At 48.8% G+C, this 72,089-nt stretch overlaps 1 protein-coding gene across 2 annotated transcripts; it reads right to left on the bottom strand.

The window, feature by feature from the left end:
• Window positions 1-46,816: 46,816 nt before the first annotated feature.
• On the bottom strand, window positions 46,817-70,881 carry enc3 (ectodermal-neural cortex 3). 2 transcript variants are annotated; one of them, XM_078198648.1, is made up of 3 exons: window positions 70,659-70,881; window positions 57,067-58,890; window positions 46,817-50,479 (listed from the first exon to the last, which is right to left on the bottom strand). In XM_078198648.1, exon 2 carries the CDS (start codon window positions 58,875-58,877, stop codon window positions 57,108-57,110), a length of 1,770 nt encoding a protein of 589 aa, XP_078054774.1. In that variant the 5' UTR covers window positions 58,878-58,890; window positions 70,659-70,881; the 3' UTR covers window positions 46,817-50,479; window positions 57,067-57,107. The 2 variants fall into 2 exon arrangements, with proteins under 2 accessions (XP_078054774.1, XP_078054773.1); XM_078198647.1 differs by having other exon boundaries at window positions 46,817-50,487; window positions 57,076-58,890.
• Between the last annotated feature and the right edge of the window lie 1,208 nt (window positions 70,882-72,089).

Below are 72,089 nucleotides of genomic sequence, written 5' to 3'. Positions count from 1 at the left end.
CCCCAGTGACCTGGGGGGAATTTTCCTGTCCCGCCCGCCACGGGAGTTATAGTGGGCCGGGGGCAGGGAGAGGGGGCGCACAACTTTCCACCTCACTTCTGATGACGAAGTGTTAGCTCCATTTCCCTCTCTCGCTGCAGATACTGCCAGACCTCATAGAAATCATAGAAACCCTACAGTACAGAAAGAGACCATTCGGCCCATCGAGTTTGCACTGACCACAATCCCACCCAGGCCCTACCCCCATATCCCTGCAGATTTACCCACTAATCCCCCTAACCTACGCATCTCAGGACACTAAGGGCAATTTGTTTTTTAGCATGGCCAATCAACCTAACCCGCACATCTTTGGACTGTGGGAAGAAACCGGAGCACCCGGAGGAAACCCACGCAGACACGGGGAGAATGTGCAAACTCCACACAGACAGTGACCCAAGCCAGGAATCGAACCCAGGTCCCTGGAGCTGTGAAGCAGCAGTGCTAACCACTGTGCTACCGTGCTGCCCACCTGATGAGTGTTTCCGAGCTTTCTCTGCCTGTGTTAAACTGTCTATCAAATCTAGAAATAGAAATTATTTCCTTCCTTCTGTGAATCTGAGGGAATTTTTCACTAGGTGTTGATTTCCCAATGCGCTGACCATCCTGCTTTTCTGTGCGAGACACTGTCGTGTCAAACAGATCTGGATTACTTTGTTAAATTGAGATCTAACGAGTAAGTTCCAACCTTTTCCCAACCCAACCTACTCTTCCCCAACCCATTGAATAAACCTTGCCCCCGCCATTCCTCTTCCTGTTGCTTTATTCTGTTCTAACCGGCCCTCACTCCAGCGCTTGGCTCTATAGCTGGTCTGTAGCTGTGTAAAAATCATGCCCCAGCTTCATCAGCTTCTGTTTTCACTCTCAGAGTGTTGTTATGCTCCCTCTCAAACTCAGTGCTCTCACTCCATCTCCACTTTCACTCCCTCTGCATTCCTGTAATTTTCCTCAAACAACTGGAGTACTGCGTGCAGCTCAGGCCACCACGTTATGGGAAGGATGTGATTGAACTGGAGAGGGTTCAGAGGAGATTCACCAGGATGCCTCGGCTGGAGGGACTATAAGGAGGGATTGGGTAGGCTGGGACTGTTCTCCTTGGAGCAGCAAAGGTTGAGAGGGGATGGATAAGATTATGAGGAGCATTGAAAGGGTGGATAGGAAGGCAGTTTTTCCTTTCGTAGAGGGGTCAATAACCAGGGGGTCATCACTCCTGGCTTCTTATTTCATATATTTTGCAACAAAGTTTCTGTAACAACACAGAGTTGTATTGTGTACCCAGGCTTCTGTGTACATCATGTACAAGTATAGCATTGTGAGTGAGCCACAGTTATAGGTGTACAAGAGCCTGGTTAATATCCCACCCAGTCTAATCCCACTCTCCCTCTCACTCCCCGCATCCTTTAATATCCCACCAAGTCTAATCCCACTCTCCCCCTCTCTCCCCGCATCCTTTAATATCCCACCCAGTCTAATCCCACTCCTCCCTCATTCCCTGCACCCTTTAATATCCCACCCAGTCTAATCCCACTCTCCCCCTCACTGCCCGCATCCTTTAATATCCCACCCAGTCTAATCCCACTCTCCCTCTCTCTCCCCGCATCCTTTAATATCCCACCCAGTCTAATCCCACTCCTCCCTCATTCCCTGCACCCTTTAATATCCCACCCAGTCTAATCCCACTCTCCCCCTCACTGCCCGCATCCTTTAATATCCCACCCAGTCTAATCCCACTCCTACCTCATTCCCTGCACCCTTTAATATCCCACCCAGTCTAATCCCACTCTCCCCCTCACTCCCCGCATCCTTTAATATCCCACCCAGTCTAATCCCACTCTCCCCCTCACTCCCCGCATCCTTTAATATCCCACCCAGTCTAATCCCACTCCTCCCTCATTCCCTGCACCCTTTAATATCCCACCCAGTCTAATCCCACTCTCCCCCTCACTGCCCGCATTCTTTAATATCCCACCCAGTCTAATCCCACTCCTCCCTCATTCCCTGCACCCTTTAATATCCCACCCAGTCTAATCCCACTCTCCCCCTCACTGCCCGCATCCTTTAATATCCCACCCAGTCTAATCCCACTCCTCCCTCATTCCCTGCACCCTTTAATATCCCACCCAGTCTAATCCCACCCTCCCCCTCACTGCCCGCATCCTTTAATATCCCACCCAGTCTAATCCCACTCCTCCCTCATTCCCTGCACCCTTTAATATCCCACCCAGTCTAATCCCACTCTCCCCCTCACTGCCCGCATCCTTTAATATCCCACCCAGTCTAATCCCACTCCTCCCTCATTCCCTGCACCCTTTAATATCCCACCCAGTCTAATCCCACCCTCCCCCTCACTGCCCGCATCCTTTAATATCCCACCCAGTCTAATCCCACTCCTACCTGATTCCCTGCACCCTTTAATATCCCACCCAGTCTAATCCCACTCTCCCCCTCACACCTCACACCCTTTAATATCCCACCCAGTTTAATCCCACTCTCCCCCTCACTCCCCACAACCTTTAATATCCCACCCAGTCTAATCCCACTCCCCCCTCATTCCCTGCACCCTTTAATATCCCACCCAGTCTAATCCCACTCTCCCCCTCACACCCCACACCCTTTAATATCCCACCCAGTCTAATCGCACTCTCCCCCTCACTCCCTGCACCCTTCAATATCCCACCCAGTCTAATCCCACTCTCCCCCTCACTGCCCGCATCCTTTAATATCCTACCCAGTCTAATCCCACTCCTACCTCATTCCCTGCACCCTTTAATATCCCACCCAGTCTAATCCCACTCTCCCTCTCACTCCTCGCACCCTTTAATATCCCACCCAGTCTAATCCCACTCTCCCCCTCACTCCCCGCACCCTTCAATATCCCACCCAGTCTAATCCCACTCTCCCCCTCACTCCCCGCACCCTTCAATATCCCACCCAGTTTAATCCCACTCTCCCCCTCACTCCCCACAACCTTTAATATCCCACCCAGTCTAATCCCACTCCCCCCTCATACCCTGCACCCTTTAATATCCCACCCAGTCTATTCCCACTACATCCTCACTCCCCACACCCTTTAATATCCCATCCAGTCTAATCCCACTCTCCCCCTCACTCCCCACAACCTTTAATGTCCCACCCAGTCTAATCCCACTCTCCCCCTCACTCCCTGCACCCTTCAATATCCTACCCAGTCTAATCCCACTCTCCCCCTCACTTCCCACACCCTTTAATATCTCACCCAGTCTAATCCCACTCTCCCCCTCACTCCCTGCACCCTTCAATATCCCACCCAGTCTAACCCCACTCTCCCCCTCACTCCCCACACCCTTTAATATCCCACCCAGTCTAATCCCACTCTCCCCCTCACTCCCTGCACCCTTCAATATCCCACCCAGTCTAACCCCACTCTCCCCCTCACTCCCCACACCCTTTAATATCCCACCCAGTCTAATCCCACTCTCCACCTCACTCCCTGCACCCTTCAATATCCTACCCAGTCTAATCCCACTCACCCCCTCACTGCCCGCATCCTTTAATATCCCACCCAGTCTAATCCCACTCCCCCCCTCACTCCTCGCACCCTTTAATATCCCACCCAGTCTAATCCCACTCTCCCCCTCACTCCCCACACCCTTTAATATCCCACCCAGTCTAATCCCACTCTCCCCCTCACTCCCCACACCCTTTAATATCCCACGCAGTCTAATCCCACTCACCCCCTCACTCCCTGCACCCTTCAATATCCCACCCAGTCTAACCCCACTCTCCCCCTCACTCCCCACACCCTTTAATATCCCACCCAGTCTAATCCCACTCTCCCCCTCACTCCCTGCACCCTTCAATATCCCACCCAGTCTAACCCCACTCTCCCCCTCACTCCCCACACCCTTTAATATCCCACCCAGTCTAATCCCACTCTCCACCTCACTCCCTGCACCCTTCAATATCCTACCCAGTCTAATCCCACTCTCCCCCTCACTCCCCACACCCTTTAATATCCCACCCAGTCTAATCCCACTCCCCCCTCATACCCTGCACCCTTTAATATCCCACCCAGTCTAATCCCATTCTACTCCTCACTCCCTGCACCCTTTAATATCCCACCCAGTCTAATCCCATTCTACTCCTCACTCCCCGCACCTTTAATATCCCGCCCAATCTAAGACCACTCTCCCCCTCACTCCCCACAGTCTTTAATATCCCACCCAGTCTAATCCCACTCTCCCCCTCACTCCCCGCATCCTTTAACATCCCACCCAGTCTAATCCCACTCTCCCCCTCACTCCCCGCACACTTTAATATCCCCTTGTGTCTAATCTCATTATCCTGCTCACTCCCTGCATGCTTTTTTACAGAAAAATGTGGAGATTAATGTCATCTTTGATTTAATCTTCACAAATGACCCAGACGCCGCAAAGAGCTTTGATTCTCCCGGTGTAAGGAAGTTTGGGGGTTTCGAGTGGTGATCCTGCAGGCTTCAGGACAATAAATTCAGTTTGAGGACGGCATTATTCCTGTAATGTTCCCATCGCTTGTGAGTTTTTGCACAGAGCTTACACAACACAAACATCCTTTGATAAATGTAAATGTTTCTGCTACAAGGAAATGTTTGTCCAATTCTTGTGTTGTGTAAATATTGTACGGGGCAGGATCAGATAAGATTAACTCAGTGTTCCTTCAGATCGACCTCAGCCAAGTGATTAATGTTTCTCTTCCTCTGCACATTCCTGGGTGTATCGCAAGCGGCTGCATTTATCTGGCAGAGTCAGCAGCAGACACTTGCAGACAATGAGGGTGGTAACTCTCTGCACATAGAAAACCATTTAGCTCATTCGAAGCTTCGCTTTCCACTCCCTGCAAAATGTGAAAGAGAGGTTGGCATGCGTTGGCATGCGTTGTGTCAGGATATATCCATACCGCCTGATAGCTGTCTGCATATTTTCTGAAATATAGTCACTGTTGTAGGGATTCTGCACATAGCGAGGTTACACAAACAGCAATCTAATTGTGCTCGAGCAGATAAACAGTTTTGGTGATGTTTGGGGCGGCACTTTGGTGGTTAGCACTGCTGCCTCACAGCGCCAGGGGCCCGGGTTCGATTCCCGGCTTGGGTCACTCTCTGTGCGGACTCTGCACGTTCTCCCCGTGTCTGCGTGGGTTTCCTCCAGTTTCCTTCCTCAGTCCAAAGATAGAATCATGGAATCCCTACAGTGCAGAAGTATGACCATTCGGCCCATCGAGTCTGCACCGACCACCAGATGTGCAGGTTAGGTGGATTGGCCATGCTAAATTGCCCCTTAGTGTCCCAAGTGCCCATCGTCAGGGAAAAAGATACAAAAGTCTGCGGTCACGTACCAACCGACTCAAGAACAGTTTCTTCCCTGCTACCGTCAGACTTTTGAATGGACCTACCTCGCACTAAGTTATCTTTCTCTGCGCTCTAGCTATGACTGTAACACTACTCCTTCTGCACTCTCTCCTTTCATTCTCTATGAACAGTATGCTAATACATGTGACGATAGTCTCACTCTTCAAATGGTGTCTGTGAGTGAGCTAATTCACAGAGAGGGCCGATGGGCCATTGCGAGATACACAGTGAAGCTCCCTCAGGCTAAGACCAGCCACTGCACCGAAGAGATTCCAACACAAAATGCATTTCAGAAGAGCGTAAGAAATGGGAGCAGCAGGAGGCCATTCGGCCCCTTGAGCCTGTTCTGCCATAGAACATGGCTCATCTGTATTGTTTCATTCACTTGCCATAATTTTAATGCCCTTGTCTAATAACAAATTATCGCTCTCAGATTTGAAGTTATCAATTAACCAGCGAGCTCTGGTTTGTTGTGAGAAGGTTGCAGACTTCCTACTACCTTTAAAGATGCGTTTACAAGCTGCTCTCCTGAATGGCCAGCCTCGATGGTTATGGCCACCAGGGGAAATTCTAAACTTTAAAGTTTACTTATTTATTAGTCACATGTAAGGCTTACGTTAACAATGCAATGAAGTTACTGTGAAAATCCCCTAGTCGCCACACTCCGGCGCCTGTTCGGATCAATGCACCTGACCAGCACGTCTTTCAGAATGTGGGAGGAAACCGGAGCATCCGGAGGAAACCCATGCAGACACGGGGAGAACATGCAAACTCCACACAGACAGTGACTGAAGCCGGGAATCAAGCCTGGAACCCTGGCGCTGTGAGGCAGCAGTGTTAAAACACTGTGCCACCGTGCTGCCCTCTGTATTTCTGTATTTACTCGATCAATTCCTTAAAAAGAACTCAACCAAATTCTTTCCTGCTGCCATCAGACTTTTGAATGGATCTACCTTGCGTTAAGTTGATCTTTCCCTACACCCTAGCTATGACTGTAACACTACATTCTGCACCCCCTCCTTTCCCTCTCTATGAACAGTTAGCTTTGTCTGTATAGCGCGCAAGAAACAATACTTTTCACTGTATACTAATACATGTGACAATAATAAATCAAATCAAATCAAATCATCTCTCAGCTGTATTCCAAGGAATACAATCCTAGCTTACGTCAATCTCTCCTCCTAGTCGAACTCTTGAAGGCCTGGTAATATTCTGGTGAATCTGCATCCTTCCCGGCCATGGGGTGTAATGTCCTCATTGGGCATGGTGGCACAGGGCACGGTGGCACAGCGGTTAGCACTGCTGTTTCACAGCGCCAGAGACCCGGGTTCAATTTCGGCCTTGGTTAACTGTCTGCGGAGTTTGCACATTCTCCCCGTGTCTGTGTGGGTTTCCTCCGGGTGCCCTGGTTTCCTCCCACAGTCCAGTTAGGTTGAATGGCCATGCTAAATTGCCCCTCAGGGGATTAGCAGGGTGAGTAGGTGGGGTTACAGGGAGGGGGTCTGAGTGAGATTATTGAGTAGCTTGGGCTTGTACTCACTGGAGTACAGAAGAATGAGGGGGGATTTGATTGGGGTATATAAAATACGCAACGGGATTGATAAAGTAAATGTTAACCAAATGTTCCCCCTTCTAGAACAGTCTAGGACAAGAGGTCAGAGTTGTAGAGTAGGAGGGGGGAGGTTCAAGACAGAGATAAGGAGAAGCTATTTCTCACAAAGGGTTGTGAATCTATGGAACTCACTGCCCCAGAGTGCAATGGATACAGAATCAATCAATGGATTCAAGAAAGAGATAGATAAATATTTGATCAAAAGCGGGATAAAGGGCGATGGGGAAAAGGCAGGGAAGTGGAGTTAGGATGAGACGGAGATCAGCCATGATCATATAGAATGGCAGAGCGGGTTCGAAGGGCTGAACTGGCTACTCTCGCTCCTAACCCCTATGTTCCTATGTTGTCGGTGCAGGCTTGATGGGCTGAATGGCCTCCTTCTACACTGTTGTAGGGATTCTGTGATTGCCCTCCTCGATCAAGGCCTACAAGAAACTGTGTGCACAAGGAGCCAAGATCCCTTCATCAGGACCCTCCCTAACAGACAGAGTTAAACCTTAACTGGATTCAAACTCAGCTCCGAGACTCGTTTGTAGCTTTTGCCTGGGTTTCAGTCAAGCGGTGACGGGTCCACAATGGGAGAGGCTGAAGCTGAAGCCTGGAAAGCGGGTGGCGATCGGAGTGGACTGGCGGGGAGGGGGTGGGGGAAATTGAAGAGGGAATTAACAATGCCATTATGTTTGGTTCCTGAGGACTCGCATAGAAAGAGCAGGCCTCAGATTACTATGAAATGTCCAATAAAAAGCCCCATTTGTCTTGAGAATCTATTCCATTTGCTGCTGTTAAGTGGATATTAGGGGACGGGATTGGCAGATTGCCAGAATTCAGCAGATGGTAAATTGCTGCTGGACTAATTGGAGAATTAATGACCTTCTTTCTTCAGACAGCCTCAGTACGTCTGGTGTCTGCAGACACTGACCCAATATTGAACCTTCATGTGTGTGGATTTAACCCCTTCTCTTCCGTAGAAACAGTGTAAAATCCGGTGCAGCATGAACTATTCGAAGGAGGCTTGAATCCCAATAATTATATGGGATAACTTTATACATTCTTTCTCTCCCAGTTCCTCCCTTTCTGGGCTGCGGGCTCCCTGGGCATTGGCTGCTTTCCAGTATCTCACCTAACCATCTGCTTCCAATGTGTGAGTCTAGACAGAGAGTGGCGGCAGCTGCTGTACAATGCCGTCCTCGCTCGTGCGTGGACCACCAGTAACGGGGAGCAGGAGAGTGAGGTTAGTTTTCACCGCTGTCTAATCATTAACAGTGGCAGGGGAGGATGAGGAAGTTGTTACAAATGCTTACGCAATTCTCGGCTTCAAACATGAAGTATCAAAGCAAGGAGGTGATAGAATCATAGAATCCCTACAGCACAGAAGGAGGCCATTCGGCCCATCAAGTCTGTACTGGCCACAATCCTACCCAGGCACTATTCCCGTAACCCCACACACTTACCCTAGCTAGTCCTCCTGACGCTAATGGGCAATTTAGCACGGCCAGTCAACCTAACCTGCACATCTTTGGACTGTGGGAGGAAACAGGAGCACCCGGAGGAAACTCACGCAGACACAGGGAAACGCATCTCCACACAAAGATGCAAAGCGTTCTCCAAGGCGGCCTTCACGACACACGACAGCGCAGAGTCGCTGAGCAGAAACTGATAGCCAAGTTCCGCACACATGAGGACGGCCTAAACCGGGATGTTGGATTTATGTCACATTATCAGTAACCCCCACAGCTTGCCTCCTGGGCTTGTAGAATCTCACTAGCTGTTCTGTCTGGAGACAATACACATCTCTTTAACCTGTGTTGAATGCTCCCTCCACCCACATTATCTGTACCTTTAAGACCTGGCTGGCTGTAGAGATTTGCATTCTAATCAGTATTCTGTAACTTGATTTCTGTGTCTGTGCACTGTTGGAGAACAGATATCCACTCCATCTGACGAAGGAGCTGTGCTCCGAAAGCTTATGGCATTTGCTACCAAATAAACCTGTTGGACTTTAACCTGGTGTTGTGAGACTTCTTACTGTGCTTACCCCAGTCCAACGCCGGCATCTCCACACAAAGATCATCGCCAGAGGCTCAGCAATCTCTTCCCTCGCCTCCCACAGTGACCTGGGGTACACCCCATCCGGTCCCAGTGATTTATCTAACTTGATGCTTTTCAAAAGCTCCAACACATCCTCTTTCCTAATGTCCACATGCTCAATCTTCTCAGTCCACTGCAAGTCTGCACTGCAACTACCAAGATCCTTTTCCACTGTGAATACTGAAGCAAAGTATTCATTGAGTACCTCTGCCATTTCTACCGGTTCTATACAGACTTTCCCACCATCACATTTGATAGGTCCTACTCCTTCACATCTTATCCTCTTGCTCTTAACATACTTGTAGAATGCCTTGGGGTTTTCCTTTATCCCGTCTGCCAACGCCTTCTCATGACCCCTTCTTGCTCTTCTAATTTCCCTCTTAAGTTCCTTCCTACTAGTCGTATACTCTTCTAGATTTCTAACATTACCTCGCTCCCTGAACCTTTTGTAGGCTTTTCTTTTCTTCTTGACTAAATTCGTTACAGCTTTTGTGCACCATGGTTCCTGTAACCTACCATAACTCCTCTGTCTCATTGGAACGTTGCTGTCTAGAGCTCCAGACACATTTTCCTTGAAAATTTGCCACATTTCTTCTGTACATTTCCCTGAGAGAACCTCCTTCCAATTTATGCCTCTAATTTCCTGCCTAATAGCCTCATAATTGCCCTTACTCCAAATAAACACTTTCCTAGCTTGACTGATCCTATCTCTTTCCAATGCTAATGTAAAGGAGATAGAGTTATGATCACTATCCCCAAAATGCTCTCCCACTGAGAGATCTGACACCTGCCCAGGTTCATTCCCGAATACCAAATCAAGTACAGCCTCACCTCTTGGAGGCTTATCCACTTACTGTGTCAGGAAGCCCTCCTGAACACACCTAACAAACTCCTCCCCATCTAAATCCCTTACCCTAGGGATATTTCCATCGATATTTGGGAAATTAAAATCTCGCATCACAACCACTCTGTTATTATCACATCTCAGCAATCTCTTCCCTCGCCTCCCACAGTAACCTGGGGTACATCCCATCCGGTCATGAGAAGGCCATGGCAGACAGGATAAAGTAAAACCCCAAGGTATTCTACAAGTATGTTCACCCCAGTCCAACGCCAGCCTCTCCACATCATTATCACATCTCTCCAGGATCTGCTTCCCAATCTGCTCCTCCACATCCCTGCTACTATTGAGCGGCCTATAGAAAACACCAAGTAAAGTTATTGACCCCTTCCTGTTGCGAATAAAGGAAACTGATAAAGGAGCAATGCTCCAAAAGCTTGTGCTACCAAATAAACCTGTTGGACTTTAACCTGGTGTTGTGAGACTTCTTACTGTCCCTACCCCAGTCCAACGCCGACATTTCCACATAATTTTTCCCGGCGGTAGAAGGTGGAAGAGAGTTTGTCCGGGGTGCCTGGGGCCCTTAATTATGCTGGCTGCTTTGCCAAGACAGCGGGAAGTGTAGATGGAGTCAATGGATGGGAGGCTGGTTTGCGTGATGGATTGGGCTACATTCACGACCTTTTGTAGTTTCTTGCGGTCTTGGGCAGAGCTGGAGCCATACCAAGCTGTTATAGAACCAGAAAGAAAGAATGCTTTCTATGCTTTCTCTCTCTACAGACGCTGCCAGACCTGCTGAGTTTTTCCAGCATTTTCTAGGATTTTCAGGGTAACCTGCTGCATGTTTCGTGGGGCGGTGGGAGCGTCTGGTCCCATCATTGAAGGAAGGCAATGGCCTAGGGGTATTATTGCTATACTATTAATCCAGAAACTCAGCTAATGTTCTGGGGCAAAAACAGAAAAAGCTGGAAAATCTCAGCGGGTCTGACAGCATCTGTGGAGAGAGAAAAGAGTCAACGTTTCGTCAGAGCTAAGAGCAAAGAGAATCGACGGAGATTTATATTCCTGCCCAGAGAAAGAAAGAACTTGCATTCTCAATCACCTTTCACAACCGTAACATCACAAAGCCCTTTGAGAGCTAGTAAGTACTTTTATTTGAAATGTAGTCACTTATCATGTAGGAAACTTGGCAACAAATTTGCACATAGCAAGATTTCACAGACAGGTAAAATGACCAGACAATTTGATGGTTGTGAAAAGGACAGTTCCAGGTTTGACTTACTCTTTGGACTGAATGTGGGCTTAGCTCAGTTTGGGTCAAGAGGGAAAAGGGGGTTTTGGATAAGACGCACCAAGTGGGTGAATCATTTTTACTGCATCGTGCAAATACTGAGAATTGCAATGGCTTCAGGCAAAGAAAGGTTTATAACCATCATTGCATTTAGCTAAACAAATTACCCATTTTGTATTGTGATGGTTTTGTTCCATTTCAATGGTAGGTGTGTCTGGCTTCACTTGGAATGCCAAACCTAGATTATTTTCTTCAAATCGAAACAGTTCCTTTTATATCCTGTCAAATCTCTCATTGATACAATAACAACTTAGGTTTAGATAGAACCTTTAAGGTAATAAAATATTCCAAGGCACTGGGAGGCTGCAGTCAATGTCAACGTTTGTGGGTTTGCTGTTGCGGTTTAGTTTGAAGTAATGTTTGACATTTACTGTACTGTTGACACATCAATAAGATCATTCACTGCCTGACTCACCTTTCCTCTGAATAACATTACAGGGACTAGAACTCTCATCACCCTGCTTTGGATCATTGGGTTTCTCTGGTTGGGTGATTGGATGGGTTCCATTTCCGGATTAGGTCACTGCCTATGTGGAATCTGCACGTTCTCCCTTGTGTCTGCGTGGGTTTCCTCTGGGTGCTCCGGTTTTCTCCCACGGTCCAAAAGACGTGTCGGTTAGTTGCATTGGCCATACTAAATTCTCCCTCAGTGCACCCGATCAGACGCTGGAGTGTGGTGACTAAGGGATTTTCACAGTAATTTCATTGAACTGTTAATGTAAGCCTACTTGTGGCACCAATAAAATAAACTTAAACTAAACTAAAGATGCCTAGGGTGCCAATGTTTGAACTAACAGTTGTGAGAGTCAGATCAAGTGGTGGAGCTTCCTCATCAGTTCTGTGCTAATATAAGCCAACTTGGGCGACACAGTGGTCAGCACTGCTGCCTCACAGCGCCAGGGACCTGGGTTCGATTCCCGGCTTGGGTCGCTGTCTGTGTGGAGTTTGCACGTTCTCCCCGTGTCTGCGTGGGTTTCCTCCGGGTGCTCTGGTTTCCTCCCACAGTCTGAAAGACGTGCTGGTTAGGGTGCATTGACCCAAACAGGCGCCGGAGTGTGGCGACTAGGGGAATTTCACAGTAACTTCATTGCAGTGTTAATGTAAGCCTTACTCGTGATGCTAATAAATAAACTTCCAATTTTTTGTGACATTAATAAATTGATGAAGAGTGACTCTCTCTCTAAATGTTTACATTTCTTTGCACAAGGCCATTGAAAGAAAATGAGGGTTTAATCCGAGTGAAGTTTTTTCAATACGTGAATATTCTTCCAGGGGAATTTTCACAATTGGAGGGCAATTGGTGTAAAAATGACAAGAGTCGATAGGAAGGAGAACGTAAGGAAAATATGCAAGAATGCCACCAGGCGGCTATCCGAACGTTCTTGTTGGGCCACAGAGCCACTGGTAGATTCTGATCTGGATCTGTACTCATGTCCATACAATGTTTGAAAATTGCTTTGATCAACGTCCTTCAGGAATGGTGGAAAAAAAAACAAATGGTCCCATAACTTTTGGGACCATTGGGGGTGGCGCGGTGGCACAGTGGTTAGCACTGCTGCCTCATAGCTCCAGGGACCTAAGTTCGATTCCCGGCTTGGGTCACTGTCCATGTGGAGTTTGCACATTCTCCCTGTGTGTGCGTGGGTTTCCTCCGGGTGCTCCGGTTTCCTCCCACAGTCCAAAGATGTGCAGGTGAGGTTGATTGGCCATGCTAAATTGCCGCTTAGTGTTCCGGAATGTGTGTGTTAGAGAGATTAGCAGGGTAAATATGTGAGGTTGTGGGTATAGGGCCTGGGTGGGATTGTTGTCGGTGCAGACTCGATGGGCTGAATGGCACTGTAGGGTTTCTATGATTTTCCACTGACACCACTGCATGTTCAATTGGGGCATTAGCACCCACTTTACATCCAAACATTTACCCAGGAATTACAAACCAAACGGCAACAGCCCCGCTGAGAACAGTTAAAGACTTCAGCCTGGAACCAACGACAGGCTTGTTCTTACTCCATTGTAGTGGTTGAGGCGGTTGATGTTGCCAAAACAGCTGACGGGTTCAAAGGTCGATAACTTGATACTTGGAGGTTTGGCACTTCCCTGTAAAAGGCTCTGCAATGTAATTAGATGTCGGATTGTTCAGAGGGTTGTGGGGAGCTCTGCCAAACTGTGAATCGCTGTGAATCATCCATCCTCCTCACACAGCCATATTCCCCTGGCAGTTTGTCAAGAACCCAAATCCCTCGCCTGAGTCTTATTTTGCTCACTTCAATGCAATTTTCAATTTCTCGCTTCTGGGACTCAGGTCTTGGAAAGAAAATAGAAATATATCATAGAATCCCAACAGGGCAGATGGAGGCCACCCGGCCCATCGAGTCTGCACCTATAACAATCCCACCTAGGCCCTATTCCCGTAACCCCACGTATTTACCCCACTAATCCCTCTAACCTACTCATCCCAGGGCACTAAGGGGCAATTTAGCATCTCCAATGCATCTAAACCACACATCTTTGGACTGTGGGAGGAAACCGGGGCACCCGGAGGAAACCCACGCAGACACGGGGAGAACGTGCAGATTCCACACAAACAGTGACGCAAGCCAGGAATCGAACCTGGCTCCCTGGGGCTGTGAGGCAGCAGTGCTAACCACTGTGCCACTGGGTCACAGGAGAATGTGTTTAACTTGTATTTAAATTGTATTTAAATTGGGTGGACTTTTTTTAAAACAATGGCAGAGACACTCTGTGACAGTTCTTTGAAATTCTTCTGCCTTTTCCCCAAAACAATAACATTTATCTACATAGTGGCAGAATGACATTTTACCCTAAGATACTCTTGTGGGACAATTTGTGTCCCTGCCGCTGGATCAGAAGCTCCAGGTTCCATTGGTGGGGTTGGTTGGCTTACTTGGCTGGATGTCTGGTGTGTATCGGATTGGTGTCAATTGCCCAGGGTAAAGGGTTCAAGCCCTGTTCTGGCAGGGGTGGATTCAGGACCTGCCTCCTTAACATAGAAACTAGAAGCAGGAGGAGGCCGTTCGGCCCTTCGAGCCTGCTCCACCATTCATTTTGATCATGGCTGATCATCAAATTCAATATCCTGAACCCTTTAGCCCCAAGAGCTAATCTAGTTTCTTCTAGAAATCAGACATTTTGGCCTCAACTACACTCTGTGGGAGTGAATTCCACACATTCACCACCCTCTGGGTGAAGAAATTTCTCCTCACCTCAGCTCTAAATGGTTTATCCATTATCCTCAAACTATGACCCCTAGTTCTGGACTCCCCCCACCATCGGGATCATTGGGGGCGATTCTCCCAAAAGCGTTGAATTGGCAGGAAAACTGTTCTAAATCCCGACTGTTTTCTCAGTTCAGCTTCTCACTTGAATCTCCGCACTCTGTGCACTGCAGAGGGCCAGTCGTGAATATCATTAAACGCTCGGGGGGGGGGCAGTAGGGGGGCTATTCACACCAAAGAGCCTGAAATCGCCAGAATGAGCGGGAACCCGCGCACATCGCGGAAAAGTCCTCCCAGCATCCAGATCACTGCCATCCAAACCCCACAGAGACATCGCTGGCCTCATCGCTCCCCCCCGCCCCCCCCCCCCCCCCCCCCCACCCTCCCCCCATCTCCCCCCACACAGAGACATGGCTGCCCGCTCACCCCGGGCTCCCATGGATCCGGATAATGCGGGTACCCAATCCCTCCATCCTATGAACACACTGTCCTCACACTGCTGCTCTGCAGAGAGCTAGCGTTGTGCTGACATGCACAACCCCAGCTTGTGATCATTCCCTCTCTTGAATGGGAGTCCTGAGCATTGCACCCCCCCCCCCTGGACACAGCAGCCTATTGAAGGGCAGCCAATCAGCACCCCGAGGGATGAATGACACTCAGCTGAATGCAGCCTTCAAAATCTCTCACAAGTATTTGTTGCCAACGGGCCCCTGACTGGCCACACTCACTGCACCCGCACTCCCCTGACTGGCCACACTCACTGCACCCACACTCCCCTGACTGGCCGCACTCACTGCCCCCGCACTCCCCTGACTGTCTGCACTCACTGCACCTGCACTCCCCTGACTGTCTGCACTCACTGCACCCGCACTCCCCTGACTGGCCACACTCACTGCCCCCGCACTCCCCTGAGTGGCCGCACTCACTGCACCCACACTCCCCTGACTGTCTGCACTCACTGCACCCGCACTCCCCTGACTGGCCGCACTCACTGCACCCACACTCCCCCTGAGTGGCCGCACTCACTGCCCCCGCACTCCCCTGAGTGGCCGCACTCACTGCACCCACACTCCCCTGACTGTCTGCACTCACTGCACCCGCACTCCCCTGACTGGCCGCACTCACTGCACCCACACTCCCCTGACTGTCTGCACTCACTGCACCCGCACTCCCCTGACTGGCCGCACTCACTGCACCCGCACTCCCCTGACTGTCTGCACTCACTGCACCCGCACTCCCCTGACTGGCCGCACTCACTGCACCCGCACTCCCCTGACTGTCTGCACTCACTGCACCCGCACTCCCCTGACTGGCCGCACTCACTGCACCCACACTCCCCCTGACTGGCCGCACTCACTGCCCCCGCACTCCCCTGACTGGCCGCACTCACTGCACCCGCACTCCCCTGACTGACCGCACTCACGGCACCCGCACTCCCCTGACTGGCCGCACTCACTGCACCCGCACTCCCCTGACTGGCCGCACTCACTGCACCCGCACTCCCCTGACTGGCCGCACTCACTGCACCCGCACTCCCCTGACTGGCCGGACTCACTGCACCCGCACTCCCCTGACTGGCCGCACTCACTGCCCCCGCACTCCCCTGACTGGCCGCACTCACTGCACCCGCACTCCCCTGACTGGCCGCACTCACTGCCCCCGCACTCCCCTGACTGGCCGCACTCACTGCCCCCGCACTCCCCTGACTGGCCGCACTCACTGCCCCCGCACTCCCCTGACTGACCGCACTCACTGCACCCGCACTCCCCTGACTGACCGCACTCACTGCACCCACACTCCCCTGACTGGCCGCACTCACTGCACCCGCACTCCCCTGACTGACCGCACTCACGGCACCCGCACTCCCCTGACTGGCCGCACTCACTGCACCCGCACTCCCCTGACTGGCCGCACTCACTGCACCCGCACTCCCCTGACTGACCGCACTCACTGCACCCGCACTCCCCTGACTGGCCGCACTCACTGCACCCGCACTCCCCTGACTGGCCGCACTCACTGCACCCACACTCCCCCTGACTGGCCGCACTCACTGCACCCGCACTCCCCTGACTGGCCGCACTCACTGCACCCACACTCCCCTGACTGACCGCACTCACTGCCCCCGCACTCCCCTGACTGGCCGCACTCACTGCCCCCGCACTCCCCTGAGTGGCCGCACTCACTGCACCCACACTCCCCCTGACTGGCCGCACTCACTGCCCCCGCACTCCCCTGAGTGGCCGCACTCACTGCACCCACACTCCCCCTGACTGGCCGCACTCACTGCACCCGCACTCCCCTGACTGGCCGCACTCACTGCCCCCGCACTCCCCTGAGTGGCCGCACTCACTGCACCCACACTCCCCCTGACTGGCCGCACTCACTGCACCCGCACTCCCCTGACTGGCCGCACTCACTGCACCCGCACTCCCCTGACTGGCCGCACTCACTGCACCCGCACTCCCCTGACTGGCCGCACTCACTGCACCCGCACTCCCCTGACTGACCGCACTCACTGCACCCGCACTCCCCTGACTGGCCGCACTCACTGCGTCCGCACTCCCCTGAGTGGCCGCACTCACTGCACCTACACTCCCCTAATAAGCCATAGCTGGATATAAGCTGTTGGAATGGACACACAGCCAATCACGCCACAAAGGTTTCTGCGCGGAAACCTGCTCCCAGATTTTCGGAAGCCGACCAGGAGCACCCGTTAGATGCCGTGGGGGAGAGGTGTGAGCGGATCTTCCCCAGCCAGGGCCCTCACCCAAGGGGTGCATCTGCCACGGCATTGTGGGAGGAAGTGGCCGAGGCGGTGAATGCCAGGAGCCTGACACCGCGCTCTGGCCGGCAGTGTCGCAAAAAAATGTACGACCTTCTTCGAGCAGCAAGGGTGAGTGAGCATCCCACTTGGAACCCCGCACGGATCTCAAACCATGCTTAGACACCCCAGGAACAGAATCTAACCCCTTCCCCTCACCCCTCAACGAGCACCCTTCCGTGGTGACCACTTTCCCCGAAACTGTCAGCACAACGCCCGAGACACAGGCACGCATTGCGCACCATGCACTGTAATATGTTAATGCTTGCTATCCACCTTATGTTCCCACAGGAAAAGAACATCCACAACGCCTGGGAGACGACACGGACTGGTGGGGGTGTGCCTGACCTGCGGCAGCTGACCAGCATGGAGGAGCGTGCCATGGAGCTGGCAGGGGGTGATGGGCCATCCAGAATGGTCACTTACAGCCAGGTCAGCGTACAGCATGCAGGTGAGCAGAAGCGCACCCTCAACCTTGGTCCTCCTCTAAGTAAGTGCGTTGCTGCATAGAATGTTTTGCCTCCCTCCCCCTAATGTGTGTTCTTTATTGCAGCTCTGGGCCCAGAGGAACCCAGCCCTTTGGGTGTTGCCTTCGCCCCCGCTGCTCTGGAGCAAACTGCCCACGACCCCCTGGATGACACCTCAGAGGGAGGGGGGCACTGAGGAATCCTCCGAGGGCAGCACCACTGAAGCGGCACCGGCATGTACCACACAACCCACCAACACAGAGACTATCACCACGGTGGGTACCTTTAGTGTTGAGGCTTCTGGGTTACGATCTGGTGAGCACATCACAGCCGCTGATGCACATCGGGTGGAGGTGGGCACATCCGAGGGCTCGGGCACACAGAGATCTGCCGGAGGCCAGGATTCAGCTGTCCCCAAGCCAGGTGCCGGGCCTCTGGGTTTGTTCCTCCCAAGGCTGGTGGAGATGCATCAGGAAACCCAGGGAGTTGTGGAAGGGCTGTCAGCAACCATGCTGTGACTGCAAGGCTGCTTAGGGGAGTCAAACAGAGTGCTGTTGCAGGAGGTGGTGCCGACACAGCGTGCGAACCAGGCCAACACTGCAAGGGTGGCGACCGCAGTGGAAAGCCTGGCTCAGGGGTCTGTCCTCATGGTGACAGGGTCCAGGACATCCTGGAGACACTATGGGCCACGGGCAAGTGTGTTTCTGGCATCCAGGAGACACGGCGTTCGATGGTCATGGGTGTCGGGGGCATGTGGGAGACACTGCTGGCTGTGGCTGGGACTCTCGCTGGCATTCTGGAGACACGGCAGGCTGTGGCTGTGAGCCTCGACAGCTTAGCCCAGGCTCCAGAGCCTGGCTCACTTACAGAATGCTGTAGCGGAGGGGCTCTGGAGCTTGGTCGAATCTCAGAGGGCCAGGGCTGAGGGATCACACATCATGGGGCAGACGCATCTGGGCCACGAGGACTGGCAGAGCCAGGTGACGCCGGAGCTTCTGGAGCTCAGTCCAGCTATCCTGGTATCCCATGGAGTGCCCCCGGGGCCTCTGGACACCTCGAGGGACACCTTGAGCCCATGCCGGGGTCTTCCATCCGGAATATCCAGAGACCTTCCGACTCCTCCCTTCCTCACACCGGGGCATCTCAGGGCCAGCGAGATGAACAGGGTGGCACTGAAACAGTGCCATCCGCAAGTCAGCCAGGGCCCTCCAGGTCCCGGCCACCCAGGGGACATCCGCCAAGGGCATCACAGGCAATGGGGCGTGCATCACAGCTGGACACCTCCACCTCTGATGTGCATCCTGGAGTAGCACCGAGAAGAAGCAGTAGACAGCACAAAGTTAGAAAGTTGTAGTTCACTCGAGGGTATGGGTGAAGGTGAGCATTAGTCAGGGTTTGGTAATCATTCATGTTAAGAACACAATAAACTGTTAATTGCACATCACGCTGTGACTAATTTGTCTCTGATTCTCTTCCCCCCCCCCCCCCTGCCAAAGCTCAGTGCTCCCGGCTCCCAAACATAGAGGTGCCGTCTGTTGGGCCTTGCAGACTCAGGCCATGTTTCAGAGTGCCCGCCCTATCTTCCCCAACATCCACCAGACCCTTGGTGCAAGCACCACCACCTGCCCCCCCCCCCCCCCCCCCCCCCCGCCCCCACCCCCCGCCATTGGCCAAAAAACATGTGTCCCCAACCCTTACAGCTACGTGGGCCAGGGTGGCAGCGTGCATTCGGAGAACAGGTAGGAGTCAGACTTGAGTGGCACCAGGGGCAGGATCCCAGTGCGCACAACAGCGAGTCCCCATCATCCTCCAGCCTTCAACCAAGACTCGCAACCATTGCCAGCCCAGGCACACTAATAGGGTCGGATGTTTCTGGGCGATAGGGTGGTGGGATGACAGGAGCAGGGGAAGGGTGATGTGGTGGTTTGAGGGCCCAGGTCGGTTTGGAGGGGGAATAGTGGCTGCACTTGCTCCTGGAGTGTGCTGGATGTGGTTGAACCCCCCTCATTGCACAGCACCAGCTTGGTGAAGCGGCTGCAATCAAGGCCTCCCTTGCCACCCTTTCTTGCCGGACACCTGCCATTGCCGCCCGCCCTCCAGCTCTTCATGTGGTGGGGTGTCCATGTCGCCCTCTCGCCGCTCCTCCTCCTCCTGCTCCAGCTGGCCTCCCGCTGTTGGTTGATGTTGTACAGAACGCAGCAAATGATGATGATGCTTGAAGCGCGCACAGGGTCATACTGGAGGGCCCCCCGCAGAGCGGTCCAAGCAGCGGAACCACATCTTCAGCAGGCCGATGCACCGCTCAACAACGGAGCGGGTGGCTGCATTGGCCTCGTTGTAGCGGGTCCCCGCCTCGGTCTGGGGCCTCCACACAGGCATCATCAGCCATGATCTTAGCGGGTAACCCTTGTCACCCAGAAGCCATCCTGGGAGCCTGGGGGGGGTCTCCAAAGAGCCCAGGGATGTCCGACTGCCGGATCACAAAGCTGTCATGGACACTCCCTGGGTGGTGTGCATCAACCTGCATGATCTTCAGCCGATGGTCACAGACGATTTGAACGTTCAGGGAGTGGAACCCCTTCCGGTTCACAAATTGCTGTATGGGGGGCCTGCAAGGTGATGTGTGCGCCATCCACTGCTCCCTGCACATTCGGGATCCCGGCGATGGATGCAAAGCCAAGAGCCGGAGCCTCCTGCTGTGCACGGCCCACATCGAAATAAGTGAACTGCCCTGCCCGGGCCTACAGGGCATCTGTGACCTGTCGCACACATCTGTGCACAGAGGCCTGGGAGATCCCAGCTAGGTCGCCACTGGGAGCCTGGAATGACTTGGAGGCATAGAAGGGCTGCCGTCACCTTCACGTCCACAGGGAGCAGTTGGCCGCCACTCCCCTGAGGTACATAGAACAGTACAGCACAGAACAGGCCCTTCGGCCCACGATGTTGTGCCGAGCTTTATCTGAAACCAAGATCAAGCTATCCCACTCCCTATCATCCTGGTGTGCTCCATGTGCCTATCCAATAACCGCTTAAATGTTTCTAAAGTGTCTGACTCCACTATCACTGCAGGCAGTCCATTCCACACCCCAACCACTCTCTGCGTAAAGAACCTACCTCTGATATCCGTCCTGTATCTCCCACCACGAACCCTATAGTTATGCCCCCTTGTAATAGCTCCATCCACCCGAGGAAATAGTCTTTGAACGTTCACTCTATCTATCCCCTTCATCATTTTATACACCTCTATTAAGTCTCCCCTCAGCCTCCTCCGCTCCAGAGAGAATAGCCCTAGCTCCCTCAACCTTTCCTCATATGACCTACCCTCCAAACCAGGCAGCATCCTGGTAAATCTCCTCTGCACTCCTTCCAGCGCTTCCACATCCTTCCTATAGTGAGGTGACCAGAACTGCACACAATATTCCAAATGTGGTCTCACCAAGGTCCTGTACAGTTGCAGCATAACCCCACGGCTCTTAAACTCCAACCCCCTGTTAATAAAAGCTAACACACTACAGGCCTTCTTCACAGCTCTATCCACTTGAGTGGCAACCTTTAGAGATCTGTGGATATGGACCCCAAGATCTCTCTGTTCCTCCACAGTCTTCAGAACCCTACCTTTGACCCTGTAATCCACATTTAAATTTGTCCTACCAAAATGAATCACCTCACATTTATCAGGGTTAAACTCCATTTGCCATTTTTCAGCCCAGCTTTGCATCCTATCTATGTCTCTTTGCAGCCTACAACAGCCCTCCACCTCATCCACTACTCCACCAATCTTGGTGTCATCAGCAAATTTACTGATCCACCCTTCAGCCCCCTCCTCTAAGTCATTAATAAAAATCACAAAGAGCAGAGGACCAAGCACTGATCCCTGCGGCACACCGCTAGCAACCTGCCTCCAATCCGAAAATTTTCCATCGACCACCACCCTCTGTCTTCGGTCAGACAGCCAGTTGCCTATCCAATCGGCCAACTTTCCCTCTATCCCACACCTCCTCACTTTCATCATAAGCCGACCATGGGGGACCTTATCAAACGCCTTACTAAAATCCATGTATATGACATCAACTGCCCTACCTTCATCAACACACTTAGTTACCTCCTCAAAAAATTCTATCAAATTTGTGAGGCACGACTTGCCCTTCACGAATCCGTGCTGACTATCTCGGATTAATCCGCATCTTTCTAAATGGTCGTAAATCCCATCCCTAAGGACCCTTTCCATCAATTTACCAACCACCGAAGTAAGACTAACCGGTCTATAATTACCAGGGTCATTTCTATTCCCTTTCTTAAACAGAGGAACAACATTCGCCATTCTCCAGTCCTCTGGCACCATCCCCGTGGACAGCGAGGACCCAAAGATCAACGCCAAAGGCTCTGCAATCTCATCCCTTGCCTCCCAAAGAATCCTAGGATACATTTCATCAGGCCCAGGGGACTTATCGACCTTCAGTTTATTCAAAACTGCCAAGACATCCTCCCTCCGAACATCTATTTCCTCCAGCCTATTAGCCTGTAACACCTTCTCTTCCTCAAAAACATGGCCCCTCTCCTTGGTGAACACTGAAGAAAAGTATTCATTCATCACCTCGCCTATCTCTACTGACTCCATACACAAGTTCCCACTACTGTCCTTGACCGGCCCTAACCTCACCCTGGTCATTCTTTTATTCCTCACATAAGAGTAAAAAGCCTTGGGGTTTTCCTTGATCCGACCCGCCAAGGACTTCTCATGTCCCCTCCTAGCTCTCCTAAGCCCCTTTTTCAGCTCATTCCTTGCTAACTTGTAACCCTCAATCGAGCCATCTGAACCTTGTTTCCTCATCCCGACATAAGCTTCCCTCTTCCTTTTCACAAGACATTCCACCTCTTTTGTGAACCATGGTTCCCTCACTCGGCCATTTCCTCCCTGCCTGACAGGAACATACCTATCAAGGACATCCAGTATTTGTTCCTTGAAATAATTCCACTTTTCATTAGTTCCTTTCTCTGACAGTTTCTGTTCCCAACTTATGCCCCCTAATTCTTGCCTAATCGCATCATAATTACCCCTCCCCCAATTGTAAACCTTGCCCTGCCGTACGGCCCTATCCCTCTCCATTGCAATAACAAAAGACACCGAATTGTGGTCACTATCTCCAAATTGCTCTCCCACAACCAAATCTAACACTTGGCCCGGTTCATTTCCCAGTACCAAATCCAATGTGGCCTCACCTCTAGTCGGCCCATCCACATATTGTGTCAGGAAACCCTCCCGCACACACTGCACAAAAACTGCCCCATCCAAACTATTTGACCTACAAAGGTTCCAATCAATATTTGGAAAGTTAAAGTCCCCCATGACAACTACCCTGTGACCCCCACACATATCCATAATCTGCTTAGCAATTTCTTCCTCCACATCTCTATTACTATTTGGGGGCCTATAGTAAACTCCTAGCAACGTGACCGCTCCTTTCCTATTTCTAACTTCAGCCCATATTACCTCAGTGTGCAGATCCCCCACGAAGTGCCTTTCCGCAGCCGTTAAACTATCCTTGATTAACAATGCCACTCCTCCACCTCTTTTACCAGCTTCCCTACACTTAGTGAAACATCTATACCCCGGAACGTCCAACAACCATTCCTGTCCTTGTTCTACCCACGTCTCCGTAATGGCCACAACATCGTAGTCCCAAGTACCAATCCACGCCCCAAGTTCATCTACCTTGTTCCGGATGCTCCTTGCATTGAAGTAGACACACTTCAACCCACCTTCCTGTCTACCAGTACCCACCCTTGACCCTGATACCTTCCCCAATACCTCACCACCCTCACTGACTTCTGGACTACAACTCCCTTTCCCACTCCCCTGACAAATTAGTTTAAACCCCCCTGAAGAGCCGTAACAAATTTCCCTCCGAGGATATTGGTGCCCCTCTGGTTCAGGTGCACCCCGTCCTGTTTGTACAGGTCCCACCTTCCCCAGAACGTGTTCCAATTATCCACGTATCTGAAACCTCAGTGTGCAGTGTGCAGATCCAGGTGCCAGGTGTGAGAACACCTCACCAATGTGTCGCACCATGGTCTTGGACAGGCACAGCCGGCAACGGCACATCTCCTCTGAGAGGGTCGGGAAGGAATTGCGGGGCCTATACCTCCTTGCCCTCGGCACCCTCCGCCTTCTGTGCACCCTCTCGGGAGCCTGCTTACCCACCTCCTGACCCTCAGCGGCAGCCCCCTGCCCTTCTTCCTGAGGGTCTGGTGGTGGTTGCTCTTGCGATGGTCTCTCCACGCCCGCCACCTCCTGAGCCGCCGCCTCCTCCTCCTCCGCCCCTGCTGCCACCAACATGGCCAGCTCCAGATCGAGCAAACCGAGAAAATATTTTTCCTCATCCCAATCTTAAACGGGGCACCCCTTATTTTTAAACGGAGTTGTCTGGATTTAGTCTCTCCCACAGGGGAAACATCCTGTCAGCATCCATCCTGTTGTGCCCACTCAGGATCGTATATGTTTCAATAAGATCACCTCTCATTTTTCCAAACAGGCCCAGCCTGTCCAACTGTTCCTAATTAACCCCATCCCAGGCATCAGTCAGGTGAATCCTCTCTGAACTGCTTCTAACGCATTTATATCCTTTCTTAAGTAATTAGACCAGTATGCTCCTGTGAAGTGTCTCTTGATGTTTTACTATATTAAAGGTGCTATATTAGAACATAGTGTTGTTGTTGTGTTTTTGTAATGATATGAACATACCAATCACTCATAGGGGATTCTGTAAACACATTGTGTGTTCATTTATTTAAACTAAGTACATGAGAACATGGATAGAAAGCTTGAGGACATCAGCAGCTGAGCTGTGTCCCCTATGTTCTGCTCACAGGCTAAAGTAAAACTGGCACTGGATCACATGACACACTTCCCCTCTAGTGATGTCATGCTGCTACCCTTAAAGGCATATTACAACAGTTGCTTTTGCTTCAAATATTTATCCAATGTTTCCATGGAAACATGGGAAGCATGAGACTCAGCGCCTGGGATCCGGGTTCAATTCCAGCCTTGGGTGACAGCTCGTGTGGAGTTGACACATTCTTCCTGTGCCCACCGGGTTCTCTGGTTTTCTCCCACGGACCAAAGATGTGCGGGTTAGGTGGATTGGCCATGCTAAATTGCCCCTTAGTGTCAAGGGGACGAGCAGGGTAAATACATGGGGTTACGGGATAGGGCCTGGCTGGGATTGTTGTCACTGCACATTTGATGGGCCAAATGGCCTCCTTCTGCACTGTAGTGATTCATAGAATCATAGGATCCTACAGTGCGGAAGAAGACCATTTGGCCCATCGAGTCTGCACCGACAACAATCCCACCAGCTCCATCCCCGTAACCCGATGCATTTATCTTAACTAGTCCCCTGACACTAAGGGGTAATTTAGCACGGCCAATCCACATAACCCACACATCTTTGGACTGTGGGAGGAAACCGGAGCACCCAGAGGAACCCACGCAGACACGAGGGAACATGCAAACTCCACACAGACAGTTACCCAAGCCGGGAATCGAACCTGGGTCCCTGGCGCTGTGAAGCAACAGTGCTAACCACTGTGCCACCCTGCCACCCCATGAATTCTATGATTCTATGAAAGATGTTGGTCTCCATTTCAAAGCCAAGTTTAAAGTAAAAATGTATTTATACTTTGTAAGGCTTACATTAATACTACAATGAAGTTACTGTGAAATTCCCCCAGTTGCCACAGTCCAGCGCCTGTTCGGGTCAATGCATCTAACCAGCACGTCCTTCAGAATGGGGGAGGAAACCGGAGCACCCGGAGGAAACCCACGCAGACACGGGGAGAATGTGCAAGCTCCACACAGACAGTGACCCAAGCCGGGAATCGAACCCGGGTCCCTGGCGCTGTGAAGCAGCAGTGCCAACCACTGTGACACCGTGCTGGCCAACCACTCCTTCCACCCAAGTGTCCGACTAAAGGAGTTTCTCCTCGCCTCTCTCCTCTTGTTCTCTGGCAAGTTGGTGACTCCCTTTTCACCGATTCCCTCAGGTAGATGATATACTTTTATTCAGTACCCCCTGTCTTACTCTGAGCCCCCTGTCAGACGCCCGAGAGTTGGAAATTCGGTGGAATAGGAACCAGATTTAGAAATAATGGAAGTAATAGAAGTGAACTCAGCACATGCCTGGATCAAACCACATCAAGATGGCTGAGTTCCATGAGTATAATTAACATATTGAAATGGTAAACACGTCTCTTCAGAAATTGTTGATCAGAAGTAGTGGAGGGAAATAATGACTCTGCATTACAGTAACATTATCTCATTGCCTAGAACTTACAACACCAAAAGAGGTCGCATTAAGGTCATATTCTCTCATTTAGGACAATATTACTGACGAAGGGTCATCCAGACTCGAAACGTTGGCTCTATTCTCTCTCCACAGATGCTGTCAGACCTGCTGGACATCTTCAGCTTATTCAGCTTTTATTACTTCATTAAGGTTAGCTTTGCTTCATTAGAGGTGCGGTTAGGTGAATTAGGGCGGCACGGTAGCACAGTGGTTAACACTGCTGCCTCACAGCTCCAGGGACCTGGGTTCAATTCCCGGCTTGGGTGTATGTCTGTGTGGAGTCTGCATGTTCTCCCCGTGTCTGCGTGGGTTTCCTCCGGGTGCTCCGGTTTCCTCCCACAGTTCAGAGATGTACAGGTTAGGTTGATTGGCCATGCTAAATTGCCCATAGTGTCCTGGGATGTATGTAAGAAGGATTAGCAGGGTAAATGTGTGGGGTTGTGGGGATAGGGCCTGGGTGGGACTGTTGCCAGTGTAGGCTCGATAGGCTGAATGGCCTCCTTCTGCACTGTAGCAATTCTATGGTTCTATTAGGGTAACATTGCTTCATTCAGATATTACTTTAGAGTGATGTTATTTGGTGGCGTAACATTGACAAGGGTGGCACGTTGGCACAGTGGTTAGCATTGCTGCCTCACTCAGCCAGGGGCTTGGCTTCAATTCTGGCCACAGGTGATTGTGTGGAGTTTGCATGTTCTCCCCATGTCTGCATGGGTTTCCTCTGGGTGCACCGATTTCCTCCCACAGTCCCAAGATGTGCGGATTAGGTGGATTGGCCATGCTAAATTGACTCTAACAGGGATAGGGCTTGGGTAGGATTGTTATTGGTGCTGGCTCGATGGGCCAAATGGTCTCCTTCTGCACTGTAGGGATTCTATGAACATAACTGGTCACTAGGAACTGAATGGGGAGACCACAGAATCATTTCACAACTGGTCAGAAAAGAGAGCTTCTATTAATTGTGTGACCAGGAGAATTCTGAATAACCCAATTCTCTGTAGGATTGATTGCAAACTGCCCCTAATTTGGAAGGATTTGAATAAGGTCTCTTGAATGTTCTAACAGTGTTTGGGATGGAAATAGAAATGTGCGGTCGGGAGGTCTCTCCATTTCTGGGGTCAGATTAGACTGGGTTTACTCAGCACCCTGACCCTGGATTGCTGACTGGCTGGCACTGGGTCACTGGCCAGCAGAAAGGTTTGATAGAAAAGGGAAATATTGAGCTTAACCCTGCCACTCACACCGCTCATAGACGGAGGATTTGGATTTCCAAACGCTGCTTCTGTCTCCGCTGTTAAAAAGTCTTTAATCCCACTCCACAGGGCAGCCAACTTCTGCAGTCAGTGATCGGAGACAGATTGTCAAAGGTTCGGGTGAAGAGCTGAGTTTGGGGAGAGTGTAACCTGGGCAGTGATGTTGTGGCGAGTGTTAGACATGGCTCAGGGGCAGCTCTCCGACGCTACGGGTTTTAGTGTCACTGGAGGGAGGTGAACACAAAATTTGGCATGTCCGCTACGACTCTCACCAATTTTTACAGATGCACCATAGAAAGCATTCTTTCTGGTTGTATCACAGCTTGGTATGGCTCCTGCTCTGCCCAAGACTGCAAGAAACTGCAAAAGGTTCTGAAAGTAGCCCAATCCATCACGCAAACCAGCCTCCCATCCATTGACTCTGTCTACACTTCCCGCTGTCTCGGCATTGGTTAGAGGGATTAGTGGGTAAATATGTAGGGATATGGGGATGGAGCCTGGGTGGGATTGTGGTTGGTGCAGACTCGATGGGCCGAATAGCCTCTTTCTGCACTGTAGGTTAGCCTCCCATCCATTGACTCTGTCTACACTTCCCACTGCCTCGGCAAAGCAGCCAGCATAACTAAGGACCCCATGCACCCCGGACATTCTCTCTTCCACCTTCTTCCATCGGGAAAAAGATACAAAAGTCTGAGGTCACGTACCAACCGACTCAAGAACAGCTTCTTCCCTGCTGCCGTCAGACTTTTGAATGGACCTACCTCGCATTAAGCTGATCTTTCTCTACACCCTAGCTATGACTGTAACACTACATTCTGCACTCTCTCCTTTCCTTCTCTATGAACGGTATGCTTTGTCTCTGTAGCACGCAAGAAACAATACTTTTCACTGAATACTAATACATGTGACAATAATAAATCAAATCAAATCAAAATGTTGGCCTCGCCAGCGACACCCATGTCCATCAAATGAATAAAGAAAATAAGGCCTCCTGCGGAGCCATGTCATGCAGCTATGAATTTGTGGAATAAATGTGTCTTTTCTGCCCCTGAGAATATCTTGGGGCGAAAGAATAATTGGTGGAGGTTATAAATGATTAGGAAAGGGAGGATAATGATGGGTGGGGCAAATGGCAGTGCCCCACTAACCTGTCTGAAGCTGCAAATCAGCTTATCTCATGCTTAAGATTCTTATGGTCTTATTTTCACCTCAAGCTTTTCACACCGAGCTTCAATGGGATCAACCGAACCAATTAGACCATGACAGTATTGGCATGAGGCCTTGTAATCCTCGTTCCAGCGTCACAGCCCTCTGGAGGCAAAGGATTTTGTTACAATGCGTCTATCATCTCTCCTTTGCTTGCAGTTCAGTGAAACTGTTGCCGTTCTCTACTTCTTTCCTGAGTATCTTCCACAAACCTGCACATCTCAAAGTTCTTTACAGCCAAAGTGTTGTTCTGAATTGTAGTCACTTTCTTCTTTTATTCATTCATGGGGTACATTTGTTGCCCATCCCTAATTGCCCTCGAGAAGGTGCTGGTGGCTGGGACAGCCACTTTGTGCACAGCAAGCTCCCACAAACGGCAATGTGATCTCGGCCAGTGGGACGGCATGGTGACACAGTGCTGAGCACGGCTGCCTCACAGCGCCAGGGACCCGGGTTCAAATCCGGCCTTGGGTCATTGTCTGTGTGGGGTTGGTACATTCTCCCTGTGTCTGCGTGGGTTTCCTCCGGGTGCTCCGGTTTCCTCCCACAGTCCAAAGATGTGCAGGTTAGGGTGATTGGCCATGTTAAATTGTCCCTTAGTGTCAGGGGGACTAACAGGGTAAATACGGAGAGCATATTACAGCGGTGCAGAGGGAGGACAATTCGGAGGAGTCGTGTAGCGAGTCACTCTGGGTGGAGCTTAGAAACAGGAAAGGCGCAGTCACTATGTTAGGGGTGTACTACAGGCCCCCCAACAGCCCAAGGGAAGTGGAAGAATGGATATGTCAGGAGATACTGGATAGGTGCAGGAAATATAGGGTTGTTGTAGTGGGAGACTTCAATTTCCCTGGTATAGACTGGAAATCGCTGAGGGCAGGGACTCTGGATGGGGAGGAATTTGTAAAATGTGTACAGGAGGGTTCGTTGGAACAATATGTGGACAGCCCGACTAGAGAGGGGGCTATACTGGACCTGGTACTGGGGAATGAGCCCGGTCAGGTCTTCAAAGTTTTGGTTGGGGAACATGTGGCAAATAGTGACCACAATTCTGTTAGCTTTAGGATAGTGATGGAAAAGGATGAGTGGTGTCCCAAGGGTAAGGTGTTGGATTGGGGGAAGGCTAACTTTATTGGGATCAGGCAGAAATTGGCAGCTCTTGATTGGGAGAGGCTGTTTGAGGGTAAATCCACATCTGGTATGTGGCAGTCTTTTAAGGAACCGTTGTTAGGGCTACAGGACAAGCACGTGCCTGTAAAAAAGAAGGATAGGAAGGGTAGGATTAGAGAACCGTGGATAACCAGGGAAATTGAGGGACTGGTCAAAAGGAAAAGAGAGGCGTATGTTAGGTCCAAGCAGCTAAAAACGGAGGGAGCTCTGGAGGAGTACAATGAAAGTAGGAAAATACTCAAACGGGGAATTAGAAGAGCAAAAAGGGGTCACGAAATGTTCTTGGCAGACAGGATTAAGGAGAATCCCAAGGCATTTTATTCATACGTTAGGAACAAAAGGGTTGTTAGGGAAAAAATCGGACCTCTCAGGGACAAAAGTGGGGACTTATGCTTGGAGCCCAAAGAGGTAGGGGAGATCCTAAATGAATACTTTGCATCGGTATTCACAAAGGAGAGGGATGTGTTGACTGGGAGTGTCTCGGAGGGGAGTGTTGAACCGTTGGAGAAAATCTCCATTACAAAGGAGGAAGTATTAGGTTTGTTAGAGAATATAAAGACTGACAAATCCCCAGGGCCTGATGGAATCTATCCAAGGCTGCTCAGGGGGACGAGAGGTGTAATCGTTGGGGCCTCTGACGCAAATCTTTGTCTCGTCACTGGACACAGGTGAGGTCCCAGAGGATTGGAGGATAGCCAATGTGGTCCCGTTATTTAAGAAGGGTAGGAAGGATAACCCGGGTAATTATAGGCCGGTGAGCTTGACGTCCGTGGTGGGGAAGTTGTTGGAGAAGATTCTTAAAGAAAGGAATAAACTCATTAACGATAGTCAACATGGTTTTGTGAGAGGGAGGTCATGCCTCACTAACCTGGTGGTGTTTTTTGAAGAAGTGACCAAAATGGTTGACGAAGGAAGGGCCGTGGATGTTGTCTATATGGACTTTAGTAAAGCGTTTGACAAAGTCCCTCATGGTAGGCTAGTGAAAAAGGTTGGATCCCATGGGATAAAGAGGGAGGTGGCTAGATGGGTGGAGAACTGGCTTGGTCATAGAAGACAGAGGGTGGTAGTGGAAGGGTCTTTTTCCGGCTGGAGGCCTGTGACTAGTGGTGTACCGCAGGGCTCTGTATTGGGACCTCTGCTGTTTGTGATTTATATAAATGATCTGGAAGAAGGAGTAACTGGGGTGATCAGTAAGTTTGCGGACGACACAAAACTGGCAGGACTTGCAGATAGTGAGGAACATTGTCAGAGGCTACAGAAGGATATAGATAGGCTGGAAATTTGGGCAAGGAAATGGCAGATGGAGTTCAATCCTGATAAATGCGAAGTGATGCATTTTGGTGGGAATAATGTAGGGAGGAGCTACACGATAAATGGAAGAACCATAAAGGGTGTAGAGACGCAGAGGGACCTGGGTGTGCAAGTCCACAGATCTTTGAAGGTGACGTCACAGGTGGAGAAGGTGGTGAAGAAGGCATATGGCATGCTTGCCTTTATAGGACGGGGCATAGAGTATAAAAGTTGAGGTCTGATGTTGCAGATGTATAGAACGTTGGTTCGGCCGCATTTGGAGTACTGCGTCCAGTTCTGGTCGCCACACTACCAGAACGACGTAGAGGCTTTGGAGAGCGTACAGAGGAGGTTTACCAGGATGTTGCCTGGTATGGAGGGGCTTGGTTATGAGGAGAGATTGGGGAAACTGGGGTTGTTCTCCTTGGAAAGACGGAGGATGAGGGGAGACTTAATAGAGGTGTATAAAATTATGAAAGGCATAGATAGGGTGAACGGTGGGAAGCTTTTCCCCGGGTCGGTGGTGACGTTCACGAGGGGTCATAGGTTCAAGGTGAAGGGGGGGAGGTTTAACACAGATATCAGAAGGACATATTTCACACAGAGGGTCGTGGGGGCCTGGAATGTGTTGCCGGGCAAGGTGGTGGAGGCGGACACACTGGGAACGTTTAAGACTTATCTAGACAGCTATATGAACGGAGTGGGAATGGAGGGATACAAAAGAGTGGTCTAGTTTGGACCAGGGAGCGGCGCGGGCGAATTGTTCCTTGTTTCTCGTTTCAAGGCTTCATTCTATGATCATCTTGCTGGTGCCAGTACAGAGCGAGACTGCGGATAGTTGGGAACCTGTCTCGGGGGCAGGGAATTCATATGGTGTTCGTGGAAGTGGAAATGACTAGGGTTGGGAAGCATTTTCCGATCAGGGCCATTGTGATCTCCTGGACTCGTTTCGATCGCCTCAGGGGGTCGGAGAGGAGTTTCCCAGATTTTTTTTTCCCCATATTGGCCCTGGGGTTTTTCACTCTGGGTTTTCGCCTCTCCCTGGAGATCACATGGTCTGGAATGGGGGGGTGGGGGTAAGTTAATAGGTTGTAATGAACAAAGCATCGTAGCTGTGAGGGACAGCTCGGTGGATAGGATATTGGTATGTAGATAGGCTGGAAAATTGGGCGGGGATCCTGGATTCAGGATTCAATCCTGGACCGGGGAGCGGCGCGGGCTTGGAGGGCCGAGGGGCCCGTTCCTGTGCTGTATTGTTCTTTGTTCTTTGTACGTGGGGTTACGGGGATAGAACCTGGAAGAGAATGTGGTTGGTGCAGGCTTGATGGGCCGAATGGCCTCCTTCTGCACCGTAGGGATTTTATGATTCTATGCTATGCTGCTTTAACAAGAACATTTTATCCCCTTCTTTCTGCAAGATTCAACAATCTTTTTTGGGGAATTACTTCAGTTGTTTGTTGAGGATTAAATATGGACCCAGGCCACTAGGGAGGAACCCTCTACTCATCTTCAAAACAGGGCCATGAGACAGGAACATAGGAGCAGGAGTATGCCATTCGGTCCCTTTAACCTGCTCTGCCATTTAACTGGACTGTGGCTGATCTTCCAGCTCAACGCCATCTTCCTGCATTATCCCCATATCCCTTGATGTCAGTGGTATCTAGAAATCTATTGGCCTCTGCTTTGGACATACAATCTTCCGTGTCCAGCTGAGAGGTCCACAGTTTAATATCTCACCTGTCAACCCGCACCTGCAGAAGGGCAGCATTCTTTCAGTATTGCATGGTGATGTCAGCCTGGACTTTGCATTGGGACTTTAACCTCTGACCCTGCGGTAAGAATGTTAACCTCTTGGCCGAGGCTGAAAGCTCTGACATTGCGAGTTAGATTTGGAGAGGTGGTGACATCATCAATTTATCTGCAGTGTTGAATCAGGTCTTTATGAATTGTATAGTATCTACAGCACAGAACAAACCAGAAACTAAACTAAACCAGCTGTATAAATACTGCGTCTATAAAGGGAGCAAGTCAGAGACTGTGGCGAGTAACTCATCACCTGGCTCCCCCAAGCCTGCCCACCATCCACAAGACACAAGTCTGGACTGTGATGGAACACTCTCCACTTGTCTGGATGAGTGCAGCTCCAACAACACTCAAGAAACTCAACACCATCCAGGACAAAGCAACCCATTTGATCGGCATTCCATTTACCACCTTCAATATTCACCCCTGACGTACAGTGTACACTGCAGCAACTCAGCAAGGCTCCTTTGACAGCACCTTACAAACTCAAAAGCTCAGCCACCCTGCAGAATAATTGAGGGTAACAGGCACATGGGACTATTGTCACCTGCAAATTCTCCTCTCAGTCACCATCTTGACGTAGAACTATATCGCTGTTCCTTCACTGTTGTGGGGGGCAAATCCTGGAACTCGGTTCCTAACAGCACGATGCATGTACCTACATCACATGGCCTATCCACCATCTACAAGGCACAAGTCAGGAGTGTGATGGAATATTCCCCACTTGCCTGGACAGGTGCAGCACCAACAACACTCAAGCAGCTCAGCACCATCCAGGACAAAGCAGCCCCGCTTGATTGGCACCCCATCCACAAACATCCACTCCCTCCACCACCAACGCTCAGTAGCAGCAGTGTGTACTATCTACAAGATGCACTGCAGCAATTCACCAAAGATCTTTAGACAGCACCTTCCAAACCCACAACCACTTCCATCTGGAAGGGCAAGGGCAGCAGATACATGGGAACACCACCGCCCGCAAGTTCCCCTCCAAACCACTCACCGTCCTGACTTGGAAATACATCGCCGTTCCTTCGCAGTTGCTGGGTCAAAATCCTGGAATTCCCTCCCTTAGGGAATTAGAACATAGAACATAGAAAAAATACAGTACAAACAGGCCCTTCAGCCCACAAGTTGTGCCGGTCATGTCCCTACCTACCTAGGCTTATATATAGGCTTACCCTCAATCCTATTAAGTCCCATGTACTCATCCAGAAGTCTCTTAAAAGACCCTATTGAGTTTGCCTCCACCACCACTGACGGCAGCCAATCCCACTCACCCACCACCCTCTGAGTACAAACTTACCCCTGACATCTCCTCTGTACCTACTCCCCAGCACCTTAAACCTGTGTCCTCTCGTAGCAGCCATTTCAGCCCTGGGAAAAAGCCTCCGAGAATCCCCCCAATCTATACCTCTCAACATCTTGCACATCTCTTTCAGGTCACCTCTCATCCTTCGTCTCTCCAAGGAGAAAAGACCGAGCTCCCTCAGCCTATCCTCATAAGGCATGCCAACCAATCCAGGCAACATCCTTGTAAATCTTCTCTGCACCCTTTCAATCATTTCCACATCCCTCCTGTAATGAGGCGACCAGAACTGAGCACAGTACTCCAAGTGGGGTCTGACGAGGGTCCTATAAAGCTGCATCATTATCTCCCGACTCCTAAACTCAATCCCTCGATTGATGAAGGCCAGCACACCATACGCCTTCTTAACCACCTCCTCTACCTGCGAGGCTGATTTAAGAGTCCTATGGACCCGGACCCCAAGGTCCTTCTGACCCTCTACACTGCTAAGAGTCTTACCCTTGATATTGTACTCCTTCATCCCATTTGACCTGCCAAAATGGACCACTACACATTTATCTGGGTTGAAGTCCATCTGCCACTTCCCCGCCCCGTCTTGCATCCTATCTACGTCACGCTGCAGCTTCTGACATCCCTGTGGGTCAACCCACAGCACATGGACTGCAGCGATTCAAGAAGGCAGCTCACCACCACCTTCTCAAGGGCAACTAGAGATGGGCAATAAATGCTGGCCAGCCAGCGGTGGCCATGGCCCACGAGTGAATTATTGAAAAGCTATCCAACTGATCTATGTTAGTCAATGGAAAAAAAAATTGGAGAGACCCAGAGTAAGTAGAATAGACACCGGGGAAAGGATATCCAATATCTTCAGTAATGAGACTGAGAAGGAGAATACAGGCAGAAATGGAGAGGGAGAGACGTAGATAATAATAGGAGCATAAACAGAAGAGTTCAGAGGGTTGCTGCAGACAGCACAGAGAAGCCTCTTGTTCAAACCTGATCGAGTTACTTCTAGTTTGATGCATAGAAAGGAACAGCTGTTCAGTGCGGACCCTCACACACACATGCTGTGTGTGTGTGTGTGTGTGTGTGAGGTTAGAGGGCCACATTAACTGAAACGAACATTCCCTGATTACCATTCAGGGTTGCAGACATGGGGAAGCTGAGCCTCTGATTAACCAGCTCCACTGCCATGTACTAACAGTACAGCTAATGATGCTACCCAGCTTGCTTTCCACTTTACTGAGAATCTATTCACCCTGTGCAGTATCCGCTGCAGGAAAGGATGTCCCGAGGCATGGTACATTGGTGAGACCATGCAGACGCTACGACAACGGATGAATGAACACCGTTCAACAATCACCAGGCAGGAGTGTTCCCTTCCAATCGGGGAACACTTCAGCAGTCACGGGAATTCAGCCTCTGATCCTCGGGTAAGCGTTCTCCAAGGCGGCCTTCACGACACACGACAGCGCAGAGTCGCTGAGCAGAAACCGATAGCCAAGTTCCGCACACATGAGGACGGCCTCAACCAGGATCTTGGGTTCATGTCACACTATCTGTAACCCCCACGACTTGCCTGGGCTTGCAAAATCTCACTAACTGTCCTGGCTGGAGACAATACATAAGAACATAAGAAATAGGAGCAGGAGTAGGCCATCTAGCCCCTCGAGCCTGTGCTTTAACCTGTGCTTAACCCTCTCTCCACTCCCATTGTCTGTACCTTTAAGGCTTGATTACCTGTAAAGACTCACATTCCACCCACTATCTTGTAAATTGAGTTTGTGTCTTTATATGCCCTGTTTGTGAACACGAGTCCTCACTCACCTGAAGAAGGGGCTTGGGGCTCCGAAAGCTAGTGCTGCCAAATAAACCTGTTGGACTTTAACCTGGTGTTGTGAGACTTCTTACAGTATCCGCTGGAACAGAGAAACACCAGCTTTTTCAAACTGGGGCCCATAGACCCCAGGGGACGGGAAAGGGGACTCTAGGCTTTGGTGAATTCTCGGGCGGCACGGTGACACAGTGGTTAGCACTGCTGCCTCACAGCGCCAGGGACCTGGGTTCGACTCCTGGCTTGGGTCACTGTTTGTGCGGAGTCTGCACATTGTCTGCATGGGTTTCCTCCAGGTGCTCCAGTTTCCTCCCACAGTCCCAAAGACGTGCTGGTTAAGTGCATTGGCTGTGCTAAATTCTCCCTCAGTGAACCCGAACAGAGTTTGGCGACTAGGAGATTTTCACAGTAACTTCATTGCAGTGTTAATGTAAGCCTACTTGTTACACTAATAAACTTCAGTTTTCTGTACTGTTAACTTGCCGGTTCATTAGTTCATGATGCACTAGTGTCCACTTGGAATTTATTTTTCATAGAATCATAGAATCCTTACAGTGCAGAAGGAGGCCATTCGGCCCAACGAGGCTGGCAGACTCTCCAATAGAGCATCCCACCCAGGCCCTATTCCTGTAACCTCACATATTTACCTTACTAACCTATACATCTTTAGACACTAAGAGGCAATTTAGCACGGCCAACCCACTTAACCCGCACACCTTTGGACTGTGGGAGGAAACCGGAGCATCCGGAGGAAACCCACGGAGACACAGGGAGAACGTGCAGACTCCACACAGACAGTGACCCAAGGCCGGAATTGAACCTGTGAGCTGTGAGGCCCCATTTTTCCTTCAAAATCCCCAATTTTCCTTAACTACATTGATTTATCAATGTTCGTGTGGAACGACTCTCATCAATTTTTACAAATGCACCATAGAAAGCATCCTTTCCAGATGTATCACAGCTTGGTATGGCTCCTGCTCTGCCCAAGACCGCAAGAAACTACAAAGGGTTGTGAACGAAGCCCAGTCCATCACGCAAACCAGTCTCCCATCCACTGAATCTGTCTACACTTCCTGCTGCCTCGGCAAAGGAGCTCGCATAATCAAGGACCCCACGTTAGTCATTGAGTCATAGAGATTTACAGCATGGAAACAGGCCCCTTGGCCCAATTTGTCCATGCCACCCTTTTTTTAAAAAACCCCTTAGCTAATCCCAATTGCCCGCATTTGGCCCATATCCCTCTATACCCATCTTACCCATGTAACTATCTAAATGCTTTTTAAAACACAAAATTGTACCCGCCTCTACTACTATCTCTACCTCAGGCAGCTTGTTCCAGACACTTACCACCCTCTGTGTGAAAAAATTGCCCCTCTGGACACTTTTGTATCTCTCCCCTCTCACCTTAAACCTATGCCCTCTAGTTTTAGATTCCCCTACCTTTCATAGAAATCATAGAAATCATAGAAACCCTACAGTGCAGAAGAAGGCCATTCGGCCCATCGAGTCTGCACCGACCACAATCCCACCCAGGCCCTACCCCCACATATTTTACCCGCTAATCCCTCTAACCTACGCATCTCAGGACTCTAAGGGGCAATTTCTTTAACCTAGCCAATCAACCTAACCCGCACATCTTGGGAAAAGATATTGACTATCTAGCTGATCTATGCCCCTCATTATTTTATAGACCTCTATAAGATCACTCCTAAGCCTCCTACGCTCCAGAGAAAAAAGTCCCAGTCTATTCAGCCTCTCCTTATAACTCAATCCATCAAGTCCCGGTAGCATCCTAGTCAATCTTTTCCCCACTCTTTCTAGTTTAATAATATCCTTTCTATAATAGGGTGACCAGAATTGCACACGGTATTCCAAGTGTGGCGTACCAATGTCTTGTACAACTTCAACAAGACATTCCAACTCCTGTATTCAATGTTCTGACCGATGAAACCAAGCATGCCGAATGCCTTCTTCACCACTCTGTCCACCTGTGACTCCACTTTCAAGGAGCTATGAACATGTACCCCTAGATCTCTTTGTTCTGTAACTCTCCCCAAAGCCCTACCATTAACTGAGTAAGTCCTGCCCTGGTTCAATCTACCAAAATGCATCACCTCGCATTTGTCTAAATTAAACTCCATCTGCCATTCGTCAGCCCATTGGCCCAATTGATCAAGATCCCGTTGCAATTGGAGATATCTTTCTTCACTGTCCACTATGACACCAATCTTAGTGTCATCTGCAAACTTACTAACCATGCCTCCTATATTCTCATCCAAATCATTAATATAAATGACAAATAACAGTGGGCCCAGCACTGATCCCTGAGGCACACCGCTGGTTACAGGCCTCCAGTTTGAAAAAGAACTCTCTACAACCATCCTCTGGTTTCTGTCAAGAAGCCAATTTTGTATCCATTTAGATACCTCACCCTGGATCCCGTGAGATTTAACCTTATGCAACAACCTACCATGCGGTACCTTGTCAAAGGCCTTGTTAAAGTCCATGTAGACAACATCAACTGCACTGCCCTCATCTACCTTCTTGGTACATCTTCAAAAAACTCAATCAAATTTGTGAGTCATGATTTTCCACTCACAAAGCCATGCTGACTGTCCCTAATCAGTCCTTGCGTCTCTAAATGCCTGTAGATTGTCTCTCAAAATACCTTCCAACATTCTGCACTCTCTCCTTTCCTTCTCTATGAACGGCATGCTTTGCCTGTATAGTGTGCAAGAAACAATACTTTTCACTGTATAGATGTGACAATAGGGGACATGCAATTTCCTCCCTAGCCTCCCACAATGTCCGGGGATACACTTCATCAGCTCCCGGGGATTTATCTACCTTGATGCGCTTTAAGACTTCCAGCACCTCCTTCTCTGTAATATGTACACTCCTCAAGACATCATTATTTATTTCCCCAAGTTTCCTAACATCTATGCTTTTCTCAACAGTAAATACTGATGAGAAATATTCATTTAGGATCTCACCCATCTCTTGTGGATCCGCACATAGATTACCTTGTTGATCCTTAAGAGGCCCTACTCTCTCCCTTGTTACTCTTTGGCCCTTTATGTATTTGTAGAAGCTCTTTGGATTCTCCTTTGCCTTATCTGCCAAAACAATCTTGTGTCCCCTTTTTGTCCTCCTGATTTCTCTCTTAACTCTACTCCTACACCCTCTATACTCTTCAAGGGATTCACTTGATCCCAGCTGCCTATGCATGTCATGTGCCTCTTTCTTCTTTTTGACCAGGGCCTCAATATCCCGAGTCATCCAGGGTTCCCTACTTCTGCCAGCCTTGCCCTTCACTCTAAGAGGAATGTGTTTACCCTGAACCCTGGTTAACACACTTTTGAAAGCGTGCCACTTACCAGACGTCCCTTTGCCTTCCCACAGACTCCCCCAATTAACTTTTGAAAGTTCCTGCCTGATACCATCAAAATTGGCCTTGCCCCAATTTAGAATTTTAACTCTTGGGCCAGACCTATCATTCTCAATAGCTATCTTAAAACTAATAGAATTATGGCCACTGGTCCCAAAGAGATCCCTCACTAACACTTCTGTCACCTGCCCTTCCTTATTTCCCAAGAGGAGGTCAAGTTTTGCCCCCTCTCGAGTCGGGCCATCCACATACTGAATGAGAAATTCCTCCTGAATACACCCAACAAATTTCTCTCCATCCAACCCCCTAATACTATGGCTTTCCCTGGACAGCTATAGCCCTGGACAGCCCTGGATGTTCCCTGGACATTCTCTCTTCCATCTTCTTCCATTGGGAAAAAGATACAAAAGTCTGAGGTCACGTACCAGCCGACTCAAGAACAGCTTCTTGGAATCATTGAATCCCTACAGTACGGAAGGAGGCCATTTGGCCCATCGAGACTGCACCGACAACGATCCCACCCTAGACCTATCCCTATAACCCGATAAATTTACCCTGCGAGGCTCCCTGACACTAAGGGAGAATTTAGCATAGCCAATCCACCTAACCGGCACATCGTTTGCCTGTGAGAGGAAACCGGAGCACCCGCAGGAAATCCACACAGACACGGGTGAATGTGCAGACTCCACACAGAGAATGACCCAAAGCCGGAATTGAACCCGGGTTCCTGGCACTGGGAGGCAGCGGTGCTAACCACTGTGCCACCATGTCTTTCCTGCTGTCATCAGGCTTTTGAATGGTCCTATCACATATTAATCACACATTCATCCTTTTGGATGAAGTGTTACTGTCCCGGCAGAAAGGAACGGCCTGAACCCTCCTGATGCACGGGTGCTCATTGTAAGTGGGTGACGAAGTAGCCGACATGAGATGGGCAATTTCTTTGAAACCTGTCAGAATGCTGTAATCCTGAGCAATGAATGAGTCATTGTCCATGTGCATAGATCCCTGAAAGTTGGCACCTCGGTTGATAGGGTTGTTAAGAAGGCGTATGGATTGTTAGCTTTTATTGGTAGAGGGATTGAGTTTCGGAGCCAGGAGGTCATGTTGCAGCTCTACAAAACTCTGGTGCGGCCGCACTTGGAGTATTTTGTACAGTTCTGGTCACCGCATTATAGGAAGGATGGGGAAGCATTGGAAAGGGTGCAGAGGAGATTTACTAGGATGTTGCCTGGTATGGTGGGAAGGTCTTATGAGGAAAGGCTGAGGGACTTGAGGTTGTATTCATTAGAGAGAAGAAGGTTAAGAGGTGACTTAATAGAGGCATACAAGATGATCAGAGGATTAGATAGGGTGGATAGTGAGAGCCTTTTTCCTCAGATGGTAATAGCTAGCACGAGGGGACATAGCTTTAAATTGAGGGGTGACAGATATAGGACAGATGTCAGAGGTAAGTTCTTCACTCAGAGAGTAGTAAGGGCGTGGAATGCCCCGCCTGCAGCAGTAGTGGACTCGCCAACATTAAGGGCATTTAAATGGTCATTGGATAAACATATGGATGATATTGGAATAGTGTAGGTTAGATGGGCTTTAGATTGGTTTCACTGGTCGGCGCAACATCGAGGGCCGAAGGGCCTGTACTGCGCTGTAATGTTCTATGTTCTATGTTCTAAACTGATTTTTACTCAGTTAATGGTAGGGCGTCGGGGAGAGTTACAGAACAAAGAGATCTAGGGGTACAGGTTCAGAGCTCCTTGAAAGTGGAGGCACGGGTGGACAGAGTGGTGAAGAAGGCATTCAGTATGCTTGGTTTCATTAGTCAGAACATTGAATACAGGAGTTGGGACATCTTGTTGACGCTGTACAAGACATTGGTAAGGCCACACTTGGAATACTGTGTACAGTTCTGGTCACCCTATTAAAGAAAGGATATATTAAACTAGAAAGAGTGCAGAAAAGATTCACTAGAATGCTACCGGGACTTGATGGTTTGAGTTATAAGGAGATGCTGGATAGACTGGGACTTTTTTCTCTGGAGCATAGGAGGCTTAGGAGTGATCTTATAGAGGTCTATAAAATAATGAGGGGCATAGATCAGCTAGATAGTCAACATCTTTCCCCAAAGGTTGGGGAGTCTAAAGCGAGAGGGCATAGGTTTAAGGTGAGAGGGAAGAGATACAAAAGGGTCCAGAGGGGCAATTGCTTCACACACAGGGTGGTGAGTGTCTGGAACAAGCTGCCAGGGGTAGTAGTAGAGGCGGGTACAATTTTGTCTTTTAAAAAGCGTTTAGATAGTTACGTGGGTAAGATGGGTATAGAAGGATATGGGCCAAATGCGGGCAATTGGGACTAGCTTCAGGGTTAAAAAAAGGGGCGGCATGGACAGTTTGGGCCGAAGGGCCTGTTTCCATGCTGTAAACCTCTATGACTCTCTACACCCTATTGGTAACTGCAACACTATATTCTACATCTGCTCCTTTCTTTCTCCCCTATGTGCTCTATGAACGGTATGCTTTGTCTGTATAGCGTGCAAGAAACAATACTTTTCACTGTATCCCAATACATGTAACAATAATAAATCAATCAATCAATTCTCCTCCTTCCTTGGACATGCCGACATTTAAAACTAAGCTCATCTCACCCCTTGCTCTCAATTTGTCTAAATTGTCTCTCTTTGATGCTGCCTTGGACCGCAATGTAAAAAAGGCAGTTGGTTACCAACAGTCTATCTGATATTTGAGGAAACGGAGTTTTGTAATGCACCATGGCTCTTAGGTAATGAGCTGGTTTCACCTTGGTCGGGGGAGAAATGTTTCCAGAATGACTCACTACCTCAACCCCTCAGCTTTCAACAAGATGCCTGAGCTTGCCGGCTCCAACTGCCTATTTCAGAGACTCTTTTGGTGCGGATGCATTCCTTTTGGATGAAGTGTTACTGTCCCTGCAGAAAGGAACGGCCTGAACCCTCCTGACGCACGGGTGCTCATTGTAAGAGGGTGATGAAAGAGCCGATATGAGATGGGCAATTTCTTTGAAACCTGTCAGAATGCTGTAATCCCGGGCAGTGAATGAGTCATTGTATCCGAGAGTTTCTGCACAGAATAAATCAGGGTGTAAATGACCAGGTCTGATCCGCAGTTTCATGAGGAAACTCTGGGCACAGCGGGTTAGCACTTCAGCCTCACAGCGCCAGGGACCCGGGTTCGATTCCCGTTTTGGGTCACTGTCTGTGCGGAGTCTGCACGTTCTCCCCGTATCTGCGTGGGTTTCCTCCGGGTGCTCCGGTTTCCTCCCACAGTCCAAAAGACGTGCTGGTTAGGTGCATTGGCCATGCTAAATTCACCCTCAGTGTACCCGAACAGGCGACTAGGGGATTTTCACAGTAACTTCATTGCAGTGTTAATGTAAGTCTACTTGTGACACTAATAAATTTTTAAATCTGAGGAATTTAGAAGATTAAATAGTAAGGTGCATTTATTAGTCACAAGTAAGGCTTACATTAACATTGCAATGAAGTTACTGTGAAATTTCCCTAGTCACGACATTCCGGTGCCTGTTTGGGTCAATGCACCCTAACCAGCACGTCTTTCAGACTGTGGGAGGAAACCGGAGCACCCGGAGGAAACCCACAGGGAGAACATGCAAACTTCACACAGACAGTGACCCAAGCTGGGAATCGAACCCAGGCCCCTGGCACTGTGAAGCAGCAGTGCTAACCACCGTGCTACTGTGCCGCCCGAGTGATTTGATCAAAGTTTACAAGATGGTGACGGAAATAGAGAGAAACCATTCCCCTCAGCTTGAGGATTCTAAGACTAGGGAACAGAGAAAAATATTAGTGAAATCTGACATCAATAGATTTTTGTTAACCAGTTGCATTAAAGGATTGGAGAAACATCATGGATCATGGTCACAAATCAGGCTTGAGAGGCTAGATGTTCTCCTCTATTTCATGACAATGTTAGAATGTCGCTTTTATACAGTCCAAAAAGTGTAAGTTCGGTGGATTGGCCATGGTAAATTGCCTCTTAGTGTCTAAGGATGTGTAGGTTTGGTGGATTGGCCATAATAAATGTACAGGGCTATGGCATAAGATGGAGGGGAGGGTCTGGGTAAGATGATATTTAGGAGAGATGGTGCAGACCCGATGGGCCAAATGGCCTCCTTCTGCACTGTCGGGATTTTATGGTTCGATATATAGATATACATCTGAGCATATGAATTAGGGGCAGGAGTTGGCCATTTGACCCCTTGAGCCTGCACTGCTTGAGAGATCATGCATTCTATAAAAGAACATTTATGTTGAACCTTTCATGATCTCAAGACATCCCAGAATACTTTGCAGCCAATGAAGGGGAGGCAGTAGCGTAGTGGTATTGTCACTGGACTCGTAATGCAGGGCTAGATCTGGGAACCCGTACTCGAATCCCACCACGGCAGAAGGTGAAATCTAAATTCAACAAAGATCTGGAATTAAAAGTTGAATGATGAAACCATTGTCGATTGTCAGAAAAACCCATCTGGTTCACCAATGTCCTTTAGGGAAGGAAATCTGCTGTCTTTACCCAGGTAAATGTGGTTGACTTGGAATTGAAGGGCAATTAGGGATGGGCAATAAATGCTGGCTGAGCCAGCGACGCCCACATCCTGTGAAAGAATAAATCAAAGAGGATGCGCTGGAAGATTGATGCGGAGAATCTAGCTGATTCACTGCCGAATCTACATGAAGATAATTGTTTCGATGCATGCAAAACATTCCCTTTGAAAGAGGCCATTCAGGACATCAAGCTCTGCCATTAAATATGATTCTGTGCATCACCTCAAGTTCAACACTCCCACACGATCCCCAAAACCATTTTTATCAATCCATCTCACATGTACAACTTCTTTCTGTCCTACCAGGATGAGTTATTTTGTTCAGGTTGATGTAAATTTTATATATTTTTTTCACTGGTTATGGTTATACACCCTTTTTTTCTCATGTGCCCAGTTTTCTCCTGAGGTTAGCACATGATCGAATATGATGCTTGAGGTGTTGAGGAATGTAGAGAGTCAAGAAATATTCAGCCACATTTTTCACAATCAGTCAAATTGTGCAAAGTTTGTTAACTGCTCTCCATTTCCTTTTTGTTCTTTGGCCACAGCATCTATTGCCCGTCCCTAATTAACCCTGGAGAGCCATCTTCTTGAATACAACTGAGTGGCTTGCTCGGCCATTCCAGGGGGCAGGTGAGAGTCAACCACATTGCTTATGGATCCGGAGTCACATGTAGGCCAGACCGGGTAAGGACGGCAGATTTCCTTCCCTAAAGGGCATGAACCGGATAGGTTTTTACAATGTTCGATAATGGCTTCATGGTCCTCGTTAGAGACTAGCTTTATAATTCCAGATTTTATTCATCGAATAATTTCCACTAGCTGCTATGGTGGGATTTGAACCCATATCCCCAGAGCATTAGCCTCGGGATTACTAATCCAGAGACATTACCACCAGGCCACCACCTTTCCCTTAGTTTAAGGAAGCATTGAGAAGAGGTTATTCCCAATTTCCTATTGGATTGAGTGGCTATTTTATTATATCTAATTTGATTTATCACATCTATTAGCATACAGTGAAAAGTATTGTTTCTTGCGTACTATACAGAAGAAAAAAGTTTTTAAAAAAGTTTATTTATTAGTCACAAGTAAGGCTTACATTAACACTGCAACAAAGTTACTGTGAAATTCCCCTAGTCGCCACAGTCCGGCACCTGTTCATGTCAATCCACCTAACCAGCACGTCTTTCAGAATGTGGGAGGAAACCGAAGCACCCGGAGGAAACGCACGCAGACAACGTGCAAACTCCGCGCAGTGACCCAAGCCGTGAATCGAACCTGGGTCCCTGGCACGGTAAAGCAGCAGTGCTAACCACCGTGTTACTTTCCTTCACTACGAACATACTGTACATAGAGAAGGAAAGGAGACAGTGCAGAATGTGTTACAGTCATAGCTAGGGTGTAGAGAAAGATCAACTTAATGCAAGGTCGGTCCATTCAAAAGCGGCCCCTCACCCTGGTCTTGCCTGCAAGTGAAATCATTTTTTCTACGTTAATCCTTCAAACCTGGTCCTAATCTCGAAGACCTCTTGCAGGTCACTGTTCAGCCTTTTCTTTTCAAGAGAAAGGAGTCCAGCTTGTAGATAGGTATAACCTTTCAGTTTGGCATTAATTCGATACTCATATAGGACTTCATTCTTGGGCATTAAACAAGTGCAGTTGAGTCCATGGTGGGACAAATGACTTGTTCACAGTAGTCAAACCCTTTCTATTTCCACAATTACCCCCTCTCAACGTCAGTGAAAATGAAGGAGATTGTCATCGACTTCAGGAAGCGTAATGGAGGGCATGCCTCTGTCTACATCATAGATGATGAAGTGGAAATGGTTGAGAGCTTCAAGTTCCTAGGTGTCCAGATCACCAACAAACTTTCCTGGTCCCTCCATGCTGACGCTATAGTTAAGAAAGTAGAGGCGTTGGTGGGCTTTCTTAGGAGGCCAAGGAAATTTGGCATGTCCGTTACAAGTCTCACCAACTTTTACAGCTGCACTATAGAAAACATTCTTTCTGGTTGTATCACAGTTTGGTATTGCTCCTGCTCTGCCCAAGGCCACAAGAAACTACAACAGGTCGTGAATGAAGCCCAGTCCATCACACAAACTAGCCTCCCATCCATTGATTCTGTGTACACTTCCCACTGCCTTGGCAAAGCAGCCAGCATAATTAAGGACCCCACACACCCCGGACATTCTCTCTTCCACCTTCTTCCTTCGGGAAAAAGATACAAAAGTTTGAGGTCACGTATCAACTGACTCAAGGACAGCTTCTTCCCTGCTGTCAGACTTTTGAATGGACCCACCTTATATTATCTTACTCTACACCCTAGCTATGACTAACACTACATTCTGCACTCTCTCCTTTCCTTTTTTTTTATAAACAAGAGGGTGGTGAATGTCTGGAACGCGCTGCCCGGGGAGGTGGTGGGAGCAGGTACGATAGCAGCATTTAAGGGGCAACTAGACGAATACGTGAATAGGATGGGAATGGAAGGATATGAACTCCGTAAGTGCATGCGGTTTTAGTTTAGGCAGGCGTCATGATCGGTGCAGGCTTGGAGGGCCGAAGGGCCTGTTCCTGTGCTGTACTGTTCTTTGAACGGTATACTTTGTCTGTATAGCGCGCAAGAAACAATACTTTTCACTGTATCCCAAAACATGTGACAATAATAAATCAAATCATTAAAATATGTCGGAGTCTCACATCCTAACGGGATAGATTCTGTTGGAGGTGATGCGTTCAGCGAGCTAATCTAAACTGAATACTATTCACAGAGGGAGAAAGCAAAGATCAAATGAAGAGCAGGGATTTTTATTTTGGTAACTATTTATTGTAATCTTCAACACACAGCACCAGGCCGTCAAAAAACAAATCTTCAAGATAATTAAAAAGTGACAGGGACATTATAAATTAAAACCAAACAAACATTCACAAAATTACAGGACATTTGAAATACAGTCACAGACAGAACACGAGAGATAGACTTGCAACTGTGCAGGTCAAACAGGGGGAGGTGGGAGCAGAAAATACTTCACTCTTGACTTCCTATCATTGCAATAAAAACAAAACAACCTACCACGAATTAAGACACAATATATTTTAACAGCAAAAAACATCTCATTGCTTCCTTCATCTGATGTTCAAAAACATTCCAGCAAGAGATACAGATAGTCTTTAGATTAGAACCAAAATATGTACTCCTCTTGCTTAAGAGTTTAAATGTTCTTGCACTGGTCACAACAGCGGCAGGAACTCAAGAGGCACGATGACACAGAAGGCCATTCAACTCATCGGATCCATGCCAGCTCCCTGTGGAACAATCCAGTCGCTCCTACTCCTCCAGTCCCATTCCCAGAGCCCAGCAAAAGTTTATTCTCCTGCAAAGCCCGTCCAATTTCTCAGTGAAATCATCACTAGGCCCTGCTCCACAATGCTCCACAATCCACAAGGCGGCAGGTTGCGATAATGGGTCTCGGGTGGAGGGCAAGGGGGTTTGGCCCACTGGTATTGTGAGCCTGCGCTTGGCAACCAAAGGGTTTATGCCAACACCGGGTTCTCGGCCAAGTTTACCGTTTTACAGACACGACAGCCGTGAGCACGTTGTATCAGAGTGGCAGCAGAACAGGATGTCATAGGACTGACACCTTTAGACTGAAATTTAATGGCAAAGATAAATAACTTAATACAGACGTAAAGTGGGCAACATAAAGCAGAAAACTAGCAAAGCAGAGGAAGACCTGGGAGACGCGAGCAGCCAGATGATTCCAGAACGGTTTCCTAGTTGAGGCCAAAATATCTTTCTTATCCCTTTGTGGCTCTTTGATCATTTTTGATATAATTAAAACATGGGGATGGGGACATGGTTTATTGTCAGCCATTGTGTTTGAACATTGTTAGGGAAAATGAATTAATCATTTTTCTGTAACCCATCTGTAGTTGGAAAGTATTTAAGATGTTATGAGCTGCATACAATTCCTGATTACAAAACCCATGTTTGGGGTATGGCAGAGTGATGTCTGTGCAGACCAGAGTGCGACCGCAGATGGCCATATTAGGTCAACAGGAAAGATGGAATTAATAAAGGTATGGGATCTTAACGACAGGATCTTCTTGCACCCCAACTGGCAAGACGTGGCAGAATTTCTCAAGATAAAGTCACTGGGCAGGCAGTGGTCTGCTGGTATTGTCACTACACAGTGATCCAGAGAGCCAGGGTAAATGTTCTGGGGACCAGGAATTGTCTAATAATGACCATGTTCACCATTGTCATAAAAAACCATCTGGCATAGCAAGCCGCGCAGTTGAAGGGCAATTAGGGAGGGGCAATAAGTGCTGGCCCAGCCAGCAACTCCCACTTCCAATGAACAAAAAAAAGCATTCCGCCATTTTATTTGTTTGGAGGCAGTGTGAGCAACCTCACACCCAGGCCTATTTTATTGCAAGACATGCAAAGTTAGGAGGGTCAAAGTTCAGAGGGCAACATGGGGGCCGCCAATCAGAATGGGGATGAGTGAGGCAAAGGAAAAATGTCAAGACATGACAAAACCATCTTCCAATGGGAAGTAGCAACAACTTGCATTTGTATAGCACCTTTTGATGTTGTAAGATGTCCCACATATGGTGATATCAGGACAGATGACCAAATGTTTGGTCAAAGAGGTAGGTTTTAAAGGAGTGCCTTGGGGGCAAAAAAAAAAGAGGGGTTAAGGCAACAGAAGTTTAGGAAGGGAACTCCAGGCTTAGGTCCAAAGGCACAGTCAGTCAATGGTGGAGCAATGAAAATGGGATGCAAAAGGCCAACAAAAATGCAAAAAGAATCTACAATACCAGAAACACTGATTGTAGAGAGAGCAGATGTGTGAACACTTCAGGTGTAGATCCTTTGTCAGAAGTGTAATCTGTTTCGCCAATAGAAAATAGCATAAGCAGGGAATGTTTGAGTCGTCAACTAAAATGTAAAAGCATGATTGGATCCCAAACCCCACCTGAGACAAGTGACAGGAAACATGTGGAGAGTGGTGGCCATTCTCGCTGCGTCAATGCACTCCATCAAAACTTTTTTATTTCATTCCATTGAATTTTACTCTCTGCCCTCTGGACAGGGGACAGCTCACCAGGGAAGCTAGACGGCCTCCACAAAGACAGTTTGAAAGATGTTGCCACAACTAGAGACGGCCAGCTAACCCCATTGTAGTGACCATTACAGCTAGCCAAACTTAGCCTTGTCCTTGCCATACCTGCCAAGTCCATAACAGGTCCAGGAATGGTGCCTTCGTCCTCCAATGTACCATATAATGGGAGGTGGGGGGGGGGGGTGCACTCTTCGATAAATTAGTTAATTCTCAACCAAAACCAGAGGCTTTTTTAAAAAAAAAACCAATTTGGTGGCAAGAGGAAAAGCATTTTACCATCGCAGAACACAAAACTAAACAGGCGAGATAGTAACTGAGAAAGAAAGAAGCCAGCTATTCCCTTGGGTTATTCAATTCCCTTTGAAGACTTAAGCAGTAAAACCCTAAAAAAAATACAATGAAGTATACAATCTAATTGCAAAATCATGAAACAAGTAATGATAAAATGGTGCAAATTTGCATGGCTTATGGCGAGTTCCAATCTGGGTCAACAGAATCGCAATGGATAAAACGGAATCCAACCAGTTTTGCCTTCCCCAGTGCTTCTCAGTCTGTAGAATTGTGGCTGGATCACTGCGTGGTGTAGGATAGAGGAGGCAAGAGTTAGCGTCCAATTGGGTGATCCTCAAGTTTGGGTTTTAAAAGCAAGTGTAGATTGTTGGAGATGGAGATGGGCAAGACAGAGTTAAGGAAGCGCACAGTTCAGAGATCAAGTTAGTTGCAGTTTTTAAGAAACAAGTTCTTGGGGTTGGAGGCCTCGCTGACATGGTCAACATTTATTACCCATTTCCAGTTGGCAAAGTGGTGGGCCATCTTGCAATGACACAGTCATGGGCTGTTACAAAGAGGTCAGATAGAACCTTCCGGAATTGTGACCCAGCAACCATGAAGCGAAGGCTGATAGAATCCCCAAGTCAGGATGGTGTGCGACTCGCTGTGCGACTCGCTGTGTACCCTTTCCGGTGGTCACAGGTCTGGGAGATTCTGCAGTGAATCCAACATTGGTACGCTGGATGCGTTATCAGAATGTCAGCCACTGAAACTCAATCCCTCAACCATTTACCATAACAACAGTCTTTTTGGAACAGGCAAAATGATGAGGCAGAGACAAAGTCTAAAACCTTCGAGGGGCCAGTCCATCATAAACAGCACGAAAACAGAAGTTGTGTGTGTTTCATTGAAATTCAGCAGTAGCACTGGCCTCATCCGCCAATCCTTGTCTGGAGTGACTTGTTCAAGCCTCTCTAGCTCAATAGCTTCCAGTCAGCACACAGGGTGGTCAACATGGCAGTACCACCTGAAGTTCTTCACAATCTTCTCCATCTTTCAATGGTGGCAGGCAATCCTTCACTTCTAGGTCAAAGAACAATGACAAATGGTCATGAATATTTATCAGATAGGAATTTCAGTACAGGAGAAAAATTATACAGGAGCGAGTATATTAGTTTCACACGCAAGCTTACATTAACATTGCAATGAAGTTACTGTGAAAATCCCCTAGTCACCACGCTCCGGCGCCTGTTCGGGTAACACTGAAGGAGAATTTAGCACAGCCAATGCACCTAACCAGCACGTCTTTCGGATTGTGGGAGGAAACCGGAGCACCCGGAGGAAACCCACGCAGACATGGGGAGAACGTGCAAACTCCACACAGACAGTGACCCAAGCCGGGAATTGAACCCAGGTTCCTGACACTGTGAGGCAGCAGTGCTAACCACTGTACCACTGTGCTGTCCTCTGATTAATAAAAAATCTGATGTCAGTAATGGCACTATGAAACCTATCACTGATTGTGATTAAAAGGCCATCAGGGAAGGAAATCTGCTGTCCTTACCCAGTCTGGTCCCCGTGAGGATTGATTTGTCCAATGATTACTCACACTTCCTTGGACCCCATACCTCTGCAACATTTAACTCCCGTGTGGCACTGTTCACATCCAGGACTAAACAGAAAATTAGAGATCCCTATGACAGATCTGTGGGACAGGAGTGCAAAGGAGAATCCCTCCTGTTCAGGAAGGACCCAAGACGGGCCAGAAACAAAATGCTCAAAAGGGGAAAAGGTCTCTTAAATAAAATAGCCACTAGCACGTCCTTGGATTTCTGACTGAATCGTTAGAATCTTCAGGAGGGGAGTTAGTAAGGGACTGAAATTTCACATCTTTGGGAATGTCGTCATTACAAAGTTAGTTTCTACATTAAAGAAACAGAATTATTCAATACGGTCTTTGCACTTACACAGCACCTTTCTATCACTAGACATTTTAAAATGTTTACAACCAAAGAAATACTTTAGCAATGCGATTAATGAATAGATATTTTTGCTTTTTGGAGATAGTGACTGAGGGATAAATATTGGCCGGGACAGGGAGAAGAACTTCCTCGCTCCTCTTCCAAATAAGTACGACATGGCATTGTCTATGTATGTCCACTCCAAGCAGGTAGGGTCGTTTAATGTCTCATCTGAAAGACAGCACCTCTGACAGTACAGCATGCCCCTCAATACTGTGCTGGAGAGTAAACTTGAATGACAGCAAAATGGGAACAAGCGTTAATAGTCAAGACATTGGATAATTTGGAGTTAGTGTATGGAGGGAGCTCGGATTCAGGTACAGAGGATAATCAGTGGCTGATGGCCAGGTAGCTCTTGGAATGTGGGCAATGTTGGCAAGGCCATTTGTTTGCCCATCCCAGGTGACAGTGGTGGGTTGCCCTCTTGAACCCCTTGTGGTATAACAATGATACAATGGAGTGCGTCATTAGTCACTTCAAAGGGTTTCACCCAGGCTGGGAGTCGAACTGGATTCAGAGGTTCTGATTGGGTAAGAGCATAAAGTTTCCTTCCTATATAAAAAGGGCATTTGTGAGCAGCTGGGATTTTACAGCTATCAGGAAACTCCCAGTCCAGTTGCTTTTAACAGCAGGCAGACTGAATCAGCTTGTGTCCTGGACTGCAGCACAAGGTACAGCTTGTGAAGAGCCCATCGTCATGGGAACATGCTAGCTTGGCTCAATGTGTGCCCCTCTGGCTTTGAGAGGTCATCAGTGCCAAAAAAGCCCAGCTGTGAGAGCGTTAGACTGAATCTCTAAAAGCCCCTGGTTTTGAGCCTGGATTTCAGCAAGGTTTTGGGGTGGCACTGTGGTTAGCACCACTGCCTCTCAGTGCCAACCTGGGTTCAATTCCTGCCTTGAGTCACTGTCTGTGCGGAGTCTGCACATTCTTCCAGTGCCTGCGTTCTTCCAGTGGATTTCCTCTGGGTGCTCCGGTTTCCTCCCACAGTCCAAAGATAGAATCCCTACAGTGCAGAAGGCGGCCAGTCGGCCCATCAAGTCTGCACTGACAACAATTGCACCCAAGCCCTATCCTCGTAACCCCAGATATTTACCCTAGCTAGTTCCCCTGACACGGAGGAACAATTTAGCATGACCAATCCACCTAACCTGCATATCTTTGCACTGTGGGAGGAAACCTAGGCAGACATGGGGAGAATGTGTAAACTCCACACGGACAGTCACTCAAGGCTGTAATCGAACCCAGGTCCCTGACGCTGTGAGGCAGCAGTGCTAACAACTGCGCCACCATGCCGCCCTTGGATTGGCCATGCTAACTTGTCCCTTAATGTCCCCCCAAGATGTGTAGGTTAGATAGATTAGCCATGGGAAATGTTTGGGGTTACAGGGAAGCCGGCCTGGGTAAGATACTCTGTCAGAAAGTCAGTGCAGATTTGATGGGCTGAATGGCCTCTTCTGCACTGTAGGGATTCTATGATTCTATGAGCTGTCAACAATTTGCATTCAATGCAATTGCTTCAATTACAAAGTGCCATTTCATAGCACCGAATGAAACACTCCAAAGAATCTGTCAGACAATTTACCCCTCCAAACGCTATTGAACTCAAAACAATTTCAGATTATAACCGCTCGTCACCATTCTCGCAGACAGCAGGTTCTGCTCATCAGCTGCGACCCTCTTCCCCAGCTTTTGATCCCTTTCTTCAAGTTGATCTTTCTCTACACCCTAGCTGTTGACCGTAACACTACATTCTGCACCCTGCCCTTTCCTTCTCTATGAACGGTATGCTTTGTATAAATGTGCAAAAAACAATATTTTCACTGTATCCCGATACATGTAAGAAGTCTCATAACACCAGGTTTAAGGCGCGACAGGTTTATTTGGGATCACGAGCTTTCGGAGCGCTGCTCCTTCATCAGTTGATAATAAATCAAATCAAAAAATATTTGTCCATTTCACCTCCACCACCCGCCTGTCTGACATTTAATCTCGGACCTTCCACCCCATCGAAGAATTCCCCTTTTATCCTTTCCATCCTCTGTAAAACCCGTTAGGACATTAACGTGGAGCGTTTAACTCTCTCTCTCCACACACACGGCTGACAAACCTGCCAAGTATTTCCAGCGCTTTGTATTTCATTCCCTGCCCTGCATTTGCTCTATTGCTTCCGGGACCTCGCTGTTGGTCGCTTTTAACAGCTGTTTATGCTTGTAATCGGACACCGCTTTCCTGATCTTTGGCCCGTAACGATGTGCTGACAGTCAAATTCTCTGGCTTCCAGTTCCTTCTCCCAGCGTTCAGTTCAAAAACTCCCTTTGGGAAATCTTCCTCGCCGTTCTCCTGGGCCCTGCCTAAATTCGGTAACTAGGCTAAAGGGCTTCTGATTTCCATATCAGCGACCAGAATAAATATCACCCCCCCCTTATTTTTAAAATTCCACAGTGTGGGCAGATCGACAGGAGAGCAGCGAATAGTCGGTCCCACACCGTCTGCAACCGGATCTGTTTGAATCCAGCTCTAACCATCCACTGCCAGTGATCAACCTCACGGAGCCCAGTCTCACTGTAAAGCTCCGTCCGTACACAGGGAGATACAAGTCACAGCCTGGGGGTGGAAGGTGGGGTGGGGGGAACTGACTTTTTTTGCACCCTCCCTCCAGACACAAAGTGGTGGCAGTGTCCCATAAAAAAAGTGGGGGGGGGGGGGGGTGGGTAACCTACCATGGCCTCTTCCTGTCTCCAAAGCAGTGCTTGCCCCACTAGACAGTGGCTATTATAAGGGGAGGTTTGGGGGGGGGGGGGGGGGGGTGGGGGTAGGGGTGCTATTTAAGTCACTATCCTGTGTCCCAGAGCAAAGCAGATGGCCAATTCCAGTCAGCAGTACAAAAGCAGAGAACCATTTTGTTTCTGTGAGACTGGGAGCAGGAGGCATGTTCCCCTAGGCTTTGTGAAGCCAGTCCCAGCTGCTGCAGAGAGATCGGGGCTCCCCTGAAGACGCACCTCCTTTCAGGCGGAGCCACCTGTAACTCCACTCACCCGGAGTCAGGAGCGATTACAGCAGAGAAGGCGGCGACCATTCGACCCATCAGATTGCCCGGGGGGAGGGGGGGTGGGGTTCCATCAATGGCCACCTCAAAGGCCTCCCCACTGGCCTTAGCCCATTCTGAGGAGGGGGGAGGGTGGGGGAAATCTACCCTCATGGGGGGTATTACAGCATCAACCTCACTTCATTCTAAGTTCTGGACCACCTGCACAATAAAATCCATTTAAATGTTGACCAAAGTTAGCTTTCACCTTGGCCTCACTCAGGACAGTTTATACATGAGTGACGGGTCTACAACTAGGCCGGATTTGCATCTCTGATGGGAACATGGAACATTACAGTTGGGCCCCCAAGACCAATCCCAAAACAGAATTTTGTCCCTTAAGCTTTACCCACCAGAGTAACCCACCTCTTACCCATCAGAGTAACCACTGCCACCCCCCACCCCCGCCCCCCCAATGTTTACCATCGAGACAAATAGCCAATGTGAGCTCAAACAATGAGCCAGGGAGGGTGGCACAGTGGTTAGCACTGCTGCCTCACAGTGCCAGGGGCCCAGGTTTGATTCCCGGCTTTGGTCACTGTCTGTGTGGAGTTTGCATGTTCTCCCTGTGTCCGCGTGGGTTTCCTCCGGGTGCTCAGGTTTCCTCCTACAGTCCAAAGATGTGCGGGTTAGGTTGATTGGCAATGCTAATTTGCCCCTTAGTGTCAGGATAAATAAGTGGGGTTATGGGGATAGGGCCTGGGAGGGATTGTGATTGGTGTAGAATCGACGGGCCAAATGGACTCTTTCTGCACTGTAGAGATTCTATGATTCTCGGAAGGAGTGGATTAGGAAAAACAACTGCTGTCAAATCAGACACACCTGGAGTGCGAGTAAAAGATTCCAGTCTCTTTAAACCTCAGCTGGTGCAGACACTTATCAGCACCACTGTCTCTGTGGTGGTGACTTATCAGTGCCTATCAGAGCACTGACTCTCCCAGTCTCTCTCTCTCTACCCAGGAGGAGGGCAGGTAAAGGTAGACTGAACGATATCACAGGACGGTAACGCCCCCTCATTGAACCTGGAGTTTACAGGGACCACCCACAGATGAGACATAACCAGGAGTTAGGGAAAGTCCACCTAACGTCGCCGGCTTGTCTGAGATTGATGTACAATCAGATCATTGTACAGCCATATTTGGGAGGATAGTAACCAGTGTCTGAATGTACCCCATGCTACAACCTGATCCGGAAGCGCTCAGTGTACAGGCACAATGGCTGACCAATTGAGGTCACCGATTGAGGTCCCGGGTTCAAGTCCCAGCGCGTTGATTGTAGAATAATGACCATTAAAAAAAAACCTGGTTCATTAATGCTCTTCAGGGAAGGGAGCCTGTCATCTTTCTGCAGTCTGGATCTACTGCTGACTCAGAAATTGGCTCTTAATGGTTGCAGGGAGATGTGAGGGGATCTGACCGAGGTATAGAAATAACATTTTAAAAGGGATTGATAAAGTGAATGTAGACAAAATGTTTCCTCTTGTGGGGCAATCTTGAACAAGAGGTCACAGGTATAGGTTGAGAGGCTGTAGATTTAAAACTGAGATGAGGAGGAACTACTTCTCGCAGAGGGTGGTGAATTTGTGGAACTCGCTGCCCCATCGCGCGGTGGAGTCTGAATCATTGAATGGTTTCAAGAAGGAGATAGATATATTTCTAATTTTAAAAAGGGATAAGGGGAGATGGGGAACAGGTGGGGAGGTGGATTTGAGACCAGGGAGAGATCAGCCATGATCTGATGGAATGGCAGAGCAGGCCCGAAGGGCTGAATTTGTCAACTTCTGCTCCTAATTCCGATGTTCAAATGCAACTTGGGCCATAAGTATTGCCTATGCTCCCAAGAACAAATTTATACATTGGTTTTTTTGCCCCCCCCAAAAAAAGACAAAAGACGACCCCAATACCCAAAACCAAAATTAGTGACTTTTCTCCCCCAATGTCAATGGGGAAAAATAAAACTAAAAACAGCCAGGGTTACTGCTCTGGATAATTATCCAGCGACTGCTGCTGAAAAGGGCTTTTGCCAGCACACAGTCAGGATTGATCTTAGCAGCCGTTACGTACGGAGTGGTCTCACCCACTCAGAGGAGGTCCCGAGGGTGGCTAGCACGCGTGGCATTGGCAGCATTTACTGAGGTCTAGGGGGTCAAGTACAGGTCAAAAAAAAAAGTCATCCATCAGGAGGAACTTAGGCCACTGACATCATCAAATCTTGGGAGACAGGAGGAGTTGAGGAGGAACTTCTTCACCCAAAGGGTTGTGAATCTGTGGAATTCCCTGCCAGCATTGAGGCTACCTCATTGAATGTTTTTAAGGCAAGGATAGATAGATTTTTGAACAGTAAAGGAATTAAGGGTTATGGTGAGCGGGCGGGTAAGTGGAGTGGAGTCCACAAAAAGATCAGCCATGATCTTATTGAATGGCGGAGCAGGCTCGAGGGACCAGATGGCCTACTCCTGCTCCTAATTCTCATGTAGAATCAACATTTCCCAAGGGAGGAAAACTTAAACTATTTCTCAATTATGTCAACACAAAAGAAGCAAGATTTTTAAACACAAAATTTACCTCAGATGGCAGACTGCAAGATTTCTGAGGATCTAGACCGAGAGATATTTCCACGTACTAACAAAGGCAGTCGGAATGAGTGAATAGGGGACTGTGGTGATGTTAGTCCACGTGCCGGTCGACGAATCGTAACAGTCCAGAGTCTTACACCGCTGGGCACCAAAGTATCCTCCAACCACGTACAGCCTGTTGCCAGACGCCACCGAATGACAGCTGACCCTTCTCGCTGTCATGTCGCCAAACTTTGACCATTGGTACGTCTCACTGTTGAAGCGGTAAGCCGAGCTGGCCGAAAATTCCGTGTCCCCACCGATGACGATGATGTGGTCGCCGACCACCGACGCGGAGGTGTATCGCCACGGCTGCGGGCAGTTCGCCGGCACCGTCCACCGATTCTCCCCGGGGTCAAAGCACTGGACCTTGGGCAGCTTCTCCCGATTGACACTGGTGCCCCCAAAGACAAAGAGCTTCAGTTTGGCGCCAACCACCGCTGCATTGCTGACCCCTTCGCGGAGCGGGGCAACCAGGGTCCACTTGTTCAACTGGGGGTCGTAATGCTCGACCTGCTTCAGGGACACGGAGGGAGAGGCCGGGAAGGATACGCTCACGGCCGTGTGTCCGCCAATGGCGTACAAGCACTGCTCAAGCTCCGCTGATCCGTGCCCGTATCTTGCCAGCAGCATGGGGGCAGCCTTTGTCCACTCGTCATGGAGGGTGTCGTACACCCAGACATCTTTGGAGACTCCATTTTCAGAACCCCGGCCACCGGTAACGTACACCTTGCACCCAATCGCGCAGGCGCTGCACTCCTTGCGCGGGCTGGGGATGTCAGTCTTCGGGATCACCATCTTGGTCTTCTGGTCGATCGCGTAGACCTTATCGCACATGAAAGTCTGGCCGCCCAGCAGCAGGACGTCGTGGTTGACTTTGCGAGGTCTGGCGCACAGCAGCGTCACCACGCCGTCATTCTGCAAGATCCTCATCTTGCAGCAAATGGCTTCCTCGACGACCCCTTTGCCCGTCTTGTGGTTGGCGACCAACTCCTCCCCCAGTACGCTCTTGTACAAGTACGACTCGGGCAACAGGGCTAACCGCACGCACCGCAGCAAGTCTGGCAGGTCATCTCGCCGCCTGCGCAGGTCGTGCTTCAACCAGCCCATGACGGCCTCGTAGACCAGACTCTCATCCTCCACCTCCAACTCTTCGCTGAGGATCAGCTCGACTAGCTTGTCCTTTGGTAGGTTCAGGAAATCTTCGGTCCTGAACAGCACCGCAAAGTAGGCGAGGCAAGTCTGCCAGGAGAGCTCGTAGAGCTGTTCGCACTGGTGGGCATCAGAGAGAAGCATCATTCCGAGGCAGTTCATGGGATGCAGGTTTTTCTCCAGGAATTCCGCGGACGCATCCCGGATATCGTGGAACTGCAGCATGTCGCTGGCCTCCAAGAGAGACTCGGCATTCTCCTCGTTGATGAGGACGCGAGAGGAGTAGGCGTAGTCCAGGAGCAGCTCCAGCACCTCGGGGTGCAGGGAGTTGTGGAAGTTCACCTCGCTGTCGCGGCTCTCCTTCATCCCGCCCGCAAACATGGCCTCAAAGTAACGGCTGCACGAGGCCAGCACAACGCGGTGGCAGTGAAAGGAGCGGTTTCCCGCGTGGAGGGTCACGTCCGTGAAGAGGTTGCGCGTGCGGAGGAGATTGAGGTGAGTCAGTAGACTCTCGGCGTGCGACGGCTTGTGGAACAGTTGGATGTTCATCGACCCAGAGCTGGAGCGCGATTTCCGATTCTCGTGAACGGTGACAGACATCTTGGATAAAGAGCTGTTGAGACATAAAACATTGAAAACTAATTTACAACAGAGCAACCAATCAGCAAGGGAGAATCTAACCATCACTCTTTGACATCCAATGGTGTTACCATCACCGAAATCCCCCACCATCAACATCCTGGGGGGTTACCATTGACCAGAAGCTGAACTGGACCAGCCGTACAGTGGTTACAAGCGCAGGTCAGAGGCTAGGAATACCGCAGACTAACTCACCTCCTGACTCCCCAAAGCTGGTCCACCATCTACAAGGCACAAGTCAGAAGTGTAATGGAATATTCTCCACTTGCCTGGATGAGTGCAGCTCTAACAACACTCAAGCAGCTCGACACCATCCAGGACACCAGTTGATTGGCACCCCATTAAAATACTTCCACCATTGATGCACAGGGTGTACCAGCTACAAGATGTACTGCGAGAACTCACCAAGCCTCCATTGAGAGCACCTTCCAAACTGGCAACTGCTATCAGCTAGAAGGACAAGAGCAACAGACACATGGGGGACACCGTGCAAGTTCCCATCCAAGACATACCCACCCTGACTTTGAACTAGAGCACCGTTCCTTCACTGTCACTGGGTCAGAATGCTGGAACTCCCTCCCTAACAGCACTGTGGGTGTACCTACACCAGATGGTCTGTAGCGATTCAAAAAGGCAGCTCACCACCACCCTCTCAAGGACAATTAGGGACGGCCAATAAATTCTGGGCCAGTGAACAAATTATAGCGAGTGTCCCATTTACACACCCCACTAAAAATCATTCACTTGAAAGGCGTGTTTCCTGGGAAATGCGAGGGGTTTAAAAGCAGTAAAAGGGCAAATATTCATCATGTAAACTGCCGGCTGCAGAGTCTCCTGTGACACAAACACAGATCAGAGGACTGGATTCACCTGCTTGTATGTTCTACAATCATTATTTATGAAAATGTGGACTTTCCAGTCCTGAAACAAAGCAACTGAGAGAGGACACGATATTGACATGAAGATTTCATTTCAGCTCAGGATGAGATCTACATTTCAGTTATTAATATTTTATTTCCCCCTCGGGGCCGGGGGGGGGGGGGGTCAATTTTAAGTGCAGCTGGTATGTTAATACCTTGATATTCTGAGCATTTGGTATCACTGCCATCGATTGCCCAAGGTGGTACTGATATACCTCGTCTTTGAATGATAGAATCCCTACAGTCCAGGAGGAGGCCATTTGGCCCATTGAGTCTGTACCGACCACAATCCCACCCCCAGGCCTTATTCCCGTAACTCCACAAATATAACCTGCTAATCCCCCTGACACGAGGGTCAATTTAGCACGGCCGATCCACCTAACCCGCACATCTTTGGACTGTCGAGAATGTAGAGATCTGATACAAGTGAGTGGCTTACCTGCCTCAAGAGTCGATCACAGTGCGGGTCCTCAGCACACTGAGGCACAGATGGGGTAAGAACAACAGGAGTGGGGCTATTGGCAGGAGAGTGAAAGTATAAACCAATGTGACACAGTGTACCCGAGCTAGACTGGGAGACACATTTACTCGGATGCCCACTTGGAAACCTACAAACCCAAGAATTGGAAAGTGGGATTACGGGCAGTGGGATTTACAGCTAGCAGCCAGATGGGTCGAATGGCCTCCTGCTGTATGTTTCCACAGGGTCCTCATAGACCACGGAACTGAATTTCACTCACATGGACATGCAGCAGATGAAACTTAACTGAAGAGATTAAATACAAGTGATTCATTTTGTGAGGAAAAATGAGGAGAGTCAACACAGATTAAAGGCTACATCTCTGGCGGGGGTGGGGGGAGGAGGGGCTGTATTGGTGGTGCAGGAACACAGGAGTATACAAATCATTGAAGGTGGAAGGACGGATTGGTGAAAAAGATGCCCCTGGATTTTAAACAAGGGCAGAGAGTAAAAACATGGACAAATGGAGAACAACCTTCATCAAACACTGACTCAGCCTCAACTGGAGTATTGTCCCATTCTGGCAGCACACCGTGAAAGGATGTGAAGGCCTTCGAGAGAGCAAGATCTCGGGATTAGAGAAGTTATTTATGTGGGTGGATTGGTGAAGTTGGGGCTTCCCCCCCCCATTGACAGGACAGTCGAGCAGCAGACGACACAGATTGAAGGTAAATGACACAAGAACAAACAGTGACACGAGGAAAAATAACTTTCATTGCTTATATTTAGAGACACAGCGAGTGGTTAGGATCTGGGATGCTGAGAGAGAGAGTGTTGGGAGGGACATTATATTGTGGCTTTTTGAAAGGGATTTTGGATCACCAGCCGTCATGGCCAAAGGATTACCACTTTTTAAAAAAACGATAGATGAATATATCTGAGGGAGACCTGGTCGCACGGTGTATCACCCCAACCAGACAGTAGGTGAACTGACAGTGAGCCAATCCCACACTCGAGACAGGTAAGCAGTCCCATAAAATCCTGAGAAAGAACAATTTCGACTGGAAGACTGTGATATTAGTTTCAATGTAATGAGGATGCAGGGATATAGAAAAAGGGGAACTTTGGTGTAGAAACTGCATTTATGTGGCACCTTCAGAAAACAAAAAAAGGTGGCAAAAATCTCACAAAGTGTTTCCCAGCACCGAGGCGAAGAGATCCCAAAGCTCTGGACAGCTGAAAGCACGACCAATAGTGAGGAGGTGAATGAATGTACGAATTAGGAATAGGCCATTCAGCCCCTTGAGCCTGCTCCATCAGCCAGTAAGATTATAGCTGATCTGAACTGTAGCCTCAACTCCACTTTCCTTCCTACACCCCCTTAGATTCTCGAAAGAGTCATCTTGGAAACATTCAGTAATCCATTCTCCACCGTTTCCCAGGAAACAGTTCCAAAGACACACGATCCTCCAGGAGATAAAGGATTATCTGTCCGTCCCCCCCCCCCCCACCCCCCCCACCCCACCCCCGAGTAAAGGGATTCACAAGAGGCTAGGTTGAGGGGAGAGTGGCAGCACAGTGGCAAACATTGCTGCCTCGCGGCGCCAGGGACCCGGGTTCGATTCCCGGCTTGGGTCACTGTCTGTGTGGAGTCTGCACGTTCTCCCCGTGTCTGCGTGGGTTTCCCCCAGGTGCTCCGGTTTTCTCCCACAGTCCAAAAGATGTGCACCTGCCATGCTAAATTCTCCCTCCGTGTACCCAAACAGGCACCGGAGTGTGGCGACTAGGGGATTTTCAGTGACTTCATTGCAGTGATAATGTGAGCACTAATTAATAAACTTAAACTGAAATCTTGCAGGACATTACAGAGATAGGGAGGGCAAAGAATTTGAAAATTGCAGGGTGGCTGGACAGGACAGGCAGATCGAGACTAACCCACGGTGGTGAATGCAAGAAGGTCACGAAACAGGGCGTGGGAAGAGGTGTCCTTTGAAGAGAGGGAGAATGGTATCTGCAATACATGCACTAGACTGCGGAATAGACAGAACAAGCCGGCAGATTAAAGGTTACGTTGCTGATGGCATGGGTACGGCTCTTAAAACTGTACACTTAACATTCCAGATGTGAAGCAAGACAGTGTTCATTTCAACAAAGCCCTGTAATAACAGCTCACACCCAGTCAACAAGGAGAACGTGCAATGAAATTTCTAGCTGCTCTCAGCTAATCCAAGAGGAAGGAATAGAAATTTCCCTCTTTCCGACGAGGATTCATCCCAGCTAAGCAGCAATTGCTTTTGGTCACCGCAAGCCACATCCAGACAAGCTGGATCTCACGCCTTGTCCTCCAGTGAATGCTGCCGAATTCACCACGTCCACCACCCGGCAAAGCTCTTCCCCTAGCCGGCTTCACAGCACAATCCGGAGATCCACAACCCCAACAGGACTTTGGTGGACAACCAACTGGAGCATGAACCCTGGCTGATTCCTCCTCCCTCACAGCGCATGCATTCTTCAGGCAAATCCAGCATCCCACTGGGAGTTACAATAGAATCATAGAATCCCTACAGTGCAGAAGGAGGCCATTTGGCCCATCAAGTCTGTACCGAAAACAATCCCACCCAGGCCCTATCCCTGTAACCCCACATATTTACCCTCCTAATCCCCCTGACACTAACAGGCAAGTTAGCACGGCCAATCCACCTAACCCGCACATTTTTGGAGGGAGGAAACCTACGCAGACACGGAGAGAACGTGCAACTTCCACACAGACTGTGACCCAAGCTGGGAATGGAACCCGGGTCTCTCGTGCTGTGAGGCAGCAGTGTTAACCACTGTGCCACCGTGCTGACAAAAACAAAAACACATCCTTGGAGCATCCCAAAGCACTTCAGACAGTTCCTATGGGTCAATGTGGGTACATCAGCAAATGTGCCAGGGAATTTGCACACAGCAAGATCCCATATTAATGGCTAGTCAGTTGGTTTGGTCGGTGCCGTTATGAGGGAATGCCGCTCAATGTCTGCTGGGAAATGCCCCTGCGCTTCATACAACCCAACTGGCATTTACATTGTTCCTTTAACACCCCGCATTCCTATAACAGGACCCTTTTATACATACGCAGGAACAGTGGTCATCACTGCTGCCTCACAGCGCCAGGGACCTGGGTTCGATTCCGGCCTTGGGTCACCGTCTGTGCGGAGTTTGCACATTCTCCCCGTGTCTGCGTGGGTTTCCTCCGGGTGCTCCAGTTTCCTCCCACACTCCACAGATTAGGTGGATTGGTCATGCTAAATTGTCCCTTAGTGTCCAAAGATATATAGGTTAGGGGAATGGTGGGGTAAATGTGGCTTTACAGGGTAAGCCTGGGTAAGAGTAGGTGCAGACTCGATGGGCCAAATGGTATCCTTCTGCATGGTCGGGATTCTATGAATACAGAATGGGGAGAGTCCAATGTCACATTCTGATCACAGCACATGCGACAGCTCCCAACTCAGTAACCTCCATCAGATCCACAACCATCCCAGATTTCCTGTGCTCCAATTCTGGCCTTTTGCACACCCCCTACTTTGCTCCACCACTGGTGGCTGGGCCTCCAATTGCCCCCAAGCCCCAAACTCTGGGACTCCTTCCTAAACCTCGCCACTTTAAAGACACTCCTTTAAAAGCCTATCTCCTACCATGCTTCCTGCCAATGTCCTGATATCTCCTTATGTGGATCAGTGACCAATGCTGTCGGATAATACCTGGGCTGTGTTACTATTTTAAAAAGGACTATATGCAAATGTAAGTACTTATTGCTGTGCACAGAATCATAGAAGGCCTACAGCGCAGGAGGCCGCCACTTGGCCCATCGAGTCTGCACAATCCCATCCAAGCCTTATCCCCATCACACCACTTATCCACCCTGCCCATCCCCCGACACTAAAGGGGCAATTTACTATGGCCAAACAACCTAACCCGCACAACTTTGGACCGCGCTGTAGTGTCAGTCCAGATTATGGGCTTGTGTCTCTGGGAGTGGGGCTGGAACCCACAGGAGACAAGGCAGCTACCCACAGCTAAGCTGACAGTAGTCAAGAAAAAGAGCAGCAGTTAGAGACTGAACCATTCCACAAGCAGAAAGACATTGACTGGGGGAGGGGAACAAGAGAAGACTGCTCCCTTGGACTGTGAAATAAAGAAACATTTGAGGAATGTGTGTCTTCAAAGTGACTGAATCCCTTTATCCCAGGCCTTGTGGGGGAAGTTATAATCCTTTTGAAGATTTAAAAAGATGCCTTTTCATGTCACTATTGAAGTCACTGGGAATGAGAAACAGCGAGTGGCTCAGACTCACTTCCTGCATTCTGCTGAAATTATAGATAATTACACACCGCACAGAGACACTGGTCAGACAGAGGCAGAAGGGAATTCAGGAGGTGAAGGGGGGCTCCTGGGGGCAAGGAATCAAATGCAGGGGAAGAATTTCCTTGCAGCACTCAAAAGCTGTATAAAATCATAAGATATAGGAGCAGAATCGGGCCACTCAGCCCATCGAGTCTGCTCCACCATTCAATCATGGCTGATATTATTCTCATCCCCATAACCCTTAATCCCCTTATTAATCAAGAACCTATCTATCTCTGTCTTAAAGACGCTCAATGACCCGGCCTCCCCAGCCTTCTGCGGCAAAGAGTTCCACAGATTCACCACTCTCTGGCTGAAGGAATTCCTCCTCATCTCTGTTTTAAAGGAGTGTCCCTTCACTCTGAGGTTGTGTCCTTTGGTTCTAGTTTTTCCCCACGAGTGGAAACATCCTCTCCACGTCCACTCTATCCAGGCCTCTCAGCATTCTGCAAGTTTCAATTAGATCCCCACCTCATCCTTCTAAACTGCATCGAGTATAAACCCAGACTCCTCAATCGCTCCTCACATGACAAACCCTTCATTCCAGGGATCATTCTTGCGAACCTCCTCCAAGGCCAGCACATCCTTCCTTCGGTATGGAGCCCAAACCTGCTCACAATACTCCAAATGTCTCTCACATTATTGGGAGACTTCTGATGGCTCATCAGGAAGGTAACAAGATCATCATCATTGTGCTTTCGTGTAGCACCTTCGTTGTAAAATGTTCAAAGTCACTTCCATTCTTTTGTGTTCATTCACAGGACGTGGGTGTCACAGCGAAAACTGACCTTCATTGCCCGTCTGCAATTGCTCTGGAGAAGATGGCGGTGAGCCACCCCCCTGAATACAACCATGCGACTGGGCCATTTCAGAGGTCAAGGGTCAGCCACATTGCTGTGGGTCTGGAGTCACATGTAGGCCAGACCAGGTAAGGACGGCAGATTTCCTTCCCTAAAAAGGACATTAGTGAACCAGATGGCCTTTAAGAACAAACCAATCGTTTCATTGTCACCATTCCAGAGAGGAGCATTTATTATTTCAGATTTTTCCCATTGAATTGAAATTCCTCGGCTCCATGGTGGATTTGACCTCCTGTCTCTAGATTATTGGCTCCAGCTTCTGGGCCACTACGTCCAGCAGAATTGCCACTATTCTAACGTACAATTGTGTAATTAAAAATCAACACTCGGGCAACAACGGCAGGTGGGGGGAAGCTATATTAGGACAAATGAGCAAATGCTTAGTCAAGGATGGAAGTTCTAAGGAGGTTCCTACAACAAGGAGATATTTAGGATTGTCTCTTCCCCAGAACACCAGGGGAATTCAGGACCTCTGACCTGTGGACGTGCAGAGTTGATGAACAAGAGTCTGCTCTGTGCCAGATTGTGACACACCGGCGCGGGTATAAAGCTGTATCACGGCCCTGACATCACCGTCTCAAAGCAACAAGAAAGTTTGAGTAAATTCTTTCCCACTGCTTCAATTTCCTGAGCAAACAAGGTCTGCGATTGCACACACACGATGGGCAAACAGCTCGAGTCTAGGGGGGGCGGGGTGTGTGGGAAATGAGTCACAGGCTTCAGAAGAAGAGGCAAAGATTGACCTGAAACAGCACGCTCATACTCCAACATCAAGATTGTTCCCATTGGCAGCAGGATTGAGAACCAGAGGACATCAACTGAAAGAGACTGGGAAATGGACCAAAGGCAAAGCGAGGAAAAACATTAAAAAATATATAAACTCAGCGAGCGGCCAGGATCTGGGACGCACCAAGATGGAATGTGGGAGGCAGATTCATTCTTGACTCTCAAAGTGGATTGGACAATTATCTACAGATTTTTAAAAAATGTGCATGGCTACAAGCAAAGGTAGAAGTGACACTGGGTGAATTTTTCTTGGGAAAGCCGACATGGACAATGGGCCGAATCATAGAATCCTCACAGTGCAGAAGGAGGACATTCAGCCCATCGAGCCTGCGTCAACAATCCCACCCAGGCCAATGCATTAAGTTGATCTTTCTCTACATCCTAGCTATGACTGTACCACTACATTCTGCACTCTCTCCTTTCCTTCTCTGTGAACGGTATGCTTTGTCTGTATAGCGCGCAAGAAACAATACTTTTCATTGTATACTAATGCATGTGACAATAAATCAAATCAACCCCATGCATTTACCCTGCCAATCCCCCTGTCACTAAGGGGCAATTTAGCACGGTCAATCCGCCCAACCCGCACATCTTTTGGGCTGTGGGAGGAGTCCGAAGTAAAAAAGTAAAGTTTAGTATTAGTCACCAGTAAGGCTTACATTAACACTGCAATGAAGTTACTGTGAAATTCCCCAAGTCGCCACACTCCGGCACCTGTTCGGGTCAATGCACCTAACCCGCACATCTTTGGACTGTGGGAGGAAACCGGAACACCCGGGAGGAAACCCACGCAGACACGGGGAGAAGGTGCAGACTCTGCACAAACTGTAACCCAAGGCTGGAATTGAACCCGGGTCCCTGGTGCTGTGAGGCAGCAGTGCTAACCCACTGTGCCGCCAATAATGGTCTCCTTCTGTGCTGTAACCACTCTGATTTTAAAATTAGGAGAGGATGATTCACAGTGGAGGAGGAGGGATTAATTTTTGACTGGGTGATAAAACCGGGGATAGCCATTCTGTCACCATTTGCTCATCACCCCCAAATTTTAATTCCATTGAAGATCAAAAGGAAATATAAATTCCAGTTGTATTCCATCTTAAAAATTATCCCGATTCAGTGTCCTTAACCGATCCTTACGAACAGATTATCAGGTCGGCATTGCTTTGCTAATGGTGGGATCTTGCTGTACACAAACCATGCAAAACATTACAACAATGACTACATTTCAAAAAGTACTTTATTGGGCTGTTACACAATCTTGCCGTGGTGAAAGGCATTATACAAATGCAAGTTTTTTCTGATTATGGAATCACATTGGAGCGCCCACCTTCGATTTCTCACTAGGGTCTCCCTGCTGCAATGTGGGAGTATCCCAATTGTGATGATACAATGCTACTTTGATATAGTTTATGTTTAAGGTGGAGTTGCTTTAAGAGGCTGTGTATTGTTACAAGAGTCAGTTCGGCTGGAAAACATGCAGCAGATGCCAAGAATGCAGGGTAATAACTGATTTTAGCTAGGAATGTATTACACACTGTAAAGCTAATGAACCTTTTGTTTATTTAGATATGCCGGGATTTTCAGAATTATGAGTTTTTGATCAGGATGATTGACAGGGCAGAGTCATGTGATTAATGGGAGGAGCTAAGCTTGCAGAAAAGCCCAGTTTCATTTTCATTTAAAAAGACAAACAGTTGCTGCCTGGACCTGCTATAAGAAACAAGTCTCTCTCTCTCTAGAGACTTTTGAAAGCTCCAGACTGTAAATCTAAGTCACAAGCAAATATGCCCGTGTTTTACTAACTAATTTTAAACAGGGGTTTAAGTCTAGAAAGGAAATTTTGCTCAATTGGAACTCGGTGATAGGTTAGCAGTTAAAAATTGTGTCTTGTCATGTTTAAATATTGTTCAATTGTTGAATGTTAAGCTAATTCATTTGTTATAGTTAAACTGCATTGTTAAATAAAATTTGTTTTCATAAAAGCTTCCTAGTTTAGTCATAGAATGGAGTGAAACATCCTCTCACATTTATGACAAAATAGAAAAATTGTTGGGGTCTAGTTTGGCTTCATATTATCCCTCAGTGTTTCTGATCTGGTACCCCAACACAATCAACTGATATCCCTGCACTATAGGAAGTGCTAGGACAATAGGAGCACACAGTAATGACACACCATGTTCAACATTCCACAACACCCATTCCAACATGCTTTGATATTACAGAAGGTGCAGTTGTTGGGCATCATGTAGCTCCCTCTTCAGCGAAACACCATGGAACAAACATCCTGGACATTTGGGCAGTGCCCACCCGACAACCACACGAGCTTACAGACATGCCACTGAGTTAGCAAGCCCCATTTTGGTATAGTTGGCATCATAGTTCATGGAATCCCTACAGTGCAGAAGGAGGCCATTCAGCCCATTGTATCTGCACCGACTACAATCCCACCCAGGCCCTATTCCCGTAACCCCAAACATTTACCCCGCTAATCCCCCTGATACTTTAGCAAGATTTAGCATGGCCAATCAATCCCTATCAACCCATGTATTTACCCTGCTAATCCCTCTGACACTCGGGGCAATTTTAGCATGGCCAATCCACCTAACCCACACATCTTTGGACTGTGGGAGAAAAATAGAGGGAATCCACACAGACACGGGGAGAACGTGCAAACTCCACACAGACAGCAACCCAAGCTGGGAATCGAACCCGGGTCCCTGGCGCTGTGAGGCAGCGGTGCTAACCACTGTGCCACCGTACTGCCCTTCACTTTCACGTATGCAGAAACCACATCTTAACATTTGACAGATAGGGGGGGAAAAGAAAGGAAGAGGAAGAGACCATTCAACTCCCTGAGCAGAGACTGTTCCTCCATTCAATTTAATTGTGGTGGCCAATTTGTATCTCATTCCTGTTTGGAGCCTTGGTTCAATGAGCAAGACTCACTCATCAGTCTGTGGGTTCAGCTCCCACTCGGGACTTGAACTTTGGCTATGCTAATAAAACAACATAGCTCTGAGGGTACGCTGTGCTCTCTGAGGTACTGTGTTTCAGATGAGACTTTAAAGGGAGGCTTCATCTGCCCTCCCGGGTGAATAGAACATATCACCTGTCACTGTTTGGAAGGGGAGGGGGGTGTAGGGGGGAGTCCTGGTGTCCCGATCAGCATCATTTTAAAGTAAACAAATCAGGTTATCTGGTCATTATTACATTGCAGCTTGTGGGAGCTTGCTGTGCACAAACCGGCTGCCCCATTACCCCACAGAAGTGGCTACACTTCAGCGACAGCCTGTGTAACATCACCACTTGTTCGGATGTGAAGCTGCCTCTTAATGCAACACTAACAGCCTTGTGCTGAATTGGAAGATTCGCTCCCGTTATTCTTCAAGTTTAACCCCTTAACGACCTGGATCTAATTTTAACATTAGACCATTGTTCTCAATTCCACACACCCACCAGAGGCAGCAAACTCCTCTCAATGGGCTCATAGAATCCCTATAGTACAGAAGGAGGCCATTCAGCCCATCGAGTCTGTACCAACCACAATCCCACCCAGGCCCTATTCCCGCAACCCCACACATTTACCCTGCTAATCCCCTTGACACCAAGGGTCAATTTAACATGGCCAGTCAACCTAACCCGCACATTTTTGGAGTGTGGGAGGAAACCGGAGCACCTGGAGGAAACCCACGCAGACACGGGGAGAACGTGCAAACTCCACACAGACAGTGACCCGAGGCTGGAATTGAATCAGGGTCCCTGGCGCTGTGAAGCAGCAGTGCTAACCATTGTGCTACCGTGCACTCCATCCACTGAGATCACCTTGCAGACACAAGAGGGATGCAATTTCAGTCCATCAAACCAAAAAAAAACCCCCAGTCCTTAATTCAGAGTCAGAACAAGCCATCACCCAGAGAATCTTCCTCATGCAACAATGAGTAGAAACATGGAATAAATGAGGTTCATTGTGGGACACATGAGCCAGCTTAAAAAAAAACATTAATATATGCTGGGATTTCTCGCAATTTAAGGTTTCCATCCCCCTAAAAAAGTAGCTGGGGAGGTATGGCAGCATGGAGGGTGAATGCAGTAAATTGTAGAGGGCACCCAGTGTTATAGTTTGAGAGATTTAAATGTTACACACACATCTGTGTACACGGGTTTTGTTTTTAAAAAAAATCCCAATAAATAGAATTCAAGTTATGCATTATTTTAAAAAAATCTGTCCTCTCCCATAATTCAATAAAGCAAAAACACACGTTACACATTGCAACTCTCAGAGTCATTGCTCTGTGTCTAATGCAACTTTCTTCTGCGCTGTTGGACTTACCCCTCGGCCCTGGACAAACAAGCCTTCAGCCTTTATATTTAAAGAGATCGCCGCTCGGAGACGATGTAAAGAGAGTTTCTTTTTGCAGAGGCGAGGGTCACCACCCGAACTTTCCTGCAAACTTCTGATCAGGCGTCCATGGCTTTGCTTCTCCCCTCTCTCGCCTCCACAAACCGCTCTAACTCTTTCTTCCTCTCTCTCTCTCCGATTCTCTTTGCAAGCCAGCACTTGTTCCAGCCTGGGTAAATTTATACAGCTGTATTCTCCACCCACTGGGAGGCACCCGGTCTCGGTTTGACTCCCAGAGGAAAGAGACCTTCGTCCATCAAACAGCACCGCAGATCAATTCCAGAACTGAAATCGACAAAAGAAGCAAGAGCAAAGATTCACCCACTCACCCCCCCCCCCCCCAAAGCAGCTTCGCAACAACTCCCACCCTTCCCTTATAACAACTTTATAAGAGACAGAATTTTATCCCTGTATGAAAACCCCAAGCCTTATGTTTGAGTGACGTGAGTTGTGGCAAATTAGGGAGCAGGATGTCTCTCTCTCTCTCTCTCTCTGTCTCACACACACACAAAAAACCCTGAATTAATCACCCACTTTGTCTTCAAATCAGGTTGCAGTGAGGGAAGGCTTTGAGGAGAATGGCTTGTAAGTTGATCTGTCCCAGGCTGGTTAGATACTTCCTTCTTTTAATTCAGTTGGAGCTGAACAGAAGGCTTTTACATTCGGATTCCCTTTTATCCCCGTGCCAAAGCCTGTTTAGCTTCAACCGTTTGTCTGTCTTTTCCTCTTCAAGGGCCATTGTTTTTCACTTTAGCTGACAAATTTGGTGATGGCGGAATCTTGCAGCATGCACGGTGGTCCAGTGGTTAGCACTGCTGCCACACAGCGCCGGGGGACCTGGGTTCAATTCTCGGCATGTGTGACCGATTGTGCGGAGTCTGCACGTTCTCCCCGTTTCTGTGTGGGTTTCCTCCCACGGTCCAAAAAAACCTGCAGGTCTGGTGGATTGGCCATACTAAATTGCCCCTTAGTGTCCAAAGGTGTGCAAGTTAGGTGGATTGGCCATACTAAATTGTCCCTTAGTGTCCAAAGGTGTGCAAGTTAGGTGGATTGGCCATGCTAAATTGCCGCTTAGTGTCCAAAGATATGCAAGTTAGGTGGATTGGCCATGCTAAATTGTCCCTTAGTGTCCAAAGGTGTGCAAGTTAGGTGGATTGGCCATGCTAAATTGCCGCTTAGTGTCCAAAGGTATGTATGTTAGGGGGATTAGTGGGGTAAATACGTGAGGTTAGGGGAATAGGAGGGTCTGGGTGGGATGTTCTTACGGAGAGTCGGTGCAAAATCGATGGGCCGAATGGCCTCTTTCTGCACTGATTCAAACCCTTTTCCAGGCAGCAGATCACAAAATCTCACTGCGTTCTG

Source organism: Mustelus asterias, chromosome 26, assembly GCF_964213995.1.
Source record: "Mustelus asterias chromosome 26, sMusAst1.hap1.1, whole genome shotgun sequence".
NCBI lineage: Eukaryota > Metazoa > Chordata > Chondrichthyes > Carcharhiniformes > Triakidae > Mustelus > Mustelus asterias.
The sequence above is the reverse complement of the archived record's forward strand: the minus strand, read 5'-3'. Positions and strand labels throughout refer to the sequence as shown.

Bases quoted from the DNA above. Each gene is read 5' to 3' on its own strand.
- enc3 (XM_078198648.1), bottom strand. From the start codon at position 58,877: ATGTCTGTCACCGTTCACGAGAATCGGAAATCGCGCTCCAGCTCTGGG.